Source organism: Medicago sativa, chromosome 2 (assembly GCF_051527215.1).
Source record: "Medicago sativa cultivar Bolivia chromosome 2, Bolivia_mono, whole genome shotgun sequence".
NCBI lineage: Eukaryota > Viridiplantae > Streptophyta > Magnoliopsida > Fabales > Fabaceae > Medicago > Medicago sativa.
Window position 1 is genome coordinate 8,299,582 of NC_140750.1, and position 71,010 is coordinate 8,370,591.

The 71,010-nt window shown below is 32.3% G+C and overlaps 7 protein-coding genes, 1 long non-coding RNA gene and 3 pseudogenes across 24 annotated transcripts; 4 read left to right on the forward strand and 7 right to left on the reverse strand.

The window, feature by feature from the left end:
- Nucleotides 1-3,735: 3,735 nt before the first annotated feature.
- Nucleotides 3,736-4,821, forward strand: LOC146944204 (uncharacterized). The gene is made up of 2 exons (XM_085747923.1): nt 3,736-4,149; nt 4,768-4,821. The coding sequence occupies exons 1-2, from the start codon at nt 3,736-3,738 to the stop codon at nt 4,819-4,821; spliced, it is 468 nt and encodes a 155-aa protein (XP_085604049.1).
- A 1,237-nt stretch (nt 4,822-6,058) lies between these two features.
- LOC146944205 (GDSL esterase/lipase At1g29670-like) lies at nt 6,059-15,406 on the reverse strand. The gene is made up of 5 exons (XM_085742602.1): nt 15,136-15,406; nt 7,730-7,857; nt 7,369-7,614; nt 6,622-6,859; nt 6,059-6,502 (listed from the first exon to the last, which is right to left on the reverse strand). The coding sequence occupies exons 1-5, from the start codon at nt 15,386-15,388 to the stop codon at nt 6,279-6,281; spliced, it is 1,089 nt and encodes a 362-aa protein (XP_085598728.1). The 5' UTR covers nt 15,389-15,406; the 3' UTR covers nt 6,059-6,278.
- Nucleotides 8,547-14,275, reverse strand: LOC146944206 (uncharacterized). 15 transcript variants are annotated; one of them, XM_085742617.1, is made up of 14 exons: nt 14,175-14,275; nt 13,560-13,702; nt 12,643-12,767; nt 12,209-12,423; nt 11,934-12,046; nt 11,762-11,813; nt 11,457-11,606; nt 11,274-11,315; nt 11,074-11,098; nt 10,940-10,957; nt 9,933-10,132; nt 9,385-9,761; nt 9,158-9,221; nt 8,547-8,984 (listed from the first exon to the last, which is right to left on the reverse strand). In XM_085742617.1, exons 6-11 carry the CDS (start codon nt 11,809-11,811, stop codon nt 10,076-10,078), a joined length of 342 nt encoding a protein of 113 aa, XP_085598743.1. In that variant the 5' UTR covers nt 11,812-11,813; nt 11,934-12,046; nt 12,209-12,423; nt 12,643-12,767; nt 13,560-13,702; nt 14,175-14,275; the 3' UTR covers nt 8,547-8,984; nt 9,158-9,221; nt 9,385-9,761; nt 9,933-10,075. The 15 variants fall into 15 exon arrangements, with proteins under 15 accessions (XP_085598743.1, XP_085598742.1, XP_085598737.1 ...); XM_085742616.1 differs by having other exon boundaries at nt 8,547-9,221; XM_085742611.1 differs by lacking the exon at nt 9,933-10,132 and having other exon boundaries at nt 10,872-10,957.
- Nucleotides 15,407-24,388: 8,982 nt separating the features above from the next.
- LOC146944207 (uncharacterized) lies at nt 24,389-26,335 on the forward strand (annotated as a pseudogene).
- Nucleotides 26,336-32,091: 5,756 nt separating this feature from the next.
- On the reverse strand, nt 32,092-33,077 carry LOC146944208 (cytochrome P450 76C4-like; annotated as a pseudogene).
- A 1,976-nt stretch (nt 33,078-35,053) lies between these two features.
- Nucleotides 35,054-36,750, reverse strand: LOC146944209 (GDSL esterase/lipase At1g29670-like). The gene is made up of 5 exons (XM_085742619.1): nt 36,394-36,750; nt 36,183-36,307; nt 35,850-36,095; nt 35,574-35,754; nt 35,054-35,453 (listed from the first exon to the last, which is right to left on the reverse strand). Exons 1-5 carry the CDS (start codon nt 36,641-36,643, stop codon nt 35,206-35,208), a joined length of 1,050 nt encoding a protein of 349 aa, XP_085598745.1. The 5' UTR covers nt 36,644-36,750; the 3' UTR covers nt 35,054-35,205.
- A 2,336-nt stretch (nt 36,751-39,086) lies between these two features.
- On the reverse strand, nt 39,087-41,836 carry LOC146944210 (GDSL esterase/lipase At1g29670-like). Its single transcript, XM_085742620.1, has 5 exons — nt 40,729-41,836; nt 40,437-40,561; nt 40,055-40,300; nt 39,676-39,919; nt 39,087-39,559 (listed from the first exon to the last, which is right to left on the reverse strand). Exons 1-5 carry the CDS (start codon nt 40,976-40,978, stop codon nt 39,309-39,311), a joined length of 1,116 nt encoding a protein of 371 aa, XP_085598746.1. The 5' UTR covers nt 40,979-41,836; the 3' UTR covers nt 39,087-39,308.
- Nucleotides 41,837-49,101: 7,265 nt separating this feature from the next.
- Nucleotides 49,102-53,044, forward strand: LOC146944211 (uncharacterized). Its single transcript, XR_015025878.1, has 3 exons — nt 49,102-50,174; nt 51,600-51,813; nt 52,098-53,044. It is a non-coding gene; the product is annotated as an uncharacterized LOC146944211 (long non-coding RNA).
- Nucleotides 53,045-54,253: 1,209 nt separating this feature from the next.
- On the reverse strand, nt 54,254-56,262 carry LOC146944212 (GDSL esterase/lipase At1g29670-like). Of its 2 annotated transcripts, none has more exons than XM_085742623.1 (5): nt 55,652-56,262; nt 55,411-55,535; nt 55,088-55,333; nt 54,762-55,005; nt 54,254-54,687 (listed from the first exon to the last, which is right to left on the reverse strand). In XM_085742623.1, the coding sequence occupies exons 1-5, from the start codon at nt 55,899-55,901 to the stop codon at nt 54,410-54,412; spliced, it is 1,143 nt and encodes a 380-aa protein (XP_085598749.1). In that variant the 5' UTR covers nt 55,902-56,262; the 3' UTR covers nt 54,254-54,409. The 2 variants fall into 2 exon arrangements, with proteins under 2 accessions (XP_085598749.1, XP_085598747.1); XM_085742621.1 differs by having other exon boundaries at nt 55,411-55,550.
- Nucleotides 56,263-62,389: 6,127 nt separating this feature from the next.
- On the forward strand, nt 62,390-65,108 carry LOC146944213 (uncharacterized; annotated as a pseudogene). Its single transcript, XR_015025879.1, has 2 exons — nt 62,390-64,466; nt 64,842-65,108. The product of XR_015025879.1 is annotated as an uncharacterized LOC146944213 (transcript).
- A 1,531-nt stretch (nt 65,109-66,639) lies between these two features.
- LOC146944214 (GDSL esterase/lipase At1g29670-like) lies at nt 66,640-68,527 on the reverse strand. The gene is made up of 5 exons (XM_085742624.1): nt 68,206-68,527; nt 67,961-68,085; nt 67,628-67,873; nt 67,274-67,517; nt 66,640-67,156 (listed from the first exon to the last, which is right to left on the reverse strand). Exons 1-5 carry the CDS (start codon nt 68,456-68,458, stop codon nt 66,891-66,893), a joined length of 1,134 nt encoding a protein of 377 aa, XP_085598750.1. The 5' UTR covers nt 68,459-68,527; the 3' UTR covers nt 66,640-66,890.
- Nucleotides 68,528-71,010: the final 2,483 nt, after the last annotated feature.

A 71,010-nucleotide genomic window follows, 5' to 3' on the forward strand; every position in this document is an offset into this window, starting at 1 on the left:
TTTTTTTTTTGTGGTGGTCGGGGTTTGAACCCCAGACCTTGCATATATTATGCATTGTCCTTATCAACTGAGTTAAGCTCACGAGGATAGATAGGAGTTTGAAACATTTCAAGTTACACTCATAGTCAAAATAAAATGCTAATTATCACTTTATGCTGAAAGATTTAAATTTCAAAGAAAAAATGAAAGCAAAACTCCAGTTAAAAAATTAAAGAAACTTCATTTCACTTCTGACAAGTACGTTCATTTAGTATTAGATAGATTTCTAGATTCACATGTTCTCTCTTCGTGTGTAATCAAAATTTTCTAAAGGATAATGATTTAAAAAATAACGGTTATTTCAAGCATAAATGTAATCAAGTAAAAGAGGTAAGGAGATCTTTTCCATTAATCCCCCTTCAAGATTTTTTTTCCATTAATTTCAGTTATTTTCCTTGACTTAATTGTTTTTATTGTCATGTTGAATTTCATTTGACAATAATATTGCATTTTGAATTATCTCCCTTTATACATTTCTAATTTGTAAGCAATTAATCAAATAAACTGTATTCATCAATAAGACCAAATACACCCACAACAATATACAAGAGTATAAATTCCCTTAAAAAAAATATACAAGAGTATAAATATGGAAAAAATCATATAATAATAACAACAACGACAACAACAACAACAACAACAACATTTTGAAGGAGAACTAAATGATACCCAGTGATTTTTTAAATTTCAATTTTACTGATTTTCTATAAAATTTGACTTGAAAAAAAGAGCATGTCATGTTTTTTCATAGCACGTAAATGCCTTTTAAGGTAATTTTTTTTATATATTTATGACTAATTTAATAAAGAAAAAGGTATATTGGATAATTCTTTAATGATCATTGCATGATAATGACTATTGAGGTATAACATTTGATGTTTTTATTGAATAAAACAAACACCTATAAAAAATTCATGAGAAGAGCAAAAGGAAGTAAGAAAAAAGAAAAGGATTTAAAAATAATTTGAACATGAGAAAAATGATAAGGAAAAAAATAAGGTATATGGTTTGATTGTGAGAGTATAAGGAATAAAGTGATTTGTTGGTAATCTAATGAGTTTGTTGAAAGAGTTGAAGATTTTTTGGATAATTATATTACCAAGAAATTAGACTTAATTAAAAAAACTCCACCAAAGAGCAAATGTGAAGGAATTTTTAATAATAAAGGTTTAATAAAAAAATAGTATGAAACCAAATGACATCTCAAAACTAAATTTAGGATAAAAATGACATCCAAACACAAACAAAATAATTCATCATAATGTTGGAACTTCGAGGGAATCTACACTAGGATGAATCATCATATTAGACTAAGAGTAACCATATAAGTGAGATTGATATATATCACATCTTCGCTTCAAATGTCTAATAAGCATCTATTTTGTTAACATAATACATTTACATTTTTCTATTGTCAGATCCCATCAAAGAACAAAAGTGAAGGAATTTTAAATAACAAGGGTTCAAGAAAAAAAATGCACCAAAGTGAATGACATACGTACAAGAACTAAAATTTAAGATAAAAAAATTTAGCATATGACATCAAAAAATGAACAAAAGAATTCACCACAATGTTGGGACTTTCAGCGGAGTCTATACTAAGTTTGATAATCGCATTAGACTAAGAGCAACCACACAAGTGATATTGACACCACATTTGTATTCAAATCTTTAAGATATATATTAGGTATAAGGATCGTCTCACTTCTACGCTTCTTATCGTCTACTCATGCATCTAATGTGAAACTTTAACTCACATATGACATATGACATATTAACATATCTCTCTTTATATGTGAGACTCTCTGCATCTGTGATCTGGTAACGTAACCAAATATTAGAAGACTCTCAAAAAAATTTCCCACAATGAGATTACCTATTAGGTACTAGGTCTTAAATGATGAAGACCTCACCATTTTGGATGCTCTTAGGACACTTAGCTTGTTAGCATTTTCCTTATATTAATGATAATAGGGATTAAATAAGTTTTTTGGCCCTAAAAGTACATTAAATTTTGATTTTAGTCCAAAAATAAAGGATGTTTACATCCTCCCAAAACTTTCCATTTCGCTTTTACCCCTATATTGGATATAATTTTGTCATTCCTTGACATTTCTTCAACATAATAATATGGATAGGCAGAGGTTGAATAATAATAGATGGACATAACTTAGACACATCTTGAACATAAAATGTTCATAATTTTGACATTTATATAGACATAAATTGACTGTTGGAGACCAACAATGAAATGTGGGTTTCTCGCGTCATTGTTCAGTCACATTATGTACACACTATGTATGTTTTGACTCAATCATAAGGTCTTGTCAACCCATATACTGAATTAATGACCTTAAGAATCATTCCCTTGGTCGTCTGCTTTAGCATCGTTTAATCTTTACTCGGTTAGAAGGTGTCCTCGCATAATGGTCCAATCGTCTATCTACGAATATCGGCCATCAAGATAAAAAAAATTAGGTGTAAACAAACTCTAATAATAATAATGTTTGATTGTGATTGATAATGCTGATGTTGATTAATGTTAAATGCGTGCATCTCCATTATAATAATGTCCACGTATATCATGTTCTTGATGATTTTGTTATAGCGTTTTGACTTTTGACATGCGAGTCGCGATATGGGTTAAGTTAGGGATGGTCTAATTTGTTGATGGTTGATCCTTTGTAAATGAACTTGCGTTATAGTATGGTTTTAGTATCATTTGATAGAGATGTTATCGATGAAGATCCGGAATAATGTTTTACCATAACTTTTGCAATTTTAAGCTTTACAATTCGTAAAATAAAATGCGAATAAAATAAAAAACAGAAATAAAAAGACACAAGAATAAAAACAACTCATTTTATTAATATATGAACAATACATTACAATAATTTTCAAGCTTTTTAAGCTTATTACATCCTAAAACTATTTCTAATCTTATCTTATTACATAAGCTATAACAGTGGCTCCAGCCACTGGTGGAGAGGAAAGGGGGTGGGAGGAAAGAAGATAGCAGGGAAGAAGAAACCAATGCTGCCTGATAGGACATACTAGTAGCTTTGGTGTTGGAAGGGAGACAGAGGGGGCACATGGCCCTCTAGGGAACAAGAGACCATGATGGTCAGCTTTACACCCAAACAGACCAACCTCACACCCAGACTGACCCCTTCCCTATTGACCGATCATATGACCCCTGATGGATTTCCAAAGAGGTCTCTTTCTACGAAAGGCCAACGATGGAAACACATCGTTGTAGAGGAGAAGAGGAGAAAGAAGAAGGTGTGAGAAATTGTAAGGAAATGAGCTTATTTATAGGGAGGGATGGTAAAAAAAAAAGGTGTGAAAGCCATTAATAAAGTCAAAAAACGTGTAAAACACGTTTTTTGACTTGACCAACCTTTGAAAACGTTTTCTTTGTGGTGCAGGCCACCAGCCAAAAGCTTCTGGTGCACTCCGGAATACACATATATTCCAGAAAGATACGATCATGGCGTGAACCAAAGGAGAACTTGGGACTGTGTATGGTGATGCTTGGTTCGGATTTTAAAATCTGGATTGCTTTAGCATTGGATTCTTTTGTGTGTCCCACATTGCACCGACAATTTTCGTGGTCCACAACACCCATATACCTCTATAAATAGGGGTCCTTGTTTTCATTACAAGTAAACTACAACGCCCAGATACCTCTGCAACATGGAATTCCCTGACTTTGATCCGAACACCAAGCTAGTGGCAGTCTACTACAACGGTGGAACACCACCCCAACTGTTTAGGATTCGTGACGATGTCACCCTCTCCGGACTGAAGGATGAGCTGGATCAAATCAACCGTCAACTCAACCACAGAGACACGAGGAGGGTGGTCGGTGTTGAATATCGATGTCCATTGTCCGACTCAGCCGAATCTCTTTGTTTCATCCTGATGAAACTCACAAACAATGGCGACGTGAGAACCATGGTCTCTGTCTTTGGTCAAAACATCACTAGAGGGCCGATCGAGTTGGACGCTTCGTTGGTTAAATCTGCTGAACAAATTCTGAAAAGTTTGCACCGGCCCAGGAACTACGAAGAGATCATGACTCTGCTGGAAGGACCAGAGGAGGAAGAAGTTAGTTTAGATGATCCGTGATAATGTGTTATGTTTTAATTAATCGTGTGTTTTATGTTGTTTTAATTGCGTGTTAGTTATGTGTTGTTGAATTAAGTTGTTGCATTATGTTTTGAATAATATATATATATATATATATATATATATATATATATTATTTAAACTTTCATTATGTTTTAATTTATGTCAAAGATGTTCATTTAATCGATAAAATAACCAAAGATATGCTTTTCAAATTACGAAATCCGGAATAACATAAGGCGTAAGTGTATTCCGAAAAATGAAATCCGGAATGCCTCAGCATATGATTCTTTTGTATGGACCACATTGCACCAAGAGTTAATGTGGTCCACAACATCCAAGGACTTCTATAAATACATCATCTCCGATTTTCACCTTCAACATCCAAAGAAAACCATGCAAATTTTTGTCATTAAGCTGAGGATCTTTCTCATGCTGTCGTGAATGGATGAGTTAGCTTTCTATTTGACGACATGATGAAGATCTTCAGCATGCTGTCAAAAATACAAACAAACACACCTAAGAGACCATGCAAATATGTAAAAAATGTCAAAAATATCAAGAGGTTGCTATGAGTTAGATCTTGTTGTCTGCCAGATGAATATGTCATTTCGCAAGGCAGCAGGATCTAACTCAAAGAAACCCTCTTGAAACACCTTTCCCTTCTTCATTATGTTGCAGATCTAACTCCAAAGAACGGGTTCTTATGAACTCGATAATGTCGACCTGCCGATCGTAACATGTCAGTTGGCAGGCCGGCAAGATCGAGTTCAAAAGCTCCTCTTCGAACACCTTCCCAATAGATTCATCATTTATGTTATTATGGTTTTTTAACTGTTTATTTGTCTTATGTTACTTCTATTTATGTTATGTATCTTTGATCTATTTTTTTCAAGGCATTCGCAACGAAAACGATCCAAATAAAGGGTCTGGTGCAGTTCGGACTTTATAATCCGGAACAACTTCATGCATTCCTGATTATAAAATCCAGAAACCCTCAGTAACGTTTTGGCCGGTGACGTTTCACCAAAGGTTTGGCCGGTTAGTGGAGTTTTAACGCGTTTTTTGGACGGTTTTGAATGAAAAACACGTTTTCTTTGACTTCCAAATGACCTAGGACTTGTTTTAGGCTATAAAAAGGCTTGGATCTTCAACATTTTCATTCATTCTTCTTCACCTCCTTTCTTACATTTTCTTCAATTTTTTAAAGTTTTTTAGGTAGCTTTTAGGAGTGTTTATGGTGTCATGGTCATTGTTGACCGCTCATACGACCCCTGCAATTGCATTGCAGCTTATGTTGGAGTCGTAGAACGGTCAACAGAGACCCTTGACATCAAAGAAAGACACAAAATATTCATAGTGTATTTGTCCGGATTATATTTTCCGGAAACACTAACAATCTGATCCTGAGTACGTAATCCGGACCAGGGGTATTTTTGGAATTTTTGCAGGGGGCGCGAGAAGGCAGCATGGTGGGAAAAGTAATAGTCTTTATATTTTCTACTGTGACAATTCATTTTTCATTGGTAATTTAGTTAGGTTTGGTATTGGAATGTAAAGTTCATTTTTCACGTTGTTGTTCCATTTCGTTGTCTATTCTTGCTCCTAAAAAAAGGGGTTCCACTTTGGTGCCATAGTTGTGTGTCATTGGTGCCATTGGTGCCATCTCCACCACACACACACATCACACACACATCCCCACACCCATCAGCACACATCAACGGCCAGGATTGCATCAATGGCACCAATGGCACCCAAGCAATGTCATGGAAGTATTTTCCTAAAAAAAGCCATGCTTTCTCACACTTCCACTTACTCACTCTACTTCATAGATCGTTGTTAGATTAAGAAATATTGGAATATGTTGAATGATAGAGACTCAAATCTAGTAAACATTATAATATTAATTAATTATTATATATTAACGAGAAGCAATTCCAACATCAAACTAAGCCACCAAAACAACATTAAGGATTATGACATCGATCCTAATTTATTCTACTCAATTTATGATTGCTTATTGCTTACACGTAATAAGTTGAACATATCGTTCTAATTATGCAAATAAATTGAGCTTATTTAAGGTCATGACTAAGACTTGAACTTATTTATATAACGAGTTGAGCAAGACGTTTGATATCCGTTGGATAGGTTACGTCTGGTTTAGAAGTACTATCATACACAAGTGATGCGGTGATATTGTTCGCAGCTGATGTGGGATGACTTCCATCATAAAAAATGTACTCATTTCTATTCGCGCATGGTATTGAATCACGAATACAAAACCCATCTGACTTTATTGGACAACAAGAAGAAAGAAACACTCTAAAACCTGAAATGTAAAAGATCATATGACATTAATTAATTATAATTACGAACCTCAATCATAGACATTTTCAATTGTTTCATGATTAATCTAGAATATGAAATGAAGTTAATTGGAATGTTTACCAAGTGAACCGTCTACTCTGATGGCAGTAGTGTTTATAAAAATGGATTTAGAATCAAGATATAGGGAATTAGATTGATCTACTAGAGATCTAAGCTTCTCACTAAATATTGCTTCAACATCATTCAACTCTTCAACACATGATCCATTATTCGCACTATTAGCGACCACGTTTGGAGTACAACCTATTTTGCCAAGCCCATGTAGCACAAATTTTTTTGAACCAGCATCACGCAAAGCCTGTCCACCAAAAATATCGATTTATTATATTTTTCAAGGCTTGAAAAAGTCTTTAATATAATATTTTTTTTAAGGAATATAATATTTTTGTTTTTGAAATTTTCAAACTATTTTTTTTCCGCAGAACTACTTTAAGCTTTGAGATCTGCCACAGTTAGGTTACTAATCTAATCTCGTATTAAAGTATATGTCACTTTAGAATATTACAGATGAATTAAAAAATTTAGATGATTTTGTATGAGAAAAAGAAATGTTAATTTGCTTTACAAAATTACTTTCATTAATGGTTACATAAATTTAAAATAATTGGAAAAAACAATGTAATAGAGCTTAGAAGAAATATGAACAATGCATGTGTCCAAAAGAAATAGCAAACTGTTTATATGTGAGTTCATTTTGTTTGTTGTGATTAATACACTAAAGTTTTGTAATAGAAACATTAATGATTTATTGACATAGTAACACAACACATAAGACTTTTTTTTGAAGAGAATGATGCACAAACATACCTGTAGATAAATAGATAACTCGTCAATTAGAACTTGAGCATACTCGTCGGGGTTATAGGTGCCACTTGTGTTGTAGAGTTCTGGCTGGAAATAATTTAATGAGTAATCGTTGGTGCCTATATAAACATAATACAAGCACTTATTTAGATATTGTGCAGCTTGTTGAACACCTCCAAGCTTGTTAGCAATTTGAGCAACTATAGTTTTGTGATTTTCTATCTGTAATCCCAAGGCGATATTAGTACCCTGCATATAATTACGTCAAACTAATTTAGTGGCATTTAATTATCATGGGAAATATGTATGTACAATAACAAAAATCTACAATTATGTAGTGATGAACGAATAAAGAATAGAATACCGCCGTAAGTTTGCCAGTTTCATTGCGAATTCCGGCCGAACTAGATGCATAGTTAACACCTTTAAGTATGTCTGAGCCAGTAGTGTTTGCAAATGGCGAGATGAAATTCTCGAATCCAAGTAGTTGGCCTACAATGGTTAATCGTTAGTTTGTGTCATGAGTTCAACAAGTTATAAGAAAATACATGGTTATATTATAGATCACCTACATCATTTATTCAATAAATTTAAAAAAAAAAAAAAAAAAGATATATATATATATATATATAAAATTGAGACAGAAAAGTTTATATATAGAGATGAAGGCCTCACTGTAAATGTAGTTATTTATATGTGTGGTTGTATTTTCCAAAAGTATTAAATTAGGTAGGCTATATAGTTTTTATATATCCTATGTGTTTACCAAAAGTTTTTTTTTTGTTTTTTTCTGATTGTATTTTGAATTTTCTTTCTAATAATATACATGATTTGGTTTCTGTATAAAATACGTGTTTATGAAAAGTATATACCATTCCGACCACACAACTTCAATGATTAAAGTTAAATAAGGTATTGTTTTTATTCTTCAAACTAGTTACAAACCCGTGCTTCGCACGGGTTGAATAACGTATCTTGTAAAAAATTTGTTCCAAAGAAAAAATGAGCAAATTAAGGAATATTGCACAAACATTAGAAATATTTATCAAAATATTTATGAAAGCCTTACAAAGTCTTGATTCATGAAAAGAGCATATATTTTGTTTATTCATGAGACCAGGAAAACATCATAATAATTAAGATGAATTGCGGAATATATTTTGATTGATAAATAGAGCATATTTTTTTGTTAAGATACATATAATTTATTTACACAATATATCTTTATCAACATATCTGCAAGATGCATAGGCTGCTATATAACTGAAAATTTTATATTCCACACCCCATTAACCATTTCACACTTTACTATCTATCACCAGGAAATGGCTAGAGTTTATTTACATTTAATTCATAGGCTGCTATATAATGTAGAAAATAATATTGACATCATACAAATTAAGAAGTAAGAAATGCTAGCAGAGGTATGGTCTTTATATATGGTCAGATTGCAGCTTAATCGACATGTAGATGAGAGTCAACAGAGCACCTTGGGGAAGTGGTGCATAACTTGAAAAGGATGAGTCAATCAAAAGAAGGCAACCTTATTATGATGACAGCAAGCTTTCTCCTCATCATCGGAAGAGATGTGTATGATATCTTGTTCAATCCTTTCAGGTCTAATCTTATCAAATGTGGGGCAAACAAATTTTTGTCGCAATTATGCCAGAATTGGAAAATCAGTAAAAATAGTAACATTTCATTTTTGGTTCAAGTAAAAGACTTATAGTTATAATTTCAAATTACCAATTATCACTATGATCACTTGTGGATGGAAAAGGAAGAAACGTACTTGTCCCTGTACTTGTGCATGAATAAGATCATACGTCCTTGGGTATGTAGAAAAGCCTTCACACCTGAAGAAAGAAAATTAATGTCATTGCAATTTCATACCATAACAAAATATCAATAAACATAAGTTTATTTAATTAATCAATTTAGAGTATAGGAAGCTAACTTGCAAGAGAATCATCATAAAATTAGAAAACTTTATGAAGTAAGATAATTTTAGAAACTTACCATTCATGATAAATACCAATGAGACCTCTTTCATAGATAACACCTAAAGTGTTGTCAGCAATTGTGGGCACAACATTCATCACCCAAGATTTTTGCGATTCAAGGGCACTCCAAGGCCTGCATTCATGTCCATTATATTCTGATATCTAGAGGTGCCGATCAATCTATTAATTCTTTTGTAATTATTAACACGCTTTTTCCATAATTTGTTGTCCTCTTGATAAGATTCAACTGCTACGCCTGGAATAACGTCCTTAGCTATTCTAGCAGGGGCTGCAAACAACCTAGCAGGAAACTTTTTCAATTTTCCTCCAGCAACTTCACTTTTGCTGGTTACCTCAGGGATAGGGGTTTTGCAAACCTCCATTTTTTGGTACCTACCATGACAAATTATGGAGCACGAAGAAACGTTATTCATGAGCGCATTATAATCCGAAATCGTGGAATTATAAGAACAAATCATTATTCAAATCCGTCTAACAACAAATAGTTATAAGTATAAAGATCCAGATGTTTGAATGAAGTGTGTAAAAATGATCAGGGCTTACCAAACATCTTCAGCATTATCTAAATCACATAAATTGGGATATTTTTTTTGACATAATTTAACATTTATTTTCTTCCTCCAGATAGCGATATCGCCCTTTTCATACTTCTTTTCCCAACAAAGACTTTCAGCTAAGGAGTATCATCATCGACATAAGAAAATGCCGATAATACTGTCTTCTAGATCAATCCTATTGACTATCTAATTCAGCAAAAAAAAAAATTAAACAGAAAACATTTATTCTGGCATTACATGAGCTGATATTATTCCAGCTTAAAAGAGATTGGAAAAGAGTTTAGAATTCTGCAGTCCAAAATTTCTGTAAACAAATTCTTATTTTATATCAAATGAGGTGAAATTTTGTAGTCATTGAGATTGTATTCTGTATTGTGACATTGGTTTGATGCTGGCAAGTTATATACCTACTATTGACTATGATGTTATATATTGGCATAACAAATTTGTTACCCTGATAACCAATCTGACTTGAAATTATATACATGACAGCATAACTGCTTTTGTTACTACTATGCAAAAATAATGTATTCTAGTTAATTTAGCACAAAAATAGGCATTCTGTAATAAGCTGCATAAAAGTAAGCACAAGATACGTATGCCTTTTTTTTTCCTTCCAAATCAAAGACACATTACGTATAGAAAAAGGAAGAAAATATGGATATGAGAGATGAAACTGGATATCATAACCAAAAATTCGAAAACACAGATATGAGATGTGAAGAACGAAAGTCGGAGCTGCAAATTGACCACAACAATCAAACAACACGCGTATATAAGGAAAGGGCAGGGGGTAGTATAGAGATTTCAACCACAAGATAGTTAAACATCTACGAAACAAAACGTCGAAAAACTTGACACCCACAGAGCAGGTACATCCACAACAAAACAAAACATGAGAATTTAGAGGAGGAAGATGACGTACAAAAACACATAATTTATCGATAAAGGCAAATGATACATTGCAAATCCAAGTCTGAACCCTAGACAAACCTGTCGCACGCCGAAAATCTACATACAAGCAAATTCAAGAATTTCATATTAAGATTCATAATAGGGAAGTAAAGAAAAGATATCATGAAATTATCAAATTATAGTAGTGAATAAGTAAAGTAATTGGGACATACTTTGCTCCATGCATTAAGAAGCAACCTGCAAGAAAAAACAGTAATTTGCATTATTTATGCTACAATTAGAAGAAATTTAGTAATAATCCATAGGAACCAAAACAAACTATCATGTTGCTTTACCATTAATTCAATAGCCTCATATCAGAACTTGCAATACACATAGCGAGTAAAAATATCTTTGGATATTGGTAACTCACATGAAGACTATAAGTGCTATCCACACTATATTGTAAAGCAAGCTGCAAAGAGAGCAAGCAAAAGTTATGATCCCTGTTAAATGGTATCATTTATTTAATTATCTAAGTGAAGTTATTTCAAACTGATTAAGTAAACAGCAAAAGGACTGCAGTGCATAATAATAAAAACAACAACAATAGTACGTAATGAGCTTGAGAACACAATCATCAGTCTCCTTGGACAAATTATCTCTTGAAAACCATATAGATTCTGCAAAAGTATCAAACCACTGACAACTTCCATTACGCACTGGTACTTTGCTTGACTTTCCAATTGTCCCACCCCTTTGGTACCTGCTAACATTAGAAATCAATTAGTATTTGATATTTTACACAATCAGCCCTTTCTATTTGTAGCCACAGAATTTTCATTACAAACATAGAAGCATTTGGATTGTGCAGTTCTAAAACACCAGATTTTATAACTAATATGAAACTTGAATTATTACCTCTTTAAAGCATTTGAACTGTGCCTGAAACTTGAATTATACCACAACATAACTGCAATGAAATAATGAAAATTTCATCTTTAAGTAGCTACTAAAGGATACAAAAATATTAAGACAAACTGATGTAGCAATTGAAGATAACCAACATATATAATTCCTAATGATTACTTGCCTGAATATTTCCAAAATTCCACAAAATCCCAATCTTGCAGGTTAACCCGTTATTCTTTTCACTTGAACCACTCTTGTCCCCAAATATTCTTTCATATGCCGGTTTTCCATCTGCTGCATCCACACATTCCATTGGAGAGAACAAAGATTAGAAGACAGGAATCCAATTCACAAAATAAAAAGAAAAACGAATTAACACAAATGGTAATGGAATTATTCATTGCAAGTTGAAGTGAGATGATATCAGGGTTCTTCTTTGTCTTTATGCAAACCTACCAGGACACATTTTCTAGGTGCTACGGGTGCTGTCATATTCCTCTTTCTGCTCTTCTGATTGAGAATAGGTAGACATATTTTGCAGAAACATTAGCACAATAATCACTTTCTGTTGCCAATAAGGTAAAGTGCAGCGATTTAGACCATCTAATTTCGATTCAACGACCACTGATGTGATGACTGACCGTATAAAAAGTGGTATTGCCAACTGCAAGCTAAAGAATGACAAAAGAAAGAAAAATTGAATACCAAAAGTATTAAATGGAAGAAAATTCAAAATCTTAAACAATAGTAGAAAGGGATCTTAATATAGATAAAAATTGTGAGAAACTCAGGCAACTAAACATTCTAGATCAGTGTATTTATGACTTGTAAAAGGTTCAAAATAAATGACAGAAAAGCAAACCAAAATGGAACAACTATTATATACTCACTTGTAGAGTGTCTCAGCAGCATTTCCTTCCTTAGAGATCACAAACTTGCTCTTAGTCCTTTGTGTCAAAAATGGGCTAAACATTGAATACAACATGCTGAAGTACCATGGCACATTGACGAAAATCTATACCACCAAAAAAGCAAAAAATAAATCTGTACCATGACACATCGAGTGAAAAGAAAACAAAATGAAATAAACAAAATGAAGATTCATTGATTCCATTAGAAAATCAATATCTTCATTCTCAAATTTCAGAACAAATACTAATGTGATTAGTTCAGAGAGTGCAGCAAAATGATCATGATTCTCGCGCAAAATACCCTCAGATATCAAAAAGAAATGAAGCAATATCCGAGATTTCTGATTTATAGGCTACACAAAATTCAGTATCATTTTGCTTCAGAGAAACAAAGCTGTTTGTCTTGCAGTCATTTCAAATCAAGTCCAGTATCATTTTATTCACAAAATTGAGATTCTCAAATTCTTTCAAACTCAATTCTCAAATAGAACCTTATGATATAGAAAAACCAAACCTTTGAGAATGACTTCACCACAAAATAAATTTTCCAAACCATGAATATCATAAAATTCTATATCATGATTTTTTGAGATATCAAATGCAGAGCAAGCATATTATGTGTATCATTGCAAGAATTTTCTGTATCATAAAAATTCCATAATCATCCAAAAATTCAAAACCATCAATCCTGAAGGAGGGCAGAAATAAATTTATCAACATTCAACAAAGTATGTAGAAGAAGCATGAGAAAGCCAGCAATATCAAAATACTCCATATCAATAGTTTTCAATACATCAATAGTTTTCATTCTTGATGAACATCAAATTCCACTCAAACCTTCATACAAATAAAGAAAAAAAATCAAACAAAGTACAAATGTCAAACAAAGTACAAACCTTCACAGCTGCCTTCCACAAGCTCTCCTTTTTCTTTATCCAAAACCAGCGAAGAAGATGAACCATATCCATTTCCATTTACACCTTGAAAACAACCATCATTAATCCTACTTGAAGCAAAATCTTCCATTTCCATATTGAACCTTAAACAAAGCACAGACCTTCCTTTAAATTGTTCTACTTTAATTTCAAACAGGACAACAATGCATACCCTAATTAAGAAAACAACAACAAACCCAGTCAATCACCATTCACAAATCTCAACAACTAACCCACAAAAAATTAAAATTTCCAGAACTCATAAAAATCAATCCAAACTCTAAAATGCCAGAACACAAACAAACTCAGAAAAACACATACTTACAACAAAGCTTTCCAACAACAAATTAAATCAAAAAAATCTGAAACACAATCATCCAAAATGAATCAGAAAGCTATCAATCAACCAAAACAAACACAACACAAACAACAATCACAAAATCAGAATCCATTAAGCCATCAAAACAAATCGCAAGGCTAACCAAAGAGGAACAAATCGCAAAAACAAAGAGGGAAAGAAAAAATAACCTAAAAGCAATACAGAAAAGAGACATGCAAACAGAAATCAATAACAACCTTCAACACCAACGATGAAGCTAACGAAACCGGACGCAAGGCTGGGAACGACGACTTGAATGGAACCGGACGAAACAGTGAACTGAATGGAACGGCGAAGTGGGAGGAAATTGACTCAATTCTTTCTATATATATAGGGAAAGAGTGGTGAGGTGTCCACAAAGAAATTTCATCAAATTGGAAAATACTAAAATGCCCCTAAAGTGCCCAAAATGAGGGTAAAATTGGAATTACCAAGGCCTTGTTTTGTTTAGAATAAGTTAATAGATTTTTTTATTCTTCAATTTTTTTTTGAATTTTTTATTCTTCAATTTTTGTTATTATAGAATTTATTTTTACTAAGAATAGTAAAAAGCAACATCCAAACTATTTTTGAGAGATCGAGACAAACTTAGAATAGTGAGCAAACTACTAAAAACATCTTAATTCAAACAGTTTGTATGTATTATTATTTCTTTACTCTTTCTCTAAATAGTAATTAACAAATTTAAACTTTTAAAAGTGATTATTGGGAAAATCTATTGTCAAGCATAAAATAAAGATAGAGTCTGCAATGAGCTCAAAAAGTCACACTCGTCGCTTTAAAAGACAATTTTGTAAGGATGTGTTTGACTCAATATAAAAATATAATATGATATTAAATAATATCAATTGAGTCATCCATAATTTAGATTCACGCCCCAAACTCAATAATGTTGGTGTAGGCGGGTGGTGTATCGAAAAAATATTTAAGCCCCACAAAGTTTTAAATAAGTTTATAAAAAGTGACATTGGTTATCTTTTTTTTTTTTTTATTTTGTCTTAGATGGACATTGCTTATCTTTAATACCAGTTCTATAAGAATGAGTTAGATCTAATATAATAAAAACTTAATAGTTTCTTCATAAAAAGTGATTTTTTAAAGTTGAAAGAAAAAACTATAATTAGCAAATGAGTTTTTAATGGTGCCTATAATTGTTACCAATTATGTCGATTTCCGTTGCCCCATTGGTAACTCTTCCGGTTGGGCCTTCTTGAAAGTCGACGCCATAGGGATTGTAATTAGCTTTTGCAGTGGTTGAAAGATCGTTGTTGTTTCCATTATCAGAGAAAGAGTCTCCAAATATAAAAATGCAAGGCACTTCAGATGATTGTCCTTGGACACAATGTTGCATGTAGCATGCAACCAAGAGAAAAAGATGCAAAACTAACCATGTTTTAGTCTCACAAGCCATTTCTCTAGTTATAAAAGTAATTATGATATAGTAACAAGATGTAGGGCGTATATATAGGCTATGGAAAATGCTAGAAATCGCGACAAGCATTTTCGTGAGTGCATCCCGAACTTGTTGGCATGTTAATAGCCATTGGATTTAATGCTAATTTGACTGTTTCATAAAAAAATTGAAAATCAAAACCTGACCCCCATGTTTTGTGGCCAGCACATGCTTTTATTGGTTGGAATGGAAATCGTGAGTCTTTCGCTATAATATCCTTCGGGATATATAGCATTGCTTATAGGCTATTCATTGCCAAATTTGTCAAAACAAACAATCCGCTCGATTTTAAATATAAACAAAAATCAAAAGACATTTGATCTCAATTTAAATTAATACATTTTGTCCTTGTGAGCTTAACTCAGTTGGTAAGGATAATGCATAATAAATGCAATGTCTGGGTTCGAATCATGGACAACAACAAAAAAATAATACATTTTGACATTTGGATATATTTACGATTGGATGTAGTGGTGAGTGATAGAAATGTGATTTAGGATCAATGACGGATTTGGCAAGTTTTATGATTTCTTAATAAACATCAAAGGACCACAATTGATTTCAGTTTTGCAACTAGGAACATGGAATCTTGAAAGAAGTTGCCGTACAAACCAAGAATAAGTGGGTTTGTGTCCAAGCCAAAGCAAATTTGCCACAACTAAATTATCATGCTTTAAATGCATGTTGTTTTTTTCCTCCACTATTATACGATGTGTATAGTCTATAGTTTGTGATAAAGTTATTCTTGACGTAGTAACACACGCTACATATTCGAGTTTCTCGTTACCCATGCAATACCCGCACAAGAAGGATATGTAGAGATAATGGAGATAATCTCTACCAAGATAGTTCGAGGACAGAACCAAAGATCATCATACCGCTTGTTTTAGAGCACTTTATTATTATTATTATTATTATATATATATATATGTTGTAATTGGCTTCAAAATTGTGAAGTTGGGAAAACTTGGAATCGTGACACGATTTGTGAAGCGTGTCACGATTTTGCAATGTCGTGAGCATGTTTTGCAGGGTGTCCAATCGTGACACGATTTTGGGAAAACGTGTCACGATTTTCGGCTTGCTGGGCAAGTTTTCAGGATAAGGTTGGTCGTACCTTGGGTCGTACGCACCAAACGTGTCACGATTTGGGAAATCGTGACACGATTTTGACAGATCTGAAACACGTTTTAAGCATTCTTTGACCCATTTTGTTGGGTAAGCTTGGTGAATCTCATGGAAACCAAAGGAGGGAACTTTTAGGGTTTTAGATACTAAAGGTTGAAGGTCTTTGGGTGAGGTTCAAAGCTTCAAGATGTGAATCTTGGAGAACCAAAAGAGGGGGCTCTTGGGAAAAGGGTTGGTGCCTTTTGGGGAAGATTCATGAGGTTGGGAAACACATGAGTGAAGAGTCTTTTGTAAGCAACATGGGTGAGTCTTGTGAAACCAAAAAGAGAAGGTCCTTAGTGAAATCAAAGGCTAAGGGTTGGTTCTCTTTTGGGGGTTAGATTCTAGTGTTGGGAAACAATTGTAAACACCTTGGGTGAGTGAAAATCATTGAGTGTCTTGTTCATTGGTGAGATTGGGAAAATGGGTAGAAATTAGGGTTGTTCTTTGTGAGCTTGTTGAAGCTAATTTATTGTAACCCATTTGTATCTCTTTGTAAGAACTCATTGATAGTGGATTGGAGAGATCAATCTCTCCCCCAGAGTAGGTCAAGTTGGACCGAACTGGGTGAACATTTCTTGGTGTTGTTATCTTTTCTTTACTCTCTTTATCTTGTTTATTCCTTGGTTGGATTGTGGTTTTGCTATGCACTTGGTTTATAGACTAGGTTTATATTATTGTTGTTGCTTGTGGTTAATTTTGGTTGTTGGTTGCCATTGATACTTGTTTCACACATCATAGTTTGTATTGGTGTGAAATTTGAGTCCGGAATTCACAACAATTGGCGCCCACCGTGGGGCAAGGGGAGAAGTTTGTCAAGTGTGCACCATGGGTACCAAAGGTTACATCTTGGAGATGGAAGCAAGCATGGTTCAATGGAAGTGTATGGAAGCATTGAAGGTTGAGGTTTCGAAGCCGGTCATCCTAGCACAATCGAAGAAGGAAAAGTATAAGGAGAGGAGGTCATGATGGTGATGTCGTGGCGGTGATGTGTGTGTGTTCCCAATTATCGATTTTCGGCTTGGAGAGGCGGTGTGAAGAATACTCGCGATCAACCTTTGAGGTGGAGTGGCAAGGTGGAAGCATAGTGTGAGTACGCATTTGGAAGTTGAGGTAGAGAAAGCTCAACTTGAGGTGGAGTTGATGACACCGGGAATGGTACGACTATGGAGGCCTTGGGTGCTATGCTCTAGTTGTGAGCATGTGAATTCTTCAAGAGGACGGAAGGCATTCCGGGGTTTGAAGAATGTTTGGCATGGCTTGTGGAATTACCGGAAAAGGCCAATGGTAATTGGAGGCAAGTGAATCTTCGGGAGGACGGGTTTGATCACTCCGGGGGCCGAAGAGGTTATGGTGTAGGCTTGTGGAACTACCTAAAAATCCTAGTGTAGTTGGATGCAAGGAACTTCAAGAGAGCGGAAGGCATTCCGAGGTTTGAAGAGGTAAAGGTGAGAAAACTTGTGGAACTACAAAGTGTAGTTGGATGCAAGGAATAAGACTTGGAAGCTTGTGGAGCTACTTGGTGTAGTTGGATGCAAGGTAAAGAAAAAGGGGATTGGTGGTTGATGGTTAAAGTGGCATCATCATCAATTTAGAAGTCAAGGTGGAGAATGTTGTAATTGGCTTCAAAATTGTGAAGTTGGGAAAACTTGGAATCGTGACACGATTTGTGAAGCGTGTCACGATTTTGCAATGTCGTGAGCATGTTTTGCAGGGTGTCCAATCGTGACACGATTTTGGGAAAACGTGTCACGATTTTCGGCTTGCTGGGCAAGTTTTCAGGATAAGGTTGGTCGTACCTTGGGTCATACGCACCAAACGTGTCACGATTTGGGAAATGGTGACACGATTTTGACAGATCTGAAACACGTTTTAAGCATTCTTTGACCCATTTTGTTGGGTAAGCTTGGTGAATCTCATGGAAACCAAAGGAGGGAACTTTTAGGGTTTTAGATACTAAAGGTTGAAGGTCTTTGGGTGAGGTTCAAAGCTTCAAGATGTGAATCTTGGAGAACCAAAAGAGGGGGCTCTTGGGAAAAGGGTTGGTGCCTTTTGGGGAAGATTCATGAGGTTGGGAAACACATGAGTGAAGAGTCTTTTGTAAGCAACATGGGTGAGTCTTGTGAAACCAAAAAGAGAAGGTCCTTAGTGAAATCAAAGGCTAAGGGTTGGTTCTCTTTTGGGGGTTAGATTCTAGTGTTGGGAAACAATTGTAAACACCTTGGGTGAGTGAAAATCATTGAGTGTCTTGTTCATTGGTGAGATTGGGAAAATGGGTAGAAATTAGGGTTGTTCTTTGTGAGCTTGTTGAAGCTAATTTCTTGTAACCCATTTGTATCTCTTTGTAAGAACTCATTGATAGTGGATTGGAGAGATCAATCTCTCCCCCAGAGTAGGTCAAGTTGGACCGAACTGGGTGAACATTTCTTGGTGTTGTTATCTTTTCTTTACTCTCTTTATCTTGTTTATTCCTTGGTTGGATTGTGGTTTTGCTATGCACTTGGTTTATAGACTAGGTTTATATTATTGTTGTTGCTTGTGGTTAATTTTGGTTGTTGGTTGCCATTGATACTTGCTTCACACATCATAGTTTGTATTGGTGTGAAATTTGAGTCCGGAATTCACAACAATATATATATATATATATATATATATATATATATATATATATATATATATATATATATAAGTAAGGTTTTTTATGCCATGTGTTACTTTTATGTTCATTCTCTATATTTTTTTTCTTTCTATTTGTTAAAACCAATATTTTATTTGGTATAAATATATCAACAAACTTTTGATCTTATCTACTCAATATTTTATTTAAATTTTATTTAATTTATAATATTTTATGTAGCAGAAATATCTCAACAAACTATATATAATATTTTCAACAAAGTTTACATATTTGATCTTATTTTATGATTAAAAGGCTCCAATTGGTTTGTTTTTTTAGGAAAAGAAACTTCAATTAGTTACTAAGTAATCTTTTAGCATCGTATCATTCTATTAGTTTTTCTTTTTGAGGAAAAAAAAGTTTCAATTAGTTATTATGTTATCTTTTAGCAGTATATTCTAAAGCAAATGTTAACTATAAATAAATAAATTTTTGTTAATCACATATTCACATATTTTGAGCACAAACGGAAACCCTAAACCTTCTTTTCATCTAACCTTTTTTCCAAGTTTGTCAAACACCAATTCTATTATTTCTCTTACATATACTTTAATATATATATATATATATATATATATATATATATATATATATATATATATATATATATATATATATATATATATATATATATATATATATATATATATTTCAACCACTTTTTAATGCTACTTTTTAACATAACATGTTTTCAACTTTTTGTTATTTTTATTTTTTGATTTGATTTTTGAAGACAACTTTTCAAACATCTTAAACACTTTCACTAATGAGACAGTAATTGCCAGTACACATCTCTGTGAAAATACACTTGCTGATACTCGACATGTCATCTTGTATAGAACAACATCACATATTCTATGTTTCTTTGCTAGCAATGTGGGACTAACAGAAAATATGGTATTTATACTCTCTACTCTCACAACTCACTTAGTACTTGTAATAGTAATATCAGTTCTACTTACTTGCATTAATACTCCCTCCGTCCCGTTTTATCTGAGCCAGTTTGGTTTTTCACACAGATTAAGAAAAATGTATAAATAAAAGGGAAAGTGGAATATATTGTATTGGGAATGATGAAAGTTGTATTAATTAGAGTTATATTGTATTGGGAATGATGAAAGTTGTATTGAAAATTGAAATGACTCAGTTATTTTGGGACACTTTTTTTTAGAAAATGGGTCAGATATTCCGGGACGGAGGGAGTATTGTTCTAATGTTAGCCTCTAGTATGTGAAAGAATTGATGTATGTTCACGACCATCCTTAGAAGATAAATATGATCAAATAAGATTTAGTGCTCTACTCCTACGGTACCCGTGAAGTCTATTTAAAGATATGTAAGGGAACATAAACTTTGTCAAATATATTAAACTTAAGCATGTAGATGACAAAAGGATCAAAATGACTCCCACCAAATTTCGTAATTTAAGGATTTATCTTTTTGAAAAGGTCATTCATAGTAGAGGTGTCCCACGGATTTATGCCATTAATTTCCAACGTAACAGATTCTTTATGATCAACATGAAATTATAAGTTACATAAGAATTCTTAAATTGACATAGACATCTTAAAATTGAACTGAAACAATTTATGGAAAAAGTGGCATAGACAATAAAGAATAGTGGTATATAAAAGTTGCCTCAATTTTTAACTGTATGGGATTGTTCAATTAAGTGCCTTCTCTAACCACTTAACAGGCTCTGCATTTCTCCAACCAGGAACCATTTGAATCTGTTATGGCCCAAAAAGAATAGACTAAGAGTAGTTAAAACTTCAAAGACTATGAGTAGCCTTCATTAGAATGGGAAAAAGAGTATTCATCATAGGAAAAATTTAGAAAAGTTGCTTTGCTAAGGCATGTATTGAACGAATATGTTGATTTCACAGAGTTTCGTTATGACTAGCCTATATATGAACGTTTACTTGAATGAATCTCAGTTTCCATTATTGCTTTCATTCTGCATCAAAAGACCATTACATAACCTGAAAGCAATCCATTGGTTGAATACTAAAATGCAAAACTAAAACCAATTCAATAAAGGTCGTCATTACATCATGTAATCAATGAAAAACTTAATTAGCTAAATTTCAATGAATTCATACAAATAACTTGAACCTATTGAACAAACTAGGGGCACTGAACTGTTATGTAATATCAATTATAGACTCCAATTCCATCTTAGTTTCTTGATCAAAATAGTGCTTAATATCCATTGGACAACTATGCTGCTTGGTAATATATACAAAACTCATTTAATTATGTCATTTTCTCAAATTATTACCAGCGTGAACATTTGTGTCCGGTGTGCGCAAGTGCTTCGTAGTTGAATTCTCTAGCCATCTACCAAAAACCAGTTGAGGTAAAAGATGAACAATCAAAGAAATCGCATGCTTCTTTGATTTATGATTTATTTATAGTTTTACACCATAGACATGCTTAGTTCCAGTTCCCCTTGATGCATAGTTCAACCCTTTGAGTATGTCTTAACCATTAGAGTTTAGTTTACAAATGCTGGAATGAATTTCTCAAATCCATAAACCATAAATTGGGCTGCAATCAAAGAAAAAAGACTTTAGTTTCTGCTGAATGAAAAGTTTTTAAGGTAATAATGAAAAAAAGAGACATAAGAGTCCAAAATATGTAGTTAAGTTAAAAGAATGTCGCCGATTCTATCAATTGCAGTTCGACCATTGGTAAAAACTTACTATTTTTAGTTGCTTTAACATGTGTAATATTACACATGTTAGACAAACCCAATTCACAATTATATGATAGGTGTTATATTCCAAAAAATTATATGATAAGGTAGTATATTCCAAAAAAATTATAATCAAATACGATAAAATAAGTATACTATTAAATAAAACAGAAAAACAGAAAGATGGATAGTGCCTGTCTTGACACTAATTTGTTTAATAACAATAATATTGCGGTTATTAAATGCAGTTTTGCCCCCCTTATTTTGACTCAAAGTGGATTTTATCCCTCCTATTTTAAAACTTAAAATTTCAACCCCCCAGTTTAATGATTTTCGGAGTTTTGCCCCCCCGGAAAAAAAATTGTACTTCTTATACTGTCCAATGTCTTAGATGAAAATCTACTCAACCTAGACTGCATTACCAAACTATTGGAAAATAGAAAAGTAAAAGTCTCGGTTGAGTTAGATCACAACAATGTCATTGCAACAGAAGCAGCCAATAAACACACCTTAATAAAATTCAACTTACTCAGTTTTACATGCCATGTTATTATATAGAACAACTTCTCGTATGTTATGTTTCTTTGCTAGCAATGTGGGACTAAAAAAAAGTCCAAGTTTAATTTATACTCTCTTCTTTCACACCTCACGTGGCATTTGGAAAGCAAGACCTCAAACAAAGCATTACGTTTGCAACAACTGAGACACATGAAAAGAAATTCAGTCCTCACTATGCCAGAAAACTTGTGCAACAAATTCTCAGAACTATTTTTCAGCTCATTCATCTCCTTGACTGAATAAGAGAAGGAAAATAAGGTATTCACCATTTGTGCAAAGGTGTAGCATTTGTAGTAAACAGTTTACACTAGTTATCATTATCCTTTATGCAATTGGAAGCTAACTCAATTGTTTTTAACTTATCCATTATCAATTGTAAAAACCAACCCAATTATCATCGTTATCATCCACATAATTGTAAGCCACCTCTTCAGGGATAATAACACAGTACTGAACTGAAATTAAATACATTAAAAACCCTCACAAGTTAGAATGGACTCAGCTCTCCCTTTATTTGAGGCTTGGTATTCTTAAGGGATTTGTATGGAAGCTATATGAGTATTTAACCAGAAAATCCAGACTAATTCTGAATTAAAAATCCAGATTAGTTTTGGATGCAAATTTTGAAAAGCTTGGTTGAGACTAGATTATGTAGGCTATGATGGAGAAGGAAAAAATTCGCTCTTTCTTTCAATAGTTGCTGTCTCTTTGTGAAATGTTGTCTCATGTGCAAGTGTATTGGTATTTCACCTTACTCTTATCTCCCTTCATGCAACGAAAGACCAAGAAATCATTTTTGTTGTCTTTTGCTTATTGACAAATTGTTTTCTGCATTCACATGTTTTTGCTACTCAAATTCTTATTGTTTGTAGAAACATCTATAAAAATACAAAGAAATGATTTGCAAACTTTCATAACATTTGAAACGCCTTGATTTATTTTGATTCTTTAACTAAAACATGCAAAATTGCAATTTTGTTCCCTAATATTAAAGGAATGGTTAGAACAACCCTCACCATAAACTTTGGGAGTTTCTAAATGAGGTACGAATTAATTAGGAATTGTTTATTAAAATTAATAATTACGAGGAACAAAAATTCATAATTAATCCTTCCCTTATTAGAAAATTCTAATTTTTTGTGAAAAGTCATATTTAAAAGTGCTAAACTTATGGAAAAAAAAATTAAAAATTCAAACTTATGTCACTTGTCTGAACTTCACGTATATTATAGGATAAAAATAAAATAATCTCAAATTAAAGATTTAAAATGTGTGTTTTAATTTTTAAGAGTTATCTTTCTAACTTCGTGTATATTCCAAGATCAATTTGGACAATTAAACTTAAAACAAAGAAAAATAAAGATGATTGAAGGTCAATCATTGTTGAGGTCTGAAAAAAAAAATTCAACTTTTTAAAGGGTCCAATGTCACTAATAAAAAATATCAAGACAACAATAGCTCTAGGCACCTTTGTGGAAAATTACTTGATCGGCATAAACATGTCATATTGTTGTTATATAGAACAGCTTCACATATGTTTTTTGCAAGCAATGTGGGACTAAAAAAAAAACCATATTTAATATACTTTCACTCCTCAGTTGGTACTTGTAACAGTAATAATTGTATTGTGGCTTCTAGTATTTGAACAATTGATGCCCACCATGCTTAATATTTTGTTTGAAGTGATGACTAAAAAAAAAAAAAAAAAAACTCATTCATCACTTTGACCGAATAAGAGAAGGCACATAAGTTATCATTCACATCACTGATAAAAGGACTAAATTGAAGCTGAAATTAGGTGTGGCCTTTTTACCAGTGGAATTTAGATAAAGTAGACGGAGAAATGAAGCGAAGGTAGATGTCTCAAGAAGAGGAAATGTTCAAAGATGTAGTGAAATCGAATCCTGCTTCGCTTGATAGATGTTTCTTGGAAAATTTAGTCAGCTTCAGCTACTACTTCAATGTCTTCCTTTTGCAGCGCAGAGAATACCAGAACAGGCAAACTCATGATAACATAGACAGTGATGACGATGAATCCAAATTTACACCACTGAGGGATATTTTTGGACATCAAACTGATAAATCAAACAGCATTGCATTTGGAGCTGGAAGCAGCTAACTAGTAACTTCGAAGATCTGACTTATTATAAGTTAAAGTTGCTTTTTGTATATATATATATATACACACACACACATAACCAACTGTATAAGAAAAGGTTGAGGTCAAGAGGTTTAAACATGCATCTAGTATTAATAAGTATACAATTATTTTGCTTTTAGTCTGTAGTATTATTAAGTGAATCAATGATTGTCTTCCGATTAAATAAAATCAATAGATATAATTTGGTGTCAAAATAAAGTATGATACCTGATGTCAATAGATCTTGTCTCGTTTGGATTAGGTTAATTTTGAGCTTATGCAAATAAATAAGCTTTAATTTTTAGGTTCTCACTAACGAAAATCGTACATAAACTATTTTTTTATAAACAACATTTACAATACATAAAAACTTATTTATTTGCATAAATTGTTTTGTATAAGTTCAAAATAAGCCTAATCCAAACAAGCTCAAAACACTTGTGTTGATAATGATTTGTGTGCACACCAAAAATCACTTGATTATCTTAGAATCACTTGGTTAAAAGGTCTTGCCTTCAACTTTACAAAAGATAAACATTAAATTAAATTTTGAACTTTTTAAATCGTACCATGCCGTTGTGCCACTGTTCCATCGCCTACAGCAAACACTATCATTCTTTCAATCTAATCAAATGACATCAGTGTTTGCTCCAAAGGCAACAGAACCGTGTCACTGCAGCAACAATTGACACCTTCATGCATTTACATTTGTTAACATGTCACATATCTTCTTATATAGAACAACTTCACATATGTTATGTGTATTTGCTAGCAATGTGGGACTAAAATACCATATTGAATATACTATCTACTTTCACACCTCACTTTACACTTCAGAAATAATATGGGTACAACTTACCTGCTGTTTTTATGATCGAATTGTATGGTAGACTCTAGTATTTCGAAGAATTGATGTCGAAGATCCTTAATTTTTTGTTTGAAATTAAGAATAAAAAACCCCATCATCTTGTAATCTCATACACCCATCCAAACAGACAGTCATACTTGGGCTATCCTCATCCAATGTCACTCTAGACAAGGTAAAATGTCTTCAGTTATCTCTCTATTCCATAAAATCATCGACACTTGTCATTATCCTCCTACTACTCAAACTTTGAATCATCTTTTAGATGGTTTTTGTCGCAGACATCAGATTGACAAAGAAATGCTGTTTTGCAATGACATTATACTTAAAAACAGTTTTCTGTTGAACCATGATAGTTATCTTATTCTAATCAATGTATTATGTGAGATAGGAGAAACTCAATTAGTCATCAACATGTTGAGACAGGCACTACTGAATACTGATCGACAAGGAACCGAAAGATGACTGATGATAATGATACTCTCAAGTGCTGTTATAACTCCATCATATTCAGACTCTGCAAAGATAGACTTGTAAACCAAGCCTGTGATTTATATTCTGACATGATTCACGTTAACAACATCGAGCCTAATTATACCACATATCAAAATCTAACCTATGGTTATTGCATCCTGGGTCAATTCAAACAAGCAATGGAATTGTTTAGATACAGAATAAGTCATCACACTTTAGTTACCGAACAAGAGGTGAAATCTGCAAAATGTGCAGCAGCTTTGATGATAAAAGGTGGTGTGAAACCTAATGCTGCTAGTTATCACTCTGTTATTGGTAGACTATAAGAAGATGGATCAAGAAATGTTGTTATGATTATGAATAACATTGCACAATCAGCATGGTTTTATGTGTTGTTGTATGCACCTCAATCAAATACAATCAATTGTTTTTAATTATAGTCTGCAGAAAAAGATTCCCACATAATGACTGATTTAGAAACCGGAAATTTCAAATTGGTTGCTCACATTAGGAACTAGAAATGAGTGGTTTAGAGACTTTTCACAAATTAGTCACAAATTCATTTTAAAAAAAAATTAGAAACCGATTTAGCGACCGATAGAGACCAAAATATTTCAGTAACTGAATCATTCGAATTCAGTTACAGGAATGAATTGGTTGAAAGGATTAAGAACGTAGTTTTAACATAATAGTAAACAGTGTTAAGTTGTAGTTGTAAAGGGAGATTTATATTGATTTTAAGAGAAGTTAGGGGAGATCAGTGTCTACTAATAAATTTGAGAGGGGATGTATGTGTTGTTTGATTTGAACAAATCTTAGAGGAGATTAGTGCAATTTTCTCTTCTTCTTTTTGGGTACAATTAGTGCAATTTTCTCTATTATCTATATATTTGTTGGTTTCGCTACCGAGTGCCTTCGGATACTCTTTAACTATTTCAAACTAAGAAATTATCCATTGAAAAAGTCAAACACTTCAATTTTCAATGCATTTAAAATATATATATTTTCTTAAAAACTTGGTATTTAAAGTTTTTAAAGAGTGGTGGTGTAGGCTTAGGCCTTTAGAGCGTGCCTCGAATGCCCACCCAACTTTTTTTTTTGTAGGCAAACTCATTGTAAACTCACACATACAAGTGGAGTTGTAATCTTAGCAATTTCGACATTTTTGTCAATTAAACTAAAACTCGTAAACCCCGAACGTTTTACTTATTCACCTCAAAAGTAAATTGGTAATCACTGAACTATTTGATCAAAAACAATTGATGTTCCAAGAAATTTAAACAATTTAAATGTCTATGCCACTATACTGGAACCCTCCATCCAAACTACATGAATAATCGGTAGTTGTGAAAGAATGGCTCCAATGTAGTGTCATTGCGACATCATTAGCCAATAGATGACTTTGTGTAAATATACTTGCTAATGGTTCACATGTATTCTTAAATAGAACAACTTCACATATGTTATGTCACTTTGCTAGCAATGTGGGACTAAAAAGACAATATTTAATTTATACGCTCTACTTTCACACCTCACTTGGTACTTGTAATAGTAATATCAGTTCTACTTGCACTGTTCTAAATTCTAATGTTGGCCTCTAGTATTTGAAAGAATTGATGTATGCTCACCATCCTTAGAAGATAAATAAGATCAAATAATGAGATTATGTTCAGACAAACTACCTATCTTTATGACTTTATCCTTCATGCATTCTTCAAGTTAAAACTGGATAAAGCTGCTTTTCATGTATAAAATTTAGTGCTCCAACGGTACCCGTTAAGTGTATATTAAGATATGTAAGGGAGCTTAATCTTTGTCAATTATGATAACAAAGGTAAAGTTAAAAGGAAAAATAATAAAATTATAAACTTTAAGCTATAAGCTATTTGAAGTACCTTATCAAAAAACACTATAAGCTAATTAAAAAATTTATAAGCTCAAGAGAAAAAATTGTTATCAAAGAAGTTTATTTTGATCATATGAACTTATAAGCTATACGTGGCATTCATTGTAGGGACAAAAAGAATGCACTTAATAACAATTTGAATCTGTTATGGCCCAAAAAGAATAGACTAAGAGTAGTTAAAACTTCAAAGACTAAGTAGCCTTCATTAGAATGGGAAAGAGAGTATTCATCATAGGAAGAATCTAGAAGAGTTGTTTTTCTGAGTCATTTACATTTTCTGTTTGTCCAAGGCATGTACTTAATATGTTGATTTCACACAGTTTCTTTATGACTAGCCTATGTATGAACGTTTACTTGAATGAATCTCAATTTCCATTATTGTTTTCATTCTGCATCAAAAGACCATCACAAAATCTGACAGCAAACCATTGGTTGAATACTAAAATGCAAAACTATAACCAATTCAATAAAAGTCATTACATCATGTAATTAATGAAAAACTTATTTAGCTCAATTTGAATTAATTCATACAAATAACTTGAACCTATTGAACTAGGGGACTGAGCTGAGATTTAATGTCATTTATAGACTTCAATTCCATCTTAGACCATCCACAACAGAGCACCCAACATTAGGTGCTTAAGTGGGTCCCCTATGTCCATATATCACCAATTTTACGGTAATACTCCCTCCGTCTCATAATATTAGTCGTTTAAGGTTTGTGCGCGGTTATTAAGGAAATGATTAATTGTGTTGATTTCAATGGTAAAATTAGTAGCATTTACTAAAACACCCTTATTAATTGCAGTTAGTGGAGTAGTTAGTTGGATGTAATTCAATAAATAAGGGTATAATAGTGGAAAAAAATAATAAATGCTGCATTGGTATTGTAAAGTGACAATTATTTTGAGAAAAAAATAAAATGTTAAAGAGACAATAATTGTGAGACGGAGGGAGTACTTAATAAGCATCATTTTTCTCCAACCTAGCACCTCAAAAGAAATTATTAAATAGGCTCTACAAATAACTCTATATCATTACATTTTTAACAAAAAAATTTCATTTTACTAAGATTTATTAAATGGGACCCCGTGAAAAATGAAGAGAGAGAGGGTGCTTCCATAACCACCCTTCTCCATAAGCACCCATATGTTATACTCCACAGTGAGGGTGCCTATTTAATGTGGTGCTAAGTAGGTGAAGCACCCACCATTGTGGATGGTCTTAGTTTCTTGTTCAAAATGGTGCTTAATAATAATATCCATTGGATAACTATGCTGCTTGGTTATATATTCAAAGCTCATTTAATTATGTCATTTTCTCAAATTATTACCTTTGTGAACATGTATGTGTCGTGTCCGGTGTGTGCAAGTGCTTCATAGTTGAATTCTCTAGCCATAAAACCAGCTGAGGTAAAAGACGAACAATGAAAGAAATCACATGCTTCTTTGATTTATGATTTATTTATAGTTTTATACCATAGTCATGCTTAGTTCCAGCTCCCCTTCCTGCATAGTTCAACCCTTTGAGTATGTCATAACCATTAGAGTTTACAAATGATGGAATGAATTTCTCAAATCCATAAATTGGGCAGCAATCAAAGAAAAAAGACTTTAGTTTGTGCTGAATGAAAAGTTTTTAAGGTAATAATGAAAAAAAGAGACATGAGAAAATATGTAGTTAAATTGAAAGAATGCCGCTGATTCTGTCAACTGCAGTTTGACCGTCGGTAAATTTTCCCGTTGGGCCGATCGAAAAATAAATAATCCCATAAGGGTTGTGAATTTTCCGGTTGTAAGAAGGTTATTGTTGTTTCCACTATCAGATGAAGAGTCCTGAAAGAAAAAAAGACAAGGCAATTTGGAGATTTCCCATTGACACACTTTTGCAAATAGTTTGCAGGCAAGTTAAGAATAGGCACCACAAACCATGTTTTAATCATATGATTGTGGTATATTACATAAAATTTATAAGATAGGTGGATTTCCATTGTTAGACAAACCTAATTTATAAATTATGTGATAGATGGTATATTCCAAAAAAAAAAAATTAAATCAAATACGATAAAATAAGTATACAATTGTCTTATAAGTCTTAGCTCAACCAGCAAAAATGTCGAAATTGTTAGGCCAGACGTCATGACCGGGGTTCGAACCCCGGTACCTACACTTTGTGTGTGTGAGTTTATGGTGACTTTGACATCTCTTCTATCTACTAAAAAAAATATAAGTATACAATTAAATAAAACTGAGAAACAAAAAGACGAATACTGCTCCGTCTTTACACTAATTTGTTTAATAGAACGAAGATAAGACCGTTATTTGTGCTAGTTGTTCTTTATGGCTGCATTTAATATAAATGGTAAAAATGGATTTTAGACAAAAAATATGGGTAAAAGTCAAAGAAAAAATAATAAGCTATAAGTTGTAAACTCAAACGCTAGTTGAAATAGTGTCAAAAAAATAAACTATAAACTCGTAAAATAAGTTATAAGCTCGTAATGAAAAGATTGATACCAAATAGAGTTTTTTTTCGTCAGACAAACTTATCCACTATAAGCTACTAATAGATTGGTTGCAATGCTTTGATGTCCAAAGAAAACTTTTGAACTTTTTAAATTGTCCAATGTCACTAATCCAACACACACTTGCTCCGGGACTACTCTATTGATCAAATAAAAACTCGAAAAAGTAGCCAGTTCCTGTCAAGGTGAAGTTGGATCAAAGTCATTGAGACAACAATTGCGGGGAGACATCTCTGTGAAAATACACTTGCTAGCTAATGCTCGACATGTCGTCTTATATAGAACAACATCACATGGTCTATGTTTCTATGCTAGCAATGTGGGACTATTAAAGATGGTAAGAATATGGTATTTTATACTCTCTACTTGGTATCAATAGTTAAAATATGGTATTTTATACTCTCTACTTTCACACCACATTTGCATTTGTAGTAAATAGTTAAAATATTCATGTCTGGAGTGCACTATTAAAGATAATTTCAATTTGAATCAATAACAATAATGTAATCATCGTAACATCAAACTCAAAGCATCAATATGACAACATATATCTCCATGAAATGTGATAAGGATGAAAGAGGTTATTATTAGAAGATGGATCGAGTTTGTAGAAGACTACTTTTCTAATCTCATCTTAAGAATTATCAACACGTTTTTGAAGAGAGGCTACTAAAAAGATTACCATCTTAAGAATGAATGCATACTTAACTAGAACCACTAAGCTGTGATGTGATCTCATTTCAGGCTTCAATTCCATCTTAATTTATTGTTCAGCAAGGTAATTAATATCCATTGGATAAGTGAAGCCTAAATTATGTTAATTATACAACCTTATTGCTGTGATTAGGTTCCAAGTCATTCAAAAGAGGGAGCATTGGAAACCAAAAAACCATAATCAGTCGATATATACGGATGATTTAGCAGTAAACTAAAATTATTACCATTTGAATTCTGGCCATCTGATTCTGATGTACTAATTATGAAGATGAATTTGGAATCAGCAGAGAGCTTCTGCATACTGCTCAATGTTATAAATATGGCTTGTTGGAAAGACTTGGAGTAGAAATTAATTTTTTACACAATCATTACTGTAATTGTTCATATAATACAAGCATTTGTTAAAGTATTGTTGAGCTTTGTCAAGATTTCCAAGTCTTGTTGGTAGCAATGTAAGGAACTGTAATCTATGATTAACAAAATGTTAATTTGCTGACATACTTGATCGAAAGGCATGTTTGGTGTCTAACATGACACCATACAAGTGATTACATCTAATTATCTCATTTTCTCAAAGGGAAATGTTAACTTGTGCCCTTAGGGCACATGTTAAGAATTCCAATAATAGAAATTATGTATTAGAAATTGTGTTAATTTATTTCTCAAATAGTTTAATATTAATTTTTTTCATTAAATTCTTACCATTAATGGAATGAAATTAATGCTTAACATATGCCCTAAGGGCACAAGTTAACATGACCCTTTCTCAAATTATGAACGGTGTCAATGTCGTGTCCAGTGTTCATATTTGTGTCACCGCTTCATAGATTATAGATAAATTCTCCAGACATTTTGGGTTCCTTAACATATGCCCTTATGCACAAGTTAGCATGACCCTTTTTAAAAGATAAAAAATAAGACACGTGAAAAGGTGATAGAATGTGAAAAGTAATAAACTTTTATAAATGATTAAACTATCTATAAACATCACATTGCCTGCACACGATGGCATTGACATTTTCACCACATTACATTAACTAACTTACATGAATAATGATGCAATAGATGATAAAACAACAAAAAATTACAATATTTGTGTTGCCACATGATTTATTCAATTCAATTATTGCTTACTTTAATTGGAACAGCTAGCAAAGGTTGAGCCTTCTCCAAAGTAAGTCCAAATTTATCATCCTTATTCTTTTTTTTTTTTTTTTTTTGAAGAAATCCATATTCATATCCTTAGGTTCAATCCCACCTTCAAGTTCCCAATCAAAACAATTAATAAACAAATCCAACATCAAAAACAAAACCCTAATAGCCAATGGTAAACCAGGACAAATTCTTCTCCCACCACCGAAAGGTGTCAACTCAAAATTTCTACCTTCAAATTCAATGTCTGACCCTAAAAATCTCTCTGGTGAAAATTCATTTGGATTTTCCCATAAATTTGGATCTCTTCCAATAGCCCAAACATTAATCAAAACTTGTGCACCTTTAGGTACTTTATAGCCATTTATTTCTGAAACTTGTGCACCTTTAGGTACTTTGTAGCCATTTATTTCTAAATCAGTTTCAGCTTTTTTTGGAAGTAATAGTGGAACTGCTGGGTGTAATCTGAAAGTTTCTTTTATGATTGTTTGTAAATAAGGGAGTTTTCCTATGCTGATTCCTTAACTAAGTTTCCTTTGCCAATAATTTGGTTTAACTCTGCTTTTGCTTTTGACATAACATTTGGGTTATGAAGTAATCCAGCCATTGCCCATTCTATTGTTGAAGTTACTGTGTCAGTTCCTGCCATAAACAAATCCTAGCAACAATGGAAAAAATAAAAGAAAAACACATTATTAGTTTACGTGAGGTATTTTGTAATTGGCTAGGTGCAATCATAAAACGATAGAAATGATATTTGTACAACCATTTTTATGACAATTTATTGGACAACATTTAGATGAGATGGCGCAAATTTCTTCTATTTTAACCAAAGTTTTAGGTTCAAATTCAGTCTCGGATATGCAGCAGTGTTAAAACTCTTATTTAAAAAAAAAAAGAAAAACAATTCGTACTTATTGAACAATAGTGTATCATCTTTATTCGATAGATAGAAGGGAAATCAAATCTAAAGGGAGCTTCCTAGACATCTCAAAAAATTGGAATTCCTTTTCTTATTTGTCTGTTTTTGTTTCTTAAAACTAATATTTAATAAATTAAGCGCAAGCTTTTTCATCCACTGTCATTGCGCTCCACTCAATCGGGCACACCAAGTGTGTCTTCTCACCTCATATAATACGGTTCAACACATAATTCACTCCCGTTTTCCACCATGCTGAACTAGGTTCTGGCATATCGAGATCAACATTGGACCAAGAGAAACTACATGAGTGGAAAGGGATGACTTATATTTCTTTTTCTTTTTTAATTATGGACAATATTTTTTTTTGAACATAATTAAGTGTGATTAAAAAATGAAATATAATATGATCATTTGTCATTTTTTTTTGTAAATTTTAAAAAAAGCATTTTAGAATGTCCATAATTAAAAAAAAAAAAAGTAAATTCTCCCCTCTATTTCCCTCCTAAACCCTGGGTTGAGTTTATAGATCATCTCATACATACGATGTTTCACAATAATTTTTCTAAACAATGTCATACTTCCAACTTTTTTTTTTAAGGGATACTTCCAACTTACATTAATCTAACAACATTAATTTCCTATTATAATAATAAATCAAAACTAACAAAAACACTAAATTATCCTTGATATGGAAACCTCAACGACTACATTAGATATTATTGAAAAAATTGCGAGGAACTAATATTAATTCTTCGGTTTTAAATGGCAAAATCACACAATTAGTCCCTTGAATTAATTTTAGGTAACACTTTCGTTCTTTATTTTTTTTTGTCACGATTTAGTCCTTTATGATATAAAATAACAACATATGTAAAAAATAATCAAAAACTCCAAAAAAAAAAAATCATCAAACTCATAGACAAACACAAATTTTCATCATACAAGCCTAGAAAATCAAATTTCATTGAAAAAATCTCATAAAAAATGATAAGATATTGTCATTTTATAAAAGGCTTGGGTTATTACAAAAGATCTTGAGATAAGGCACCCTAGAATTAATGTAACGAACCCCAAGTTTTCGTGCAACAGTTGAGTTGGGTTCTCAACGTTCACGAGCTCCCTTTGAGTGACATCTTCCCCCTCACCTTGACTGAACTAAACTCATGGTAGCGTTGATGTGGAACGGAAGGAACTTCCTTTGGAACACATTCTGGTTAAGCAACTTCCCACTTAATTAGTTATCCTAATTCTCATTAAACTGTTCTCTTAGTCTTGATCACTTAAAACTATTTTATATTAAGGTAAGGAACACAATATAATTTATTGAGAAACACACTATAGTACAAACTACAGAGTTTGATAAAATTTGACAGATAGTCAAAACCAAGTACCCTGCACAAGCACAAATAAAAAGTGACCCTTGTTTTACACTTCCAATACCAGAAAATAAATTCTGTTATATCCTCAACCATAATTTGTTCTATGTAGTAGCTACCGGGATTGCATGTCTTTCAATGAGATTTAGAACTTTAACCATATTTATACTATCTACTTTCACACCTCACTATGCCAGAAAACATGCGCAACAATGTCTCATCACGTATTTTTCAGTTCTTTCATCTCTTAGACTGAATAAGAGAAGGCAGATAAGTTATCATTATTCATTTTTCTCTATGCGATTGGAGGCCAACCAATTGTCAGATTTAGTTTATTCTACATACCCATTAACAATTGAAAAAATTACCAACTTAATTATCATCCACTTAACTGTGAGTCACCTCTTTTGCTAAAGTTATCAAATAAACTATCAAACACAAATAGAATCAAACGTAAGGTGGTAGAACCAATTACACTTATATGACTTAATTCTAGTTTACAATAATGTTATTTGATATGAAAAGATTGTATCAAATGTAGGTAGTAAAAGAATGAACATGTACAAATAACTTGAACGTATTTAAGTAGAGGCACTAAGCTATGAAGTGAAATCCAATTCCATATCAATTTCTTGTTCAACAAGGTGCTTAATATCCATTGGATAAGTGAACCCTGAATTATTAGATGAATCATACATTCTTGTTGCAATGAGAAGGTACCAAGCCTCGGTGGGATGGACTTCATCCCAAAACGCATAGTCACTTCTATTATAGCATGGCTTTTCATCAGGAATGCACAATCCATTCAACCTTGATGGACAACAAGGAGCATTTGAAACCAAAAAACCTGAGATTCATTGAACATGCAGCATGATTATATATTGTATAAACCTCAACCAATCACATTAAACTGTAGCTAATTATAGTGTGTGTGTGAGTTGAAATTTAAGTAAGCTAAAATTATTACCATCTGACAGGGCATCTGACTCTAATGTAGTGTTTATAAATATGAATTTAGAATCAGCAGAGAACTTATTATTGAAATGTTCCACTAGAGATTTAAGCTTGTAATTGAAAAGTGACGGAGTACTGCTTGAAAGTCCCAACCCAACTAACACATATTTTCTCGCTCCAATGTCACGTAGAGCCTGGAATCAAATGGCACTAATAAACCATCATATTAAATATATTGAATCAATTAGTGAAAGCAAGAGTAAAACACAGATTTTGAGTGGTCATATACCAGTAAATTCAAAGATAACTCTTGAATTAGAGCTTCTGCATACTGCTCAGGGCTATAAGTATGACTTGTTGGGTAGAATTGGGGAAGAAAGTAATTGTTTATGTAATCGTTACTTCCAATATTCACATAATACAAGCATTTGTTAAGGTATTCTTGAGCTTTGTCAATTCCTCCAAGTCTGCTAGCAATTTGAGAAACTATAACTCTGTGATTTCTTAACTGTAATCCCAAGCTAATAGCATAACCCTGTATGGACATAATGTTATTTTTGCGGCATGTGTATGAGTAATGTAACAAAAATACTTTAATCATCTACTAAAAACTAATTTAAACCTTAGCCGAGTATGTCTCCATACGAATTCCAGCTCCGCCAGATGCATAGTTCACACCTTTGAGTATGTCTGAACCACTGATGTTTGCAAATGGTGGAATGAAATTCTCAAATCCAAGAAGTTGAGCTGCAATCAAAAGGACTTAAGTTTGAGCTTAATTAAAAACAGAGATTAAATTTCATAATAATATAGCCAAGTTAAAAGGATGTTACTTATTATGTCAACTGCAGTTCGACCGTTGGTAAATCTTCCGGTTGGGCCCATCGGAAAGTCAACTCCATAAGGATTGTAATTACATTTTGCAGAGGTAGGAAGGTTATTGTTGTTTCCACTATCAGATAAAGAGTCTCCAAAGATAAATACACAAGGCACTTGGGATTTCTCAGTGACACATTGTTGCAAACAGTTTGCAGACAAAAGAAGAATAGGTAACACCAACCATGTCTTGATTATAGAATCCATCTCTAAGAAGAAAATCTAATGAATCCGGATAATAATTAAGGAACCAACCAAGAACAAGTTGAAGACATAAATATTAATGATGGGACCACTCAATTAAAAAAAAATTGGTTTTTTTGCAAGTTACATTATTAGTTAAACATGTACTAATGTTAAACATTGCAATCGCGGGCCCCACTTTTCTGTTCTGTAGTGAATGGTAGAAAAGGACTGTTTCAGACTTTCAGTTGGGGTGGCAGCTGATATATGTTGCCAACATTATTGGATTTTGAATGAATAAGGGGAACATAAAAAATGTGACATTGTATTTTAACCACAAAAAAAAAATGTTAAATTTGAAAATGAGTTGTTCTATATTTAATTATATGTTGGTACATTATTGGATTGGATAAATGGTCTCTGATTTCTTATTAAGTGTATTTATTTTTTTTGACAGAAAATGTTAAATTTGAAAATGAATTCTATTTTTTTTTCCTTTAATTTGTGTTGCTAATTAACCTCCGTTTGAATGTTGGAAGCACTTTTCTTCTTTATTAGTAAAGTTTGTTAGTAAAGTTGGAACCATTTTTCTTGATAAGTGACATATGTAGCGCCGACACTTTTAATAGAAGGTGTGTTTGATGTCCGACACTAACAATCAGTCAATAACAACACATGAGTTCTCTTCATATGAATGAATAAAATAAGAGGAATACTGAAGGATGTTTAGCTTGATAGATTAGTGATATAAAACCCATTTTAGCTTTCATTCTTCATCAAAGGACCATTACAGAATCTGACTGTAAGCCATAGTTTAGTAAGCCATATGACCTTATTGCAATGGAACCTGCTGCATAGTTATATATATTGTATGACCTCAATCAAATTGAATAAATTATTTTTGGTTATAGTGTGTACAAAAAAATTGCTACATAATGACTACGAGTTAGAAACCAAAAATGTCTAATAATATTAGCGACCAGTGGTTTGTCGACTTTTCACAGATCACTCACAAATTCACATAGCAAAAGCAAATGATATAGTTGTTTGGTCACTAACACCGACACAACTCCATAACATGTGACTACATTTAATTATGTCATCATTTTCTCAAATTTCTACCCGTGTCGATGTGTATGTATCGTGTATGGTGTTTGTGTTAGATTATTAAACCATCATATTTTAAATAGTGTAACTTCAATTAATAGGCTACTTTTGTAGTCATGACAAGGAGTTAAGAATTAAGAGTAGTGCTAACAACATTTTTATTTCATTCAAGAAATTATAAGTTACATTTACAATGTCATTTTCTCAAATCATTATTTATATTGATGTGTCAGTGCCATGTGTGGTGATTGTACCATTACTACATAGTTCTGTAGTCATCTACCGAAAACCAATTGAAGATATTGTTGAACAATCAAAAACTAGAAATATTTATACGGCAGTCGTGCTTGTCTCGTTACTAATTCATGCCCCCTGATGTATTGTTGAAAATATCTCAAAACTACCCCCACAAAGATGATTGAATGTCTTTAAAAGATAAATGATTTAATGTCAATCATTGTTGAGATTAAAAAAAAAATAAATAAACTTTTTAAACCATGTCCAATATCGCAACTGCGGTTTCTCTAATAAAAAAATTAGAAAAGTGAACAGTGTTTATATGAAGGTAAACCACAATTGTGTCATTGAAACATAAAATAGTCTTTTAGATTTAGACACTGTCGCGGAAATTGTGTATCATTGGGTTTCACATGATGTTGTTATATAGAGCAACTTCACATACGTTATGTTTTTTGCAAGCAATGTGGGACTAATTATCAGACTACTTATTTGCAGTGTTCAATCATAGAATTGTAGTTCGGCCTTAGTATTGAAATAATTGATGTATGTCCACTTATCCTTATTAAACGAAAATGTTAGACATAATTAAGACATAATGTGCCAACGTACCGATAGTTAGCTTGATAGTTTAGCACTAGAAAACCCATTGTTGTTTTCATTTTGTATTCTCTTCCAATTCCCAGCATCAAATACCATTACAGAATCCCGCAGTATAAAACTCATTCTGTGCAACAATAATTCGCATCATTATTTTTTGAGCTCATTCATCTCTTTGTGCAAAGGTGTAGCAGTTGTAGCTCTAGTTTTGTTAATTCATGTTTTCGACTCAAATCCTTATTGTTTGTTCATTTCTTAATATGATTCAAGGGAAAATTTAAACACTAGAAACCAATGTAAAAGTCCAGCATGAATGACTCAGACAGACACATAAAATGAAACCCAATCATAAGTCCTTAATATGCAATAAAACTTGCTCAACAATTTCTCATCACTATTTTTCAGCTCATTCATCTCTTTGGCTAAAAAAAGCGAAGGGAAATAAGTTATCATTATCCTCCGCTATTCAATTGGAAGCTAACTCAATTTCCAGAATATGTTTATTTTACTTAGCCATTAACAATTGTAAAAACCAACTCAACTATCATAATCATTCACTTAAATTTGAGCCACGTCTTTTGCTAAAGTTATCAACTACCTTATCAAACACAAACCGGATCAATTTGCAGAACGAATTACACTTATTTTATTTAATTCTAGTTTACAGTAGTACTATTTGATATGAAAAGATTATTTCAAATGTAGGTAGGAAAAGAATGAACACATAAAAATAATTTGAACCTATTTAACTGGAGGCACTAAGCTGTGAAGAGATCTCCAATTCCATTTCAATTTCTTGTTCAACAAGGTGCTTAATATCCATTGGATAAGTGAACCCTGAATTATGTGAATTATAAGACCTTATTGCATAGAGTTGGTTGCTTGCCTCAGTCGGATGGACTTCATCCCAAAACGCATACTCACTCCTATTATAGCATGGCCTTTCATCGGGAATGCACCCTGATGGACAACAAGGAGCATTTGAAACCAAAAACCCTGAAACGCATGGAACATGTAGCATGTTTATATATTGTATAAACCTCAATCAATCACTTTAAATTGTAGTTAATTATAGTATATGAATTGAAATTTAAGTAAACTAAAATTATTACCATCTGAGTTCTGGGCATCTGACTCTAATGTAGTGTTTACAAATATGAATTTTGAATCAGCAAAGAACTTATTATTGAAACGATCCACTAGAGATTTAAGCTTGGAATTGAAAATCAATGCAGGGGCATTTTGCTCGTAAACGCAAGACCCATTTGTTCCATGAGTAAAGATGGCACTTGGTGTGCAGCCCAAAAGGCCTAACCCTACTAACACATATTTTCTAGCTCCTATGTCATGTAAAGCCTGTTATAAGTAATAAATGGCATTATTAAACCATCCTATTATAAGTTGTGTAACTCCAAATGATATGCTACTATTGTAATTTTTCAAATCATTTTGTGAAAACAAAAGTCAAACACAGCGAGTTTGAGTGGATACCAATAAATTTAAAGATAACTCTTCAATTAGAGCTTCTGCATACTGCTCGGGGCTATAAATGTTACTTGTTGGGTAGAATTGAGGACGAAAGTAATTGTTTATGTAATCATTACTGCCAATATTCACATAATACAAGCATTTGTTAAGGTATTCTTGAGCTTTGTTAGGACTTCCAAGTCGGCTAGCAATTTGAGAAACTATAACTTTGTGATTTTCTAACTGTAATCCCAAACTGATAACAAAACCCTGCACAGAAATAATGTTATTTTCGTGGGATATGTATGAGCAATGCAACAAAAATACTCAAGTCATCTACTAAAAACTAATAGAAGATAATGATGAACAATCAAGTAAATGAAAAGGCTCTTTGATCTATTTATACCGTAGTCATGCTTGTCTCGATACGAATTCCAGCCGCACCAGATGCATAGTTCACACCTTTAAGTATGTCTGAACCATTAATGTTTGCAAAGGGTGGAATGAATTTCTCAAAACCAAGAAGCTGAGCTGCAATGAAAAGAACTTCATAGTTTGAGCTGAATCAAAAGATTAATGTAACAAGAGAAAAGAATAATGAAAAACCCTTATTGGTTCAATCAGTATAGTTTACTCTTACAAAAAAAGAGAGAATCAGATTTCATAATCATAATATGGATAAGTTAAAAGAATGTTACTTATTATGTCAATTGAAGTTCGACCGTTGGTAAATCTTCCGGTTGGGCCCATCGGGAAGTCGATTCCATAAGGTTTGTAATTACATTTTGCAGAGGTAGGAAGGTTGTTATTGTTTCCACTATCAGATAAAGAATCTCCAAAGATAAAAAGACATGGCACTTGGGATTTTCCATTGACAAATTGTTGGAGATAGTTTGCAGACAAGATAAGAATAAGAACCATCAACCATGTTTTGATCTCACATGCCATCTAAGCAGAAAAACTAATGAAGCTACCAAATCCTTTGGGAGCAATAATATAATCAATACAATTATGTTATTCCTTTGTTAGAAATAGTATAATCAATATAATTATATTATTCCCTTTTGAGCAATAATACATTTGTATTATTCCTTTTGAGCATTAATATAATCATCAACACCTTGAAATGTGATGAGGATGAATTGGGTGTTATTAAGAAGATGGATAGAGTTTGAAAAGACTAATTCTCTAATTTTATATAGTAAGTGTAAGACAGAAACGGTATCAACATGTTGGTCCCATTGCTCAACTATTTTTCAGCTCATTCATCTCTGTGACTGAATAAGAGAATGCAAATAAGTTATCCACCATTATGCAAATAAGTTATTCATTTAATCATCTTAAAATCACTTGGTTGAAACTCTATCATTCAACTTTACATCAGATAGGCATTAAATTAAATTTTGAACTTTTTACAGCGTACCATGCCACTGTTCAATCAACTCACCAAGCCAACACTATCATTCTATCAATGTAATCTAATGAAATGACATCAGTGCTGGCTAAGGAGGCAAAAGAACAGTGTCATTACACCGGCTATTGAAACCTTCATGCATATGTACTTGTTGACATGTCACATATGTTCTAATATAGAACATGTTCGCATATGTTATGTTTCATTGTTAGCAATGTGGGACTAATTAAAAGACAATACTGAATATACTCTTTACTTTCACACTTCACGTGAATGTAATTGCAAATTCAACATAAAAGTCATCATAATAAAGAAATATATATAGATAGAATCACAAAGTGCACTATAAAAGCTAATTTCAATTTGAATTAATCACTTAAAACGTAAAAGAAACACACCTTAGCCAAATTAAGGGTGCCACTTTATATTCCTTCTTGAGCAATAATGTACTCACCATGAAATGTGATAAGAACAAATTCATATAGGCTCGGTGATTCTGTATAGTTCACACCTTTGAGTATGTTTGAACCATTAATGTTTGCAAATGGTGGCGTGAAGTTCTCAAAACCAAGAAGCTGAGCTTCAATGAAAAAAACTTTATAGTTTGAGCTGAATCAAAAGTTTAAGGTAAGAAGAGAAAAGAACAACGAAAAACACTTACTGGTTCAATCAATATAGTTTACTCTTACAAAAAAAATAGAGAATCAGAGTTCATAATATAGATAAGTTGAAAGAATTGTTACTTATTATGTCAATTGCAGTTCGGCCGTTGGTAAATGTTGGAACATGTGTGGAAATTGAGTAAAAAGACTAAACACAAATTCCCATGTTGGGTAGAACTGGTGTTGTGTGAATTGAAAAAAGTGGAAGTCCCACATCGGATGGAACACACACATTAGTAGTGTTTATATAGTGGGGGTGTACCTCTAATTAATGGGGGTACATAAGCACTAGAGAAAAAAATATATATTGATATATATTTTTATTATTTGGAAATGATAAATTAAATAATTAATTTAATCATTATGAGAAAGTGCTTTCTTAGTCCCCAAGTTTTGCTAAAATATTTTGGTACATAATATAATATATTTTTGTACTAAATTTAATATATTTTAGTACTCAATTAAGATATTTTTGTACTAGATCTAATATGTGAATTACTTAATCACAAAGTAATATGTTACTTGTTCCCAAAGTTTCTCATATTACTTGTTCTCAAAGTTTCTCACTTATTAGTTGTGAGTTTTCCCTATAAATAGAGAACTCACATAGTGCATTCCACACACCGAAAAGAATTTCATTGAGTTGTCGGGAATTCTTTTCTTCTCTTCTCCCCCTCCGACTTGTGTTAACAAGTTTCTTCTGCTTCTACTCCTTTCTGTCCCTTTCGGTTTCAAATAGAGCGGTTACGTACCGTATCGAGTGGCTTCAATCAATCGATTGAACCATATTTTAAGAGTGTTCTTAAGACCATAGTCCCTTTTTTCGGTTTAATGTCCCTTCGGAATTAAGAGTGGTCTTAAGTTCATAGTCCCTTTTGATAATATAAGTCCCTTCGGAATAAAGAGTACTATTAAGATCATAGTCCCTTTCGTAATAATAATGTCCCGTCGGAATTATGAATAATCTTAACAGTATATAAATTATTTAAATATTTTTCTATTTGAGGAGAAATGGTGGTATCACCATATTTTGAGTGGTCGTAGTACCATATTGAAAGTTTGGAGAACATAAAGGTTAGAATGGTGGAAACACCATATTTGAGTGGTCTTAGCACCATAATAGAATGTTAATAATACCATATTAAAGTGGTTTCAGTATTAAAGAGTGGTCTTAGTACCATATTTGAAGGTGTAATTCTCGAACGGTTTTCTACGGTGCAGTAGTTAACCGCACAGTTGTAGCTGGGCTTGTTTTATCCTGGAGGCGGCGTGGTTGATAGTCTACCTTGCACAATTTTGGGTAGTGCCACGAAACGTCTTAAAGAGAGCTACTTGGTCGTGACTCAACCTAGTAACAACTTCGGTAGATAATAGAATTTGGAAATCCAAATATAATAGTTTGGAAATCCAAAAACAACAATTTTAAGACGTTTCGATATGTTATGTCTACCGAAGAAGTTAATTATTGAGGTTCAATTGTCCCTAAATACATTAAGGATAAATCAAGCTATAGAAATACATCTTTCGACTGAAACGATGAAGTGCTTGTTGTATCAAACAACAACACTATGAAATTCACATGTCCCTTTTATTTGTAAAGTGTGGAGTTAATTGTGGATAGAAAATTGTCCCTCGACAGATCCGTACAGTTCGGTGTATTTTGCATAACATAATGCTAGTTAATCCTCTTTACTTGATAGAAGGATTAATTGTTCCTCTACTTGTTATTTATGCAATCAACACCACTTTGGTTATGGAATATAAATCGGTTTGCTTCATGGAGTAGTGACAGAATGGTATAATTATAATCGAAGTTAACTTATTGGATATATGGAGTGTATCGAGGAACATGAGGAAAATTTTACCATCCAGATGGTAATTGCTATTTGTAAATGAGAACATTGAAAAATCAAGGAATGGACCAAATTAAATAGATTTTTTGATGAACCGGAAATTATGCGAGAAATTTGTTCCAAATGTTTCGTATAAATTATGAAAGAATCTGAATTTCAGATTTCTACTGAATAAGACTGAGTTGACTCAGACTTAAAGAGAGACTTGTGTACCATGCATTCTTGTGGGAAAAGACTGCACTTTGATGGTATGTTAAAAATTAAATTCTCCTTCTATTTTATTAGCTGTGTGATTTTAATATTTGACATATCAAAATTGATCACGAACAAGTGTTTAATTTTAAACTTGAGTAACTTGGACTTAATTCCAACGTTATATGATTAGACAATTTTATTTATTGCAGTCAAGATATATGAACCAAAAGTTTATATAAATCAGAATTTAGAGAATATGAATCTCTAAACATAATAAATTATGATATGTGTGAATTTGATGACACATAAATTAGAAATGATAAAATGATGTTTTTATCATATTTATTGATGACTGTGAATTTTGGAAAATAAAATTGACATGCTTGAATGTTCAATTTTTATAACAAAAATTGAAATTAATAGAGTACCCAAGTCTAAGGACAAAAATTCTAATTAAGAAATTTTTGAAGAAAAGACAATCCAACTTGTCTTATTTTTGAACTTGGGATTGTCCGGACTATATTTGGCTTCAGGACCCCAAGAGAGTTAAACTCACTAGTAGAGCCTATGAATGTGTATTCATTAGGTACGTTATAAATAACGAAGCATATAGGTTTTAGGACCTAAATGTTAAAGTGATCATAGAATAAAAAGATGCTGATTTCTATGAAGTAAGTACCCCTGTAAATTAAAGAATAGTGGGGGCACTAGTGGGGGTAAACTAAATTCCCTTCTAAAAATTAAGAACTAGTGGGGGAACTATATTTGATCACATTCCAGTAATCAGAAATTGTTATGAAAACATCGTACGAGATGTTATAGAACCTTGAAGAGGTAAGAAAGCAAGAATTGCTAAAGAGTATGGACCTTATGGTTTATACATTGGAAGAAGATCCATTAAGCCTTAAAGAAGTTATATCTTCATTGGATGCTGAATTATGGCAAGAAACAATAAACGATGAAATGAATTTTCTAGAGTCTAACAAAACATGACACTTGGTTGACTTGTCTCATAGTTGCAAAACCAATCAGTTATATTTGGATTTTGGAAAAAGGAACTAAAACCTGATGATACGGTTGATGAATACAAGGCTTTCCTTGTAGTCAAAAGGTTTTAGACAAAGAGAAAAATATAGACTTCTTCGACATTCATTTACCTGTCACGAAAATCATATCCATAAGAGTACTAGTCCCTTTAGCCGCCGTTCATAACTCGATAGTACTCCAAATGGATGTGAAAGTTGCTTTTTTTATGGTGAATTAGAAGAAGAAATCTATATGAAACAACTTGAACGATTTGCGATTCATGGACAAGAAAACAAAGTCTGTAAGTTAGATAATTCTTTGTGAGGTCTAAAATAAACTCTTAAGGAAATGACATGAAAAATTTGGCATTCTAATGCTATCGAATGAGTATAAAGTGAATGAAAGTGACAAATGATATTTGCACGATCATATGTCTCTATAAAGACGACTTGCTCATATTTGATTTAAAGATTCATGTTATGAATTATGTGAAATCATTGTTTATCAACAACATTGATAAGAAAGACCTATACAAAGTTGAAGTAATTCTTGGTTTCAAGATTACTAGATCAGAAAAGAGAACTTTTTTGATAAATCTCACAAAGTTGAGAAGATCTTAAGGAAATGTAATTATTTGACCGTAAACTTGCAATCATATATTATGATCCAAGTATTAGAACACTTGAGATGGAGTTAGAAAAACAGAATATGTGAGCATCATTGACAGTACTTAGGTATGTCACTGAATGTATTAGACCCGACATTGCCGATGTTGTAAAACTCTTGTGCAAGTTTACTAGTAGACGAATGAGAAGCATTACCATGCTATAGAAAGAGTCATGAGGTGCCTTAAGAAGACTATGACTCAAGGATTACTTAATGAGGAGTAACCTATTGTACTTAAATGGTACAAGATTGAACATCCTTCAGATGAGTCTTAAAGCGACCAGTGACTGCACATTGAGCATCACTGTAAGAGTTGTTTGTTGAAACAAATGATATTGACTCAGTCCACTATGAAATGAATCTGAGATGAGAACACTAGAGAAAACTAACGAAGAAGCAAGTTGATAAGATGCTTGCTAGTTGAGAACCCTTAGAGGGTAAAACCGTTTCCAGAAGTGTTAATTTATTGTGATAGTCTGCAGCTATTACAAAAATTGAGAATCGTTAGAGACGATAATTAAGGCATGAACACATAAAGGATTAGAGAGCTAGCTACTCTCAAAAGGAACGGTTAAAGTAGATCATGTACGTACTGATAAAGAATTAGTCAATCCTTTGACGAAAGGAATTACTAAAAAGAAAGTCCTAAACACATCCAATAGGATGGGACTAATGCCCAAAGGTCACAAGTGATGGTAACCCAACCTACATGACTGGAGATCCCAAGAAATAGGTTCAATGGGTAATAACAAGTCACAAGTGATAGAACGTGCTATGTTAAAAGTAAGAAAGCATGATTCCTGCAGCGATAGAAGGATGAGATAATAGAAACTCTTAATGAGATCTATACTCTATTTGGAGTGGAGTACATAGCTACAGGAGTACTCTTGATAGACTCACCTATACGAAAGTGGAACTAGGGCCGGTTCCTATGGGATTCGGGGCAGAATACCTAGAGCGTTCGTTAAACCGGGATACACGTGCAAGGCCATAAACGCACGGGCTTTTAGAATACACCTTATGAAAAGGTTTGTGTGTGGGTTCTATGTCTGAGATAGAGTTCAATGCTGTAAGAAACTCTTGTTAATCAGAATTTTACTCGCTATGCAAAGGTTCAAGTTGTAGGCGACACCTTTGTTTACTAGCAAATCTTATGGAGACGTTTTTGACGTTACTTCTGAAACCATTTTTTAAATTCAAGTGGGGGATTGTTGGAACATGTGTGGAAATTGAGTAAAAAGACTAAACACAAATTCCCATGTTGGGTAGAACTAGTGTTGTGTGAATTGAAAAAAGTGGAAGTCCCACATCGGATGGAACACACACATTAGTAGTGTTTATATAGTGGGGGTGTACCTCTAATTAATGGGGGTACATAAGCACTAGAGAAAAAAATATATATTGATATATATTTTTATTATTTGGAAATGATAAATTAAATAATTAATTTAATCATTATGAGAAAATGTTTTCTTAGTCCCCAAGTTTTGCTAAAATATTTTGGTACATAATATAATATATTTTTGTACTAAATTTAATATATTTTAGTACTCAATTAAGATATTTTTGTATTAGATCTAATATGTGAATTACTTAATCACAAAGTAATATGTTACTTGTTCCCAAAGTTTCTCATATTACTTGTTCCCAAAGTTTCTCACTTATTAGTTGTAAGTTTTCCCTATAAATAGAGAACTCACATAGTGCATTCCACACACCGAAAAGAATTTCATTGAGTTGTCGGGAATTCTTTTCTTCTCTTCTCCCTCCGACTTGTGTTAACAAGTTTCTTCTGCTTCTACTCCTTTCTGTCCCTTTCGGTTTCAAATAGAGCGGTTACGTACCGTATCGAGTGGCTTCAATCAATCGATTGAACCATATTTTAAGAGTGTTCTTAAGACCATAGTCCCTTTTTTCGGTTTAATGTCCCTTCGGAATTAAGAGTGGTCTTAAGTTCATAGTCCCTTTTGATAATATAAGTCCCTTCGGAATAAAGAGTACTATTAAGATCATAGTCCCTTTCGTAATAATAATGTCCCGTCGGAATTATGAATGATCTTAACTGTATATAAATTATTTAAATATTTTTCTATTTGAGGAGAAATGGTGGTATCACCATATTTTGAGTGGTCGTAGTACCATATTGAAAGTTTGGAGAACATAAAGGTTAGAATGGTGGAAACACCATATTTGAGTGGTCTTAGCACCATAATAGAATGGTAATAATACCATATTAAAGTGGTTTCAGTATTAAAGAGTGGTCTTAGTACCATATTTGAAGGTGTAATTCTCGAACGGTTTTCTACGGTGCAGTAGTTAACCGCACAGTTGTAGCTGGGCTTGTTTTATCCTGGAGGCGGCGTGGTTGATAGTCTACCTTGCACAATTTTGGGTAGTGCCACGAAACGTCTTAAAGAGAGCGACTTGGTCGTGACTCAACCTAGTAACAACTTCGGTAGATAATAGAATTTGGAAATCCAAATACAATAGTTTGGAAATCCAAAAACAACAGTAAATCTTCCAGTTGGACCCATCGGAAAATCGATTCCGTAAGGTTTGTAATTACATTTTGCATAGGTAGAAAGATTGTTGTTGTTTCCACTATCAGATAAAGAATCTCCAAAGATGAATACACAAGGCACTTGGGATTTCCCATTGACACATTGTGGCAAACAATTTCCAGAGAAGAGAAGAATAGGCAACACCAATCATGACTTGATTATAGATTCCATCTCTAAGAATAAAATCTATTGAAGCTAATGAATCCAGTAATTAAGGATCCAACCAAGAACGAAATGAAGACATAAGTATTAATAATGGGACCATTCAAATAAGAAAAATGGTTTTTGGCAAGTTAATTAGATTATTCACTAAACATACTAATGCAATAGTAACTAATAACTTGTTATTAAATGCAATGTTAATAAACAAGTAGTTGGAATTAAGTGATTATTGCCTTTCAGTTAAGTTTAAACTCTTACTCAGAGACACTACCTTCATCTCTATCTTCCCATGGCATGCCATAAAACTATAAAAGCTAATTTCTTCAAATTGAATTAACAACTTAAATCATAAAATTTGATAAACTAAGAAAATCACCTTTGTCAAATTAAGGGTGCCACAAATTCCTTAGCAATGTAATATCCATCCATGAGATTTTTTTTAAGCAAGGGGTAGAATTGAAATCTTGCTATTCAAGATTTTTTTTTAAAAAAAGAAAAGTGACAAATATTCATTCCTTCTCCATTCTTCTACACTTTTCTCACTACACAAAATTTTCTCCTTCTCCCTCCACTCTCTAGCTACACGTCCTCACCCCCACTTCTTCCAATCCTCACAAATTAATCCAAACAAGAGTAAGCAATCCAACATGTCATGGTTCTAAGTTGATCCTTACCATGATTAAAATCTAATTCAAGCTTGATTTCTCCTACCTTTCTCCCTATAGTCAACCGAACTTCATTCTTCTTTTAAGGAAATTGGGAGTCTTGCAAGGATAGGGTGATTTAAGCTTTGTATGCAAGGGTAAGTGAAGTTGATGATAGTTTTCTATTTTGGTTGCTAAGATCAAAGTTTGAACTAAAAGCTCAAGTTGGGAAAGCTTATACTAGTAAGAGTTATTTTAAAGAAGGTGAGAATCCTAAATTTAAGCTTGAATTGAATTGTTAAGTATGAATTGTTGATTAAACTTTATGGGTATGTGATTTGTGTGTGAAAGATATGATTTCTATGATAATTTCATTTTAGAGTAGCTTGGTTCATGAAAGGAGATGATTAGTGAATTTTGTTTGATGATCATTGTTGATGGTTTATTGCTAATGTAAGTGAGATGAGTTGGTGATCAAAGTGGAGTATTATTGTTAAAGTGGTTGTACTTGAACCTTATGAAAATTGGGTAAAAGCTTCGTATGACATATTCGTAGTATGTTCGTGATATATCTTGTTGTGTAACCTGGAATAAAGTAATAATTAGATTTTTGGATTCCTCATTCAATTCCCTACAGTTTGGACATAAATTTCATGTGATTCTGATTAGTAATGAACTCGGAAAGTGCGTTTGAAGTTGGATAATTCTGCTGGAAAAAAAAAAAGCTTACGGGTTTTGTCATGATTTTTGCGAAATGAGTTAAATTGTGGATTTAGACTAGTTAGAAAGGGCAGAATTGAACGCCTATGATTAATAAGAGTTTTGATCGAAGTTTGGGATGAATTCGGAAAACGCAGAAGCCATAAGCTATAGTTAAGATGTTTCGGATAAAAGTGCTTACGGAGCACACCGGGAGCTTAATTAGGACTCAAGCAGCGCGGAGACTTCAGAAAGTGTTAAGGTGAATTCCTTTAGTTAGAAAACCCACCTTTGGGTAGTAAATTATATCATTAAATTGTTAATGTGTGATTATGATTTATTAGAATAAATTGGCATAATTGTAGTATGATTATTATGTCATATGATTGGTACATTTAAAATAGAATAAATATGAGATAGTAGAGTGATTATTTCTGAGTTAGGTATTCTTGATAGTGTATTTTAAAATCTCTTTTATGTTAATAAGTATGTTTATGCTAGTATAAATGTTGGAGGGAAATTCTATCAAGACAAATGAGGTATATAATTATAGAAATGATTTGAAAGAAAATTTGAAAAGCAGCCTATGAGTAAAATGCTCATAGTGAATTATAGAAAATCACAGAAAAATGGAAATGAGTAAAAAAAATTGAAATGAGTAACATGCACAGAGAAAAAGAAAGAAAAAAAAATATAATAAAATGAGAAAAACTCCGTTTGCTACAACGAGAGATAATGTAGCCTATGACGTACGGGTCATAGTAATGAATTTTTATCCGTTTGCTACAACGAGAGATAATGTAGCCTATGACGTACGGGTCATAGTAATGAATTTTTATCCGTTTGCTACAACGAGAGATAATGTAGCCTATGAGGTACGGCTCATAGTAACGAATGAAATGTATAATTAATGATATGAAATTTTAAGTCAAGAATTATTCGAATAATATTTGAAAGAGAGCAAAAATTCAATTATGGAACCAAGGAAAAATTCTAAGGTCTCTCCAACATGAATACTAACATAGCATACGCATATTAACATGAAAAATTATGTTTAGAATGAGTTAGCTACGAAGAAATATTTCATGGGCATTTTACCAATAGTTGGAAATGAGGAATTTTAGTTATGGAACTCCGGCTTAGTTAGCCGAAACTAGTTGTTATCGGAAAAGAATCAAAGACATACTCAAATAAGTATGTCAAAGTATAAGCTATACCAGAATACGATAGATCGGATATATGTTTATGATTAGTATTATGTTTATGATTGAAGTTATGAGTATAACTATATTTATTATATGATTTGTTCAGAGAATATTTATTTATTTTATAATTTTAATGTATCTGACGCCAAGTTTAACACACATGATAGATATCCTAGGTTATTTCTAGTAGGGGTGTTTCGTCCTTGATGGCCGACCCTTTTATTTATGTATATTCTAGTGTCAATTGATGTATCTGCAGCTATTTGGATGTCTAGGATGTTTTATTTTGAATTGTACAAGTAGTATGAAAATAAAGATGTTTTTGGAGATTCTGGCTGATATAACATTTTTAAAACAGGATTTACATCTTGGAAATGTTGAAAATACAGAGGAAACTCTATCAAAATTTCAGTGAATATTTTTTTGAAATGAAATTCAAATTGGAATTTTTATTTATTTATTACAGTTGTCAAGTTTAATAGGCTTGCCGGGCTAGAATGATCTAGTTCGTGCGCCGGTCACGATGATTGTTTTTGGGTCGTGACAAGCAAGCAATAATATAATCAGAAGTGCTATACAATGCGAAAAGAATAATCACCTCAAACTCAAAGCATCAATATCTGCTAGCTCCTTGAAATGTGATATGGAAGAATTGGAGGATATTAAGAAGATGCCTTTAAATGGAGCCCTCTAAAGGTGGAATTAGACTCTTTTCATTAGTTTTTTTTTTTAAGGAACTCTTTTCATTAGTTGTTTTTGGATCGGATACTAAACTTTTTAAAATAATGGATAAAGTTTGCAATAGACTACTCCTTTCGTCTCAAATTATGTGTCGTTTTGAAGAAAAAAAATTGTCACAAATTATATATTGCTTACAACATCAATAAAACATTAATGTTATTTTTTTTATTATATCATTAATTATATATTACTCTTTTTTTTAATTCTTTAATTTATCTTTTCCATATCATTTATTACAGATAATTCACTAAACCAATTCACTCCTATGTCACACGGTGGACGCCAATTGTTGTGAATTCGGACTCAAAATCACACCAATACAAACAATGATGTGTGGAACAAAGGAAAGTAGTAACCAATATCAAAGTAAACACAAGCAATAACAACAATAACAACACCTAGATCTAAACTAGGAATCAAAGTGAAAAACTCAAAACCACAAGCAAAAGATAAGGAGAGAAGAGAAACAAACACACCAAGAAATGTTTACCCAGTTCGGTCCAACTTGATCTGCTCTAGGGGAGAGATTGATCTCCCAATCCACTATCAATGAGTTCTTACAAAGAGATACAAATAAGTTACAACAAATTAGCTTCAACAAGCTCACAAAGAACAAACCTAATTTCTACCCATTTTCCCAATCTCACCAATGAACAAGACACTCAATGATTTTCACTCAACCAAGGTGTTTACAATGTTTCCCACCCCAAGAGAACCCTAATCAAAGACCCTCAACCCTAAAGTTACCTCCTTTGATTTCCCAAGTTTTCCTCTCTTGAAGCTCTCCTCAAAATCTGGACAGAAACACTTAAATAGTACCCTGCAACTGTAAAAATCGTGTCACGGTTGCCAAAATCGTGTCACGATTTCCCAAATCGTGTCACGTTTTGCCTCCAGGGCCAACCATGCATTCGACATCAGAAATTGTGACACGGTTGCCAAAACATGTCACGATTCTTCACAAACCCAAAGACTCAATTTTGAGTCACAATACAACAGTTTGCATTGTGCATAAATAGGCAATGATGATTAATGTATATGAAGAATATTTATAAAGTCTCTCATGTTTTCCTTTGGTACTCTCTAGTAGGGTAATGACTTAGTTTTAGAACTTAGTCTCTAGGTAGACATGTGCACTTGCATGGATCACGTAACATTTAATAATTATATAATTTTTTTTTTTAAGAATAGGAAAAGCAATTATGTTAATATTGTGAAATGTTTAAAAATGTTAAATAAAAATTATTAGCATTAATGTATTAATTATGTTTGAGAGAGGTTTTGATGGGTTTATATAATAATATTATTAAAGTTAAAAATATAGTAATTATAAGTTTTAATTTATCGTTCTCTAAAAAAAACTCTTTGTTGTTGTTAAGAAGTTGAAAATGATATACCTTTTTAATAAATAATTTTTTTTTGAAGGAATAAGTTTTTAATAAATAATTATTGTTTTTCAATAAAAATACTTTTAGTTACTTTAACATGTGCAATATTGCATATATTAGACAAACTTGAGAAGAAGAAGAAAAAAAATTCATTTACCCATATATTTTCCACCCCTCCCCTTCAAACTAAAAATTTCCAAACATAATGTAAAAAAATTTAAACTTTTTAACCATCCCAATGTCATTGACCCAACAAGACCAGAAACTACAGCCCTTGATGAATAAAAAAAGGTTTGTAGTTTCGATGCCTTGCTGGATCAATGTTGTTGGGATATCAACCAAACACCAAGCAACTACGTTAGTTGATGTTTCATATGCCATATTATATTATAGAGAACAAGTTCATATGTTATGTTTCTTTGCTAGCAATGTGGGACTAGAATGACCATATTTTTACTCTCTACTATCACACGTCATTTGGAACTTTTAACTATATTAGTACAATCTTTAATATTACGTTTGCTCACCAGTTTCTCATCACTGTTTTTTCAGTTCATTCATCACTTTGATTGAATAAGTTATCCACCATTTGTGCAAAGGTGTAGCATTTGTAGTAAACAGTTCACACTAGTTTAGTTAATTCATATATATGATCTTCATATTGAGTCCCATTGTCCCTAATTCTCCTTTAGAACCATTGTGGTTGCAGATTGTAGTCATCATTGTCCTCTATGGAATTGGAAGGCCTCTATTAACAATTTGTTGGATCTATCAATATGTTGTTCCAGCTCCTCTTTGACAACAACTTAAGAAAATTGAAAATATTGAGAGAATTGAGACACTGGGTAAATGTATGGCCAACGTATTTTCAGTTCCAAATCAAATAATTACTTTTGTCCTTATCAACATTTCAGATACACGCTTATATATAGTTATCGACTAACGTATCCATCAAAAATCAGATCAAACATAAGATGGTATAACCGATTAAACTTATTTCATTATTCAGTTTACAAGAATGCTACTTGATAAGAAAAGATTGTTTCAAATGTAGGTAGGAAAAGAAACAATTCATATAATATTGTAACAGCATATGAGTAGGGCTAATTTATATGAAAGCTATTTGGCTCAATGTGAATGAATGCATAATAACTTGAACCTATTTAACTAGAGGCACTAAGCTTTGATGTGATTACATTTATAGGCTCCAATTCCTTCATAGTTTCTTGTTCAGCAAGGTTCTTAATATCCATTGGATAAGTGAAGCCTAAATTATTATATGAATTATAAGACCTTATTGCAGTGACTAGGTTCCAAGCCTCAGTGGTATGGAATTCATCCCAAAACACATACTCTCCCCTATTATGGCATGGCCTTTCATCAGGAATACACCCTCCAATCAATCTTGTTTTGCAACAAGGAGCATTTGCAACCAAAAAACCTGAAATCAAACACAGTAAAATTGATTTTAATTATAGTATATGAATTGAAGTTTAAGTAAACTAAAATAATTACCATTTAAATTCTGGTAATCAGATTCGGATGTACTGTTTATAAATATGAATTTGGAATCAGCAGAGAACTTATTATTGAAATGATCCACTAGAGATTTAAGCTTGGAATTAAAAATGAATGCAAGGTCATTTTGCTCCTCAACACAAGACCCATCTGTCCCATGAGTAAAGATGGCACTTGGAGTGCAGCCCAATAGGCCTAACCCAGGTAACACATATTTTCTTGCTCCAATTTCATGTAAAGCCTGTTACATATACCAAATGCTTCTATTATAAACCATCAATAAATGTGAAAGCAAAAGTGAAACACAAAGTTCAAGTGGATACCTGTAAATTCAAAGATAACTCTTCAATTAGAGCTTCAGCATACTGCTGAGGGCTATAAATGTGGCTTGTTGGATATAATTGGGGAAGAAAATAATTGTTTATGTAATCATTACTACCAATATGCACATAATACAAGCATTTGTTAAGGTATTCTTGAGCTTTGTTAAGACTTCCAAGTCTGCTAGCAATTTGAGAAACTATAACTTTGTGATTTTTTAACTGTAATCCCAAACTGATGACAAAACCCTGTAACAATACAAATTTATTTAAAGATGAACAATCAAAGAAATGAAAAGGTTCTTTGATTTCTAATTTATTTAAACCTTAGCCATGCTTGTCTCAATACGAATTCCAGCTGCGCCAGATGCATAGTTCACACCTTTGAGTATGTCTGAGCCATTAATGTTTGCAAATGGTGGAATGAAGTTCTCAAAGCCAAGAAGCTGAGCTGCAATCAAAATAACTTCATAGTTTGAGATGAATCAAAAGTTTAAGGTAACAAGAGAAAAGAACAAAGAAAAACACTTCATGGTTCATAATATGGATAAGTTAAAAGGATGTTACTTATTATGTCAATTGAAGTTCGACCGTTGGTAAATCTTCCGGTTGGTCCCATCGGAAAGTCAATTCCATAAGGTTTATAGTTACATTTTGCAGAGGTAGGAAGGTTATTGTTGTTTCCACTATCAGATAAAGAGTCTCCAAAGATAAAAAGACAAGGCACTTGGGATTTTCCATTGACACATTGTTGCAAATAGCTTACAAACAAGATAAGAATAGGCAACACCAACCATGTCTTTATTATAGATTCCATATCTAAGTAGAAAATCTAATGAAGCTAGCCAATCCAGGAAATAATTAAGGAACCAACCGATAGCAAGATGAAGACATATTGGTTTTTGGCAAAGTTACATTACATTAAATACACATACTACTTCTAACCCACTTAGGTTGGTATGGTGGTATTGAGAATAGTCACCACTGTGCGGCGGTGAAAATTGTGGGTGAGTAGATTGTACCTCTATCCAAGGCAAGGTAAACATTCGGATTCTAAGAGAGTTTACAAAGATACTAACAAGATTTAAACTCATGACTTTCGTATCCAAAGCTTATCATTTTACCGGTAGAACTAGTCTTTAGAGTTGCAAATATCTTATTGCATACCATAAAGATATACTACCTCCGTCCCAATTTAATTGACACAATTTTGTTTTTCACACATATTAAGAAAAATGTATAAATAAAGGGGAAAGTGGAATATATTGTATTGGGAATTATAAAAGTAGTATTATTTAGTGTTATAGTGTATTGGGAATGATGAAAGTTGTATTGAAAATTGAAATGGGTCAGTTATTTTGGGACAATTTTTTTTTAGAAAATGGGTCAGTTATTCCAGGACGGAGGGAATAAAAGCTAATTATAAATTGAATCAATCACTTAAACCATAAAGTTAGATAAACTAAAAAACTCACCTTATCCAAATTAAAAACATGGATGGATTTGCAAAAAAGAAACTAATCTTCTATCTTTATCTTAAAAATGAAACGTTATCAACATGTATAATTGACAGTACTACAAAGATTACTATCATTGGTCCCATTTTTATGTTCTGTGGTGAATAATGAAAAAGGACTGTTTCAGTTGGGGTGGTAGCTGATAAATGTTGGTACCCACTATAATATTGGATTGAATTGAATGACAAGATTATGTTTATATATAAAAAAAATATTTTGCTGCAAAATATAAAGAATGATAAGATCAAAATGAAGAGGGCCAAAATTGTAATTGAATAGGCTATAAATTTTAGTATTCAACAACAACATTTCTAAAAAAAATTAAATTATAAAAAATTCAACAGTGGTGTTTATCATTTACATCACCTCGCAAAATGCATGGGGATATCATTTTCATCATATGTGGTGTGTGTATCTTTAACGTATCATTCTCTCTGTTTGCACAGCTGCATACTTTTGTCAAGAGAAATGATATTTGTACAACCATTTTGTGACAGCTTTTTATCAACTTTCTCTCTCATACTCACATTATTCTCTTATTCTCTCTCTTCCTTTTTCTTTCTCCACTGTTTTTGACCAATAAAAAGAGAGAAAAAAAGTTGTCACAAAAGTTGTATCAAATGGTTGTTCAAATATCATTACTCTTTTGTCAATTGACTACCACACATGCGCCCTTAAAAAAATTATTATAGTATCAAAACTTTTTTAATAAACCAAAATGAGATATATATTAACACTAAAATAGTAATTCTTCTAGTACAAAGTGTATTAGAAAGATCACTGGAAGTAGGGATGGGAATAGGTCAAGCCGGCTTACAGGGGCCTACAGCCTAGCCTACGATACGTCAGACCAGGCCAGACTTTTTTCTTAAATAAGGAAGGCCTGAACTTTTTTAGAAACCTATTTAACTTAAAAGGTCAGACCACAGACTATTAAAAAATCCTTTTAGGCCTATTAGGCCGGCCTACTTATGTAAATGTGAATAATATTATTGACTATTATATTATATACTCCACTTTGAATTAAATTATAAATTTGTCAACCTTTAAAGTAATTTAAGATTATTAATTTACATTACTTTTTCGCATATTTAAATGTATTATTATAAATTAGAATTCAAATATGATATAATATACAGTAAAGTTCTCTAAAACTTCATGTTAAATATCGAAAGAGAGTTTAATATCATTGATCTATTAGCTCGTTAGCCTATTTAACCTTGAATCACATTACTTATTTAAAGATGTTCATATGAAATAGGTTTTTAAACACGCTATCAGGCCTAATCAGGCTTTCATAAGGCTAGGCTCAATCATGAAAAGTAAGCCTATGACAGATCGCAGGCTAGACTTACGCCTTGCAAAGCCTATCTCGGTCTAGCCTATTCTCATCCCTAACCGGAAGTTTACAACAATACAAGCAATAACAAATGGCAAAATCAACCAATACCCAAAGGGATTTGCCACCACATATAATAGTAAAAAAAATAAAAAATTAGCATACTTAGCCTTCAGCCACTAAAGAGAGAGCAATTTTACTTTATCTAACAATTGCATAATAGACTTTTCTTTGAATTTAGATAGCCTATTATTTCTTTCTGTCCATAAAACACACATTGAAGCGAGCCAAATTAACTGTAAGAAATTACAGCGGGCATGATAACCTACTGTGGAATGAGAAAACTGAATAAAATGATCCATAATATGTTGTGGCCTTGTGGGTCGACCGAATAAATGCAGTACAAGACCGAACTAGCTGCCGGAGAGAACTGAATAATTCGCAGTGAAGGAATTAGTGTTAAGTTGATTCAACTTTACTGCACCCAACTCACACAATAATGTACTTCTTGAGAAATAATGTCGCATCTGACCAAATTATTCTTTGTTGGCAACCTAATGCGTAAAAGACGTCACGCATAAATAGACACCACAAATAGTATCTAAAACTGCATCTAAAGTATGACCCTCCTGATTTGTGAGCATCTGATAGACACCACGAATAGTGTAGCCATCTCCTGGTTTAGGAAGCCACCTCCATTCTTCTGAAATATTAACCTATAAAGAGACATCAAGTAATATAGCACTGCACTCCTCTACCGACCCTTCCTTCCATGCCAACAACGGACGCCGCCATTTCTAAGCTTCTCCCCCTTCACCCCACTCTAGGGAGAACATTTTAGCCACCGACTTCCCTTTAAAATCAGACAAAAGGTAAAGCCGACTAGATCTCTCACGCAAAGGAACCGCCCTTATCCACCTATCAGTCCAAAAAAGAGTATCAATATCCTTACCCACTTTCCTCCTCACGTTCTCATCAAACCAACTCTCCCCCTTTACTCCACGCCCATCACAGATTCGCTCCACCTCCCTTCACCAAGAAGAGCAATCTCAACCACCTTGATTCAAGCGCCCTCCCGCCACTCCATACTGAGCTGCCAACGACAGACTGTAGCATCCATAGTATCACAATTTATATTTAATTGAAGAAATTTTTTTTCTTTTGAGAATTGAAGAAATTAGGACATTTTTTTTATGAAGTTAAACTAACTCATCCAAATTGACATCGGAGATAATTGAATTTGAAACCTTGAGAGGAGCACACTCCAAACAACGACGAAGCCACATATAATTGAGGGTATGCAGCTGCATCCAATGAACTTTCAAAATTTGAATATGCTGCTCGATATTATTTCTATTTGAATCTTCTAAATTTTTAAGATTGCACCTGATCAAAAGATTTTAAACCTATAGACCAAGTTTCCCTCACCTCATATGAAAGATACGCGGCCACCTTTTATGTTAGCACAATGGTTTTTGGCAAAAAAAATTATGTTTTGAATGGAGCTAATTGGCTTTTATGTTTAGAATGTTGTTTAAAAAAAACTGTAAAAGAAAAAAATACTTATTCTTATGAAATTACTAGTTTAGAGACCCGGCGTTGCCCGGGTTAGATATTAAATAAGTTTTATAAGTTTGTGTGCACGAATACACGTGTCAGTATATTAGATTGAATTTATTTAAATTTACAATTATAATAATATCATAAAAATAAATATAAATATTTCAAAAAAAATTAAAAATAAATATAAATGATGAGATGAATGTCCAATGCAAGAATAAAAAGTGTAACAAAATCAATAATGAATTAGTCCAAGTGGTAATAGTTTTGGGTCCTTTAAACATGGACTATTACTTTCCCACCCTATTGCCTTTAATCCGGACAATTCTTATGTATAATCAGTCATCAGACTCTCTCACATTTCAACAGTTTTGAGTTTTCCTTTTAAAAACAACAAAAAAACTAAATAAAAAAATGCTAAAAACCTGTCAAATAAAATCATAAAAATATAAAAATAGTACCGGAAAATTCTAAAAATCAAATAAAACTAATCGAAATTATTTTGGATTTTTATGAGAATATGAAAAATTAATAAAAATGAAAAATGGGTCTAAACGATGGAATTTTGGATTTTGAGGGGCGGAGTCCCGTAAGAAGTTCCTTCTATGGGAGTCATGGTCCTTGAATTTTTTCTGATTTTCTGGGGATGTTTCGGAGCAATCCGATCAAGTAGCTCGAAAACCCGATTTTTGTTAAATAAAATATTGGTTTTTAAAAATAGAAAAAATAATAAAAATATTGAGAATGAAAGTGGAAGTGACATGTGGCATAAAAAACCTTACTTTATATATATACTATTGATTGATTGATTGATTGATTGATGTGTAGTTTGTTGAGATAAAAAATACTGAGTGCATAAGATCAAAAGTTTGTTGAGATATTTATGTTAAATAAAATAGAAAAAATAATAAAAATATTGAGAATGAATGTGGAAGTGACATGTGGCATAAAAAACCTTACTTTATATATATACTATTGATTGATTGATTGATTGATGTGTAGTTTGTTGAGATAAAAAATACTGAGTGGATAAGATCAAAAGTTTGTTGAGATATTTATGTTAAATAAAATAGAAAAAATAATAAAAATATTGAGAATGAATGTGGAAGTGACATGTGGCATAAAAAACCTTACTTTATATATATACTATTGATTGATTGATTGATTGATGTGTAGTTTGTTGAGATAAAAAATACTGAGTGCATAAGATCAAAAGTTTGTTGAGATATTTATGTTAAATAAAATAGAAAAAATAATAAAAATATTGAGAATGAATGTGGAAGTGACATGTGGCATAAAAAACCTTACTTTATATATATACTATTGATTGATTGATTGATTGATGTGTAGTTTGTTGAGATAAAAAATACTGAGTGCATAAGATCAAAAGTTTGTTGAGATATTTATGTTAAATAAAATAGAAAAAATAATAAAAATATTGAGAATGAATGTGGAAGTGACATCTTATTAATAAAAGGTCTTAAGTTGTCTTAAACAACTTTTTGGAGCCAAAAATTGAGGTTAATTATGTCATTTTAATATTGAAATCTCATTATTATTGTTATTTAATTATTTAATATTTAATATATATTTAAGTAATTGAATTGAACAAACTTTTGCTAAATTTAATATTGACATCTCATTATTATTATCATTTATTTAATATATATTTAAGCAATTGAACAAACTTTTGCTAAATTTGTGCAATAAACTACTAAATACGTTTTTTTTTTCTTCCATAATCTTAGTTTGTTTTTTTTTTCATAATCTTATTTTGTTTTTTGTTTGATGGACATCATAGTTTGTTTTCTATTTTCTCTATTTTTTTGGTAGTGCTATTTTCTCTATTTATTTGGCAATATAAACACCGACCCCCATATGTTTTTTTGTTTTTGTTAACTATGTTTTTCTAAACAAACTTTTGCTAAAAAAGATTTAAGCAATTGAACAAACTTTTGCTAAACTTTTGCTAAATTTGTGCCATAAACTACTAAATACGTTTTTTTTTCTTCCATAATCTTAGTTTGTTTTTTTTTTCTTTTTTTTTCTTTCATAATTTTATTTTGTTTTTCTTTCACATTACTATTTAATAATATATATTTAAGCAATTGAACAAACATTTGTTAAATTTGTGCCATAAACTACTAAATACGTTTTTTTTCTTCCATAATCTTAGTTTGTTTTTTTTGGTTTTTTTCTTTCATAATCTTATTTTGTTTTTTGTTTGATGGACATCATAGTTTGTTTTCTATTTTCTCTATTTTTTTGGTAGTGCTATTTTCTCTATTTATTTGGCAATATAAACACCGACCCCCATATGTTTTTTTTTGTTTTTGTTAACTATGTTTTTCTAAACAAACTTTTGCTAAATTTGTGCCATAAACTACTAAATACGTTTTTTTTTTCTTCCATAATCTTAGTTTGTTTTTTTTTCTTTTTTTTTTCTTTCATAATTTTATTTTGTTTTTCTTTCACATTACTATTTAATAATATATATTTAAGCAATTGAACAAACATTTGTTAAATTTGTGCCATAAACTACTAAATACGTTTTTTTTTTCTTCCATAATCTTAGTTTGTTTTTTTTGGTTTTTTTCTTTCGTAATCTTATTTTGTTTTTGTTTGATGGACATCATAGTTTGTTTTCTATTTTCTCTATTTTTTTGGTAGTGCTATTTTCTCTATCTATTTGGCAATATAAACACCGATCCCCATATGTTTTTTTGTTTTTGTTAACTATGTTTTTCTAAACAAACTTTTGCTAAAAAAAATTTAAGCAATTGAACAAACTTTTGCTAAATTTGTGCCATAAACTACTAAATACGTTTTTTTCCTTCCATACTCTTAGTTTGTTTTTTTTTTCTTTCATAATTTTATTTTGTTTTTCTTTCACATTACTATTTAATAATATATATTTAAGCAATTGAACAAACTTTTGTTTAATTTGTGCCATAAACTACTAAATACGTTTTTTCTTCCATAATCTTAGTTTGTTTTTTTTTCTTTCATAATCTTATTTGTTTTTTGTTTGATGACAAAGAGCAGATTGATGTAATTAAAGAAGCAGCTCAGTGGGGCACAGGTAGTTTTCTAAGGATCTTATTTACAACTTTATTGCTGTCAAATGAAATTCCAAGTCCAGATTATGTTTGGATAAATACCTGAAAGTATTTAAGTGATGACATTTTATATAGGCAACGAAGACACCTGAAAATTCCAGGTATATTCAATTCTCATTATTTCTTTTGCTTCATTGTTTATAATATTGAATTTTACTATTATCATATTTAACTTATGTTTTTACTCTATATAACAGATTTGGTTTTGACTGAAGATGAATTGAAAAATTTAACTTTGGTGGAGATAGAAAAATTGTTGCGGAGAAGGAACAAGAGTCTAATTTTTTTTGAAACCATGCCTCAAGTGAACATGCCTTTGAATCCTGAATCTTACAATCAACTTATTTCTAACGAGCTTAACTATAATCATCGTGATCTAATTCTGGAGCACAAAAAATTAACTTCCAGAATGACTGAAGAACAAAGGAGCATATACGACACAATCATGAGTTCTGTGGATGCGAACATCGGTGGTTTTTTTCTTCATTGATGGGTATGGCGGAACCGGTAAAACCTTCATTTGGAGAGCGATATCTGCAGCAATTAGATCCAGAGGAGAAATTGTTTTGACGATAGCATCAAATGGGATAGCAACATTACTTATTCCAGGTGGCAGGACAACACATTACTTATTCGAGAATTCGACTTGCCCTATCAAGCCAGAGGATCCTTTAGCGCAACTAATCGTTGAGTCAAAACTTATTATTTGGGATGAAGCTCTGATGCTTCATAGGCATTGCTTTGAAGCAGTTGATAAGACTTTTAGGGATATACTTCGTGACTCTAATCCTGGAAGTGCGGATATTCCTTTTGGAGGAAAAGTGGTTGTCTTGGGTGGTGATTTCAGGCAAATTCTTCCGGTCATTCCAAGAGCACCAAGACATGATGTTGTTGATGCTAGCATTAATTCATCGCGCCTTTGGAAACATTGGCGAGTCCTAAAATTGACCAAAAACATGAGGCTTCAAACTGGTTCTTCATGTTCTGATGTCAATGAACTCAAAGAGTTCGCTGACTGGATTTTAAATGTTGGAGATGGAAATATTAGAGACAACAATGATGGGGAAGCTAAAATTGAAATACCAGATGACATGTTGATCAAGAACTCAGGTGACCTAATTTCTTCAATTGTTAATAGCACATATCCATCACTTTTGGAGAATATGAGTGATATTTCATTTTTTCAAGATAGGGCAATTTTAGCACCTACCAATGATATTGATGATTCACTGAACAATTACATTTTATCGATGATTCCTGGTGAGAAAAAAACATACTTAAGTGCTGATAGTCCGTCTACACAGGATGAAAATATTAATGGTCCTGATCAGATTCTCACTCCAGAATTTTTGAACACCGTCAAATCTTCAGGTTTGCCAAACCATGAGTTAAATCTCCAGGTTGGAGTTCCAATTATGTTATTGAGAAATATTGATCAACCATTAGGATTATGCAATGGTACGCGCCTTATAATTATGCAAATGGGGAATTTCGTACTTGAGGCAAAGATAATATCAGGGAACAATATTGGACAAAAGGTATATATCCCAAGATTGACTTTGTCTCCATCTCCATCTGATACAAAACTTCCTTTCACGTTTCAACGTAAACAGTTTCCTATTATGGTCTCATTTGCGATGACTATCAATAAGAGCCAAGGACAATCTCTTAAAAATGTTGGAATATATCTTCCAAAACCCATATTTTCACACGGACAGTTATATGTTGCTCTTTCACGCGTTACTTCACGTGCTGGGTTGATGATGCTGATTTGCGATGACGAAGGACGTGTCTCCAACAAAACTAATAATGTTGTCTACAAAGAAGTCTTTCAGAATTTAAGATAGGTAATTTACACATATACATATTCGTATATATTTTTTATTTGTTTATTGTTGCGTGCATCTAGCTATGTTTTTCAAAACACTTTTATTTAAAATAATGCCTTTCTTCCGAACTATATATATATATGTGTGTGTGTGTGTGTGTGTGTGTGTGTGTGTGTGTGGGCGCACACGCGTGTGTAAAAAATAATATTTAGAATTTTGTTGTTGACAAAAAAGTCAAAACTTATCAACTAAATTTGTTTCACAAATTAACATTATGTTATGCATTTTTCTTATACTTTTTTATATGGTTATGTAATTTGTATTTCTCTTTATACCTTATGCCATTTAAAATAATCGTGTATAATCATACAAATTTATTTTATTTCATGCCAGGTTGATCATCATCTTTATGATGAATTTTTGATTTGGAATCAGCAAAAGTCATGGACACAAAACTGAGTTTTACCGATTCAATTGTTGAGAATTGATACGTCTTTATTATCCACAAATTTGTATATTATTACTCAAGACAAACTTATATTAGTAGTTGCATTTGGTTATTTTTATTTGTCTATCCAATGTGATAATGAGAATTCTAAATTACTTCAGGTTTTTATTGGTTTTATTTTGGACACGTTAATTCATGCTCACTTACAACTATTATTGTTTCATTTACGATTACCTTATTTATTAATTAATGTCATATCTAACCTCCCGTGCATCGCACGGGTCTAAATACTAGTGTGGCATAAAAAACCTTACTTTATATATATATATTATTGAAGTGTAAATTGCACTCAATTTAGTCTCTCTCCACATTTTATCTGTATCCAATAACCAACTGAAATTATTTTTTCGCGTGAAACTTATTAAAAGGAGAATTCAAAAAGTTATATCTTAGATTACTATGTTTTAGTTTTCTTAGCAAGGATGAATTGAGTTTTATTTTCTTCTTATGATTTAGGACGGAAGGAGTATGTCCTTCTCAATCTCTTATTCACTTTTTTTTCCTCTTCGTCTCAATAGACTATAACTACGATCACTTTGGATTAATAAAAAAAACTATGATCACTAACCGCTTATTATTTATGATATTCATCTTTCAAATTCTCGCTTTTATGTGATAAAGAATGAAATTTGTAATATATCAAAAAACATGGAAAATATAAAAAAAAAATGTAAACGCTTATTTAAAAGATTAGTTATTTAATTGGAAAAAATTGACAAATTTAAGAGTTAAAATAAATTATAAAATTAAAAGAAAAAAGAACTGCAAAAAACTTTAGTATCTCTAATGAAGTTGAAAAGTCAGAACTCTCTGTCTGAGTTCTGGCTACACTACGCTACTGACTTCAAGGTCTCAGACCAACACCACCAAACCAACCTAAGTGGATTTCTAAAATGACTATTAAAATGATACAGGGCGAGTATATAGTTCAAATATGACAAAAGAGAAAATACTAACATAACAACTAACACATTAACATTTTTCATTAAAAAAATTGTTATTTGAACAACTAAAAATTGGAAGAGAAAAAAATTTGTATTAAAATACATAATTTTTTAATAAAAATACATCATTTTTTCATGGAAATAAAATACATCATTATTTATAATTATTATTGTAACTTGGAAAGAGAAGATAAATAAAATAAAATAAAAAACTATGTGGTATGTGCATCATATCATATTCATATACGTGTTGAACAACTAAAGAATTGTCAATCTTTCAAAAAAAACTAAACATCTCTCAAATAAACAAGTTTAAACTTGCACATTCGCACGGTCCCATTAATCATGCATATAAACAAGTATTAGTATTTTTTTAAGGAACATTTTTTAAAAAAATATGAAAGATTTCTTTATTATCTATATTTGTTTACCCTCCAAACTCTGAGACTTAAATTCTCGAACAAAGTAAAATAAAAAAAAAAGTCAAACTTTTTAACCAACCTAATGTCATTGATCCAGACTTCGATCAACACTACCACTTTAATAAAAAAAAATTACAGTGTTAAGCAGCAGTTGGATCGGTGACATTGGGACAGCAACATACACCTTCATGCAAATACATAATTTGTTGATGATTCACATGCCATATTATATAGAACAAGTTCACATATGTTATGTTTCTTTGCCAGTAATGTGGGACTAGAAAGACCATATTTATACTCTCTACTACCATAAATCATTTCGTACTAGTAATAATATTAGTACTATCTTTAATATTACGTTTACAACAACTCAGACAGACAGTACAATTAAACTTGTTACATTTATTCCAGGTTACAATATTGCTTTTTGATAGGAAAAGATTGTTTCAAATGTCGGTAGGAAAAGAAACAATCCATATAATATTGTAACAGCATAGGAGTAGGGCCGATTTATTTAAAAGCTACTAAGCTCCATGTGAATGGATGCATACTAATAACTTGAACATATTTAAGCAGAGGCACTAAGCTGTGAAGTGAAATCCAATTCCATCTCGATTTCTTGTTCAACAAGGTGCTTAATATCCATTGGATAAGCGAACCCTGAATGATTAGATGAATCGTACGATGTTGTGGCAATGAGTAGGTTCCAAGCCTCGCCGGGATGGACTGCATCCCAAAACACATATTCCCTCCTATTGGAGCATGGCCTTTCATCACGAATACACAATCCAACCGAGCTTATTGGACAACAAGGAGCCATTGAAACCGAAAAACCTGAGATTCATTGAACATGCAGCTTGATTATATATTGTATAAACCTCAATCAATCACATTAAACTGTAATTAATTATAGTATGTAAATTGAAAATTGAAGTAAACTAAAATTATTACCATATGAATGCTCGGCAGTTGACTGTAATGTATTGTTTATTAAGATGAATTTGGAATCAGCAGAGAACTTATTATTGAAGTGATCTACTAAAGATTTAAGCTTGAAATCAAAAATGGATGCAATGTCATTTTGCTCCTCAACACAAGACCCATATGTCTCATGAGTAAGGATGGCACTTGGAGTGCAACCCAATAGGCCTAACCCAGGTAACACATATTTTCTTGCTCCAAGATCATGTAAAGCCTGTTACATATACCAAATGCTTCTATTATAAACCATCATATTCATAACTATTGTAATTATCAAAGTCATTTAGTGAAAACAAAAGTGAAACACAAAGTTCAAGTGGATACCTGTAAATTCAATGATAACTCTTCAATTAGAGATTCTGCATACTGCTCAGGGCTGTAAGTGTTACTTGTTAGGTAGAATTGGGGAAGAAAGTAATTATTTATGTAATCATTACTGCCTATATGCACATAATACAAGCATTTGTTAAGGTATTCAAAAGCTTTGTCAGGACGTCCAAGTCTGCTAGCAATTTGAGAAACTATAACTCTGTGATTTCTTAACTGCAATCCCAAGCTAATAGCATAACCCTGTATGGACATAATGTTATTTTTGCGGCATGTGTATGAGTAATGTAACAAAAATACTCTAATCATCTACTAAAAACTAATTTCAACCTTAGCCGAGTATGTCTCCATACGAATTCCAGCTCCGCCAGATGCATAGTTCACACCTTTGAGTATGTCTGAACCATTAATGTTTGCAAATGGTGGAATGAAGTTCTCAAAACCAAGAAGCTGAGCTGCAATCAAAAGAAGTTCATAGTTTGTTTAAGCTGAATCAAAAGTTTAAGGTAACAAGAGAAAAGAACAAAGAAAAACACTTAATGTTTCATAATATGGATAAGTTAAAAGAATGTTACTTATTATGTCAATTGTAGTTCGACCGTTGGTAAATCTTCCGGTTGGGCCCATCGGAAAGTCGATCCCGTAAGGATTGTAATTTGATCTTGGAGAGTTAGCAGGAAGGTTGTTGTTGTTTCCACCATCAGATAAAGAATCTCCAAAGATAAAAAGACAAGGCACTTGGGATTTTCCATTGACACATTGTTGCAAATAGCTTACAAACAAGATAAGAATAGGCAACACCAACCATGTCTTTATCATAGAATCCATCTCTAAGAGGAAAATATAATGAAGCTAACAAATCCAGGAAACAACTAAGGTACAAGATGAAGATATGTTGGTTTTTGGCAAGTTATACGTTACGTTAAATAGACATATGTACTACTCTTAAGAGGAGTGCAAACAACACTATCGTTTGAACACTCTCTCCAGCACTTACTCTTTTATTGGGTGAAGTCAATGAAGGACCTACACTTTGGAAATGGAACCCACATAAAGTGGTGGGACATACATTTATTTCACCCAATAAAAGAGCGAGTGCTCAAAAGAGAGTGTTGCTACCATTCCTCCTACTCCTAATATGCGACCATCTATCTATTTAAATTGATGATATTTAATGCAATGTTAACTATCAAGTGATTATTGACTTTGGGTTAAGGTTAAATTGATCGAAAATAGTACAAGTTTAAACCCTCGAATAATTTTTATTTAGACTTTATTTATCTATTGATAGAAGTCTCAATTATCATTAGGGATGGGAATATGTCAGGTCAGCCTACAGGGGCCTACGACAGGCCAGGCCAGACCAGGCTTTTTTCTTAGGGAAGGCCTAGGCTTTTTTAAAAGCCTATTTAGCTTAAAAGGCCAGGCCACAGGCTATTAGAAAAGCCTTTTAGGCCTATTACGCCGGCCTACTTATGTAAATGAGAATAATATTATTGATTATTATATTATATACTCTACTTTGAATTAAATTATAAATTTGTCAACCTTTAAAGTAATTTAAGGTTATTAGTTTACATTATTTTTTCGCATATTTAAATGTATTATTATAAATTAGAATTGAAATATGATATAATATATAGTAAAGTTCTCTAAAACTTCATGTTAAATATCGAAAGAGAGTTTAATATCATTGATCTGTTAGCTAGCTTGTCTATTTAACTTTGAATCACATTACTTATTTAATGATGTTCATATGAAATAGGCTTTTAAACAGGCTAGCAGGCCTAATCAGGCTTTCATTAGGCCAGACTCAGGCCTAAAAAGTAAGTCTATGATAGGCCGCAGGCCTTACAAAAATTTGACATGCCAAACTTAGGCCTTGCAAAGCCTAGCTCGGCCTAGCCTATTCCCATCTCTAATTATCATTATTTTTCTTTTAGAAACTAAGGTTAAAAACATGGATGGATTTGCAAATGTTAAGAGTCTCACATAGGATATGAGATGGTCTAACAATATATTTATAAGTGGGGGCAATCCTCACCTCACAAGCCGGTTTTGTGGAGTTGTATTAAGCCCAACCACGAATTCCAAGATGATATCAGAGCCTTTTCAAGATCCATTGGGCCACCTACTATCAAGTTTTCGCTGTCGGGTCACCCACCATTTATACCCATGAACCAAGTCTAATAATGTTGGTCGTGAGGGTATGTGTTAAGAGTCTCACCTCGGATAGGAGAGGACATAACAATGTGTTTATAAGTGGGGGCAATTCTCACTCACAAGCCATAAATTCTAAGATGGTATCAGAGCCTCTTCAAGATCTATTGGGCCATCTGCTATCAGGTTTTTCCTATCAGACCACCCACCATTTATACCCACGAACCAAGTCCAATAATGTTGGTCGTGAGGGAGTGTGTCAAGAGTCTCACGTCGGATAGGGGATGACTTAACAATGTATTAATAAGTGAGGGCAATTCTCACCTCACAAGTCAGTTTTGTAGAGTTGTGTTAGGCTCAACCACGATTTATAAAAGCAAACACTAATTTTCTAACTTTATCTTAAAATAAACGCTATCAACATGTTCAATTCACACTACTAGAAAAATTACTATCATTGGTCCCATTTTTATGTTTTGTGGTGAATATTGAAAAAGGACCGTTTCAGTTGGGGTGGTAGCTGGTAAATTGAATGAAGAAGAAGAACTTCAAATAATATAACTTTTTTTTATCAAACTTGAAATTTCTAGTAGAATGATAAGATTATGTTTATAAAAATAAAAATAATAATAATAATAATGATTTTGCTGTAAAAAATAAAAATGATAAGATTAAGATTTTGTTGAGATTTTTTTTATAAAAAAATTATCAGATCAAAATGAAGATGCCAAAATTATAATTGAATAAGCTATAAATTTTAGTATTCAACATTTCAGGGAAAAAAAAATTGCATGTGGTGTTTATCATTTACATCACCTCGCAAAAAGCATGGGGATGTCATTTTGGCTAAATTACGCGTGAAATCTTTTAAGTTATTTAATTATAATAAATTGATCATTTAAGTTTTTTTTTATCGTACCACTTAGGTTTTTATGTTAATTAATTGTAACAAGTTAATCATTTATGTATTTTTCGGAACACTTAGGTTCGTATATTATTTAGTTTTTTAGACTTCGAAATAACTTACATTTTTGAGATATAAAATCTCCCAAATTGTTACTGTTAAATTATTTAAAGACTTAACTAGTACGGAAAAAACTTAAAAGACCAATTTACTACTATTAAATAATTTAAAGGATTCAAATGGTACACAAAAAACTGAAAGACTAATTTATTATAACTGAATAATTTAAAAAACTTCTGGTATAATTTAGCCTGTT

Excerpts from the sequence above, each read along its gene's own strand:
- LOC146944212 (XM_085742621.1), bottom strand. The coding sequence starts at position 55,901 with ATGGAATCTATAATAAAGACATGGTTGGTGTTGCCTATTCTTATCTTG. Across the intron at positions 55,006-55,087 it reads AGTTATCTTTGAATTTACAG|GCTTTACATGAAATTGGAGC; the intron begins GTATCCACTTGA and ends TATATGTAACAG. Across the intron at positions 54,688-54,761 it reads TGATTACCAGAATTTAAATG|GTTTTTTGGTTGCAAATGCT; the intron begins GTAATTATTTTA and ends GTTTGATTTCAG.
- LOC146944210 (XM_085742620.1), bottom strand. The coding sequence starts at position 40,978 with ATGGCATGTGAGATCAAAACATGGTTGATGGTTCTTATTCTTATCTTG. Across the intron at positions 39,920-40,054 it reads AGTTATCTTTAAATTTATTG|GCTTTACATGACATAGGAGC; the intron begins GTATCCACTCAA and ends TACTTATAACAG. Across the intron at positions 39,560-39,675 it reads AGATGCCCAGAACTCAGATG|GGTTTTTGGTTTCAAATGCT; the intron begins GTAATAATTTTA and ends CATGCGTTTCAG.
- LOC146944205 (XM_085742602.1), bottom strand. The coding sequence starts at position 15,388 with ATGGCTTGTGAGACTAAAACATGGTTAGTTTTGCATCTTTTTCTCTTG. Across the intron at positions 7,858-15,135 it reads AACGGAAATCGACATAATTG|GCCAACTACTTGGATTCGAG; the intron begins GTAACAATTATA and ends TAACCATTGTAG. Across the intron at positions 6,860-7,368 it reads AGTTATCTATTTATCTACAG|GCTTTGCGTGATGCTGGTTC; the intron begins GTATGTTTGTGC and ends TTTGGTGGACAG.
- LOC146944209 (XM_085742619.1), bottom strand. The coding sequence starts at position 36,643 with ATGGATTCTATAATCAAGACATGGTTGGTGTTACCTATTCTTCTTTTG. Across the intron at positions 36,308-36,393 it reads AACTGCAGTTGACATAATAA|CTCAACTTCTTGGATTTGAG; the intron begins GTAACATCCTTT and ends TTTTGATTGCAG. Across the intron at positions 36,096-36,182 it reads TGGAGACATACTCGGCTAAG|GGTTATGCTATTAGCTTGGG; the intron begins GTTTAAATTAGT and ends ATGTCCATACAG.
- LOC146944214 (XM_085742624.1), bottom strand. The coding sequence starts at position 68,458 with ATGGATTCTATGATAAAGACATGGTTGGTGTTGCCTATTCTTATCTTG. Across the intron at positions 67,874-67,960 it reads TGGAGACATACTCGGCTAAG|GGTTATGCTATTAGCTTGGG; the intron begins GTTGAAATTAGT and ends ATGTCCATACAG. Across the intron at positions 67,518-67,627 it reads AGTTATCATTGAATTTACAG|GCTTTACATGATCTTGGAGC; the intron begins GTATCCACTTGA and ends TATATGTAACAG.
- LOC146944206 (XM_085742612.1), bottom strand. The coding sequence starts at position 11,811 with ATGTTGTGGTATAATTCAAGTTTCAGGCACAGTTCAAATGCTTTAAAG. Across the intron at positions 11,607-11,761 it reads AGTTCAAATGCTTTAAAGAG|GTACCAAAGGGGTGGGACAA; the intron begins GTAATAATTCAA and ends TAATGTTAGCAG. Across the intron at positions 11,316-11,456 it reads TGTGTTCTCAAGCTCATTAC|CTTGCTTTACAATATAGTGT; the intron begins GTACTATTGTTG and ends CTCTCTTTGCAG.
- LOC146944204 (XM_085747923.1), top strand. The coding sequence starts at position 3,736 with ATGGAATTCCCTGACTTTGATCCGAACACCAAGCTAGTGGCAGTCTAC. Across the intron at positions 4,150-4,767 it reads AAGGACCAGAGGAGGAAGAA|ATGAATATGTCATTTCGCAA; the intron begins GTTAGTTTAGAT and ends GTTGTCTGCCAG.